Source organism: Staurois parvus, unplaced genomic scaffold, assembly GCF_062004578.1.
Source record: "Staurois parvus isolate SC_StPar_1 unplaced genomic scaffold, SC_StPar_1.0 ptg000882l, whole genome shotgun sequence".
Taxonomy (NCBI): Eukaryota; Metazoa; Chordata; class Amphibia; order Anura; family Ranidae; genus Staurois; species Staurois parvus.
This window is the reverse complement of record NW_028318678.1, coordinates 2,328,319-2,400,407: the sequence shown is the minus strand read 5'-3', so window position 1 is coordinate 2,400,407 and position 72,089 is coordinate 2,328,319.

The following is a 72,089-nucleotide window of genomic DNA, read 5'->3' as shown; positions in this document are numbered from 1 at the left end:
TGGGGGACACAACAAATACAGTTGCAAGAAAAAGTATGTGAACCCCTTGGGATTACAAGGAGTTTTCCATGAATTGGGCATAAAATGTGCTCTGAACGTCATCTAAGTCACAACAATAGAAGAACACAGTCTGCTGAACATAATACTACACAAACATAAGATGTTGCCATGGTTTAATTGCACATAACATGTAAACATTCACAGTGCAGGGAGGAAAAAGTATGTGAGGCCCTAGCTTAATGACTTCTCCCAGAGCTAATTGGAGCCTGGAGTGAGCCAACCTTGACTCCAATCAGTGTGATGATATTGGATGTGTTGCTGACAGCTGTCCTGCCCTTAAACAACACACACCTGTTTTGGGTTTACTGGTTTCAAGAAGCACTGTCTGATATGAACCATGCCTCGCAGAAAAGAGCTCTCAGAAGACCTACCATCAAGAATTGTTGACTTGCATGAAGCTGGAAAGGGTTACAAAAGTTTCTCCAAAAGCCTTGATGTTCATGTGTCCACGGTAAGACAGACTGTCTACAAATGGAGAAAGTTTAGCACTGTTGCTACTCTCCCTAGGCGTGGTCATCCTGTAAAAATGACTGCAAGAGCACAGCGCAGAATGCTGCATGAGGTAAAGAAGAATCCCAGAGTGTCAGCTAAAGACCTACAGAAATCTCTGGCACATGCTAACATTTTTGTTGACACATCTACAATAAGGAAAACATTAAACAAGAATGGAGTACATGGGAGGACACCACGGAGGAAGCCATTGCTGTCCAAAAAGAATATTGCAGCACGTTTGAAGTTTGCAAAAGAGCACCTGGATGTTCCACAGCACTACTGGCAAAATATACTGTGGACAGATGAAACCAAGATTGAGTTGTTTGGGAAGAACACACAACACTATGTGTGGAGAAAAAAAGGCACAGCACACCAACATCAAAACCTCATCCCCACTGTGAAACATGGCGGAGGGAGCATCATGGTTTGGGGCTGCTTTGCTGCCTCAGGGCCTGGACGGATTGTTGTCATTGATGGGAAAATGAATTCCAGAGTTTATCAAGACATTTTGCAGGAAAACGTACGACCATCTGTCTGCCAACTGAAGCTCCGCAGAGGATGGGTGATGCAACAGGACAATGACCCAAAGCATACAAGTAATTCAACAAAACAATGGCTGCAACAGCACAGAATACGCCTTCTGGAGTGGCCCAGTCAGAGTCCTGACCTCAACCCGATTGAAATGCTGTGGCATGACCTTAAGAGAGCAATTCACACCAGACATCCCAAGAATATTGCTACACTGAAACAGTTTTGTGAAGAGGAGTGGTCCAAAATGACTCCAGATCATTGTGCAGGTCTGATCTGCAACTACAGGAAACGTTTGGTTGAGGTTATTACTGCCAAAGGAGGGCCAACCAGTTATTAAGTCCAAAGGTTCACATACTTTTTCCTCCCTGCACTGTCAATGTTTACATGTTATGTGAAATTAAACCATGGCAACATCTAATGTTTGTGTAGTATTATGTTCAGCAGACTGTGTTCTTCTATTGTTGTGACTTAGATGATGTTCAGAGCACATTTTATGCCCAATTCATGCAAAACTCCACGTAATCCCAAGGGGTTCACATACTTTTTCTTGCAACTGTATATGTAAGAAGGTGCTCTGGTCATATAAGACCAAAATGGAACTTTTGTGGAATAAAAGCAAAACACTATGTGTGGCTTAAAACTAACACTGCACATCACTCTGAATACACCATCCCCACCGTGAAACATGGTGGTGGCAGTATCATGTTGCGGGGATGCTTTTCTTCAGCAGGAACAAGCAAGCTGGTCAGAGTTGATGGGAGGATGGATGGAGTCAAATACAGGGCAATCTTAGAAGAAAACCTGTTAGAGTCTGCAAAAGACTATAGACTGGGCCAGAGGTTCACCTTCCAGCAGGATAATGACCCTAAACATACAGCCAGAGCTACAATGGAATGGTTTAGATCAGGCATGTCCAAAGTCCGGCCCGCGGGCCATTTACGGCCCGGGGGTCGGTTTAATACGGCCCTCCAACAGCCCTCCCTGCTCTGTGTAATGTGGCCCTCCCATGGCCCTCCCTTCTATGGCAGACAGTCTTCTGCTTGAGAGCAGAGGGCAGTGCGCATGCCTGACTGCGGCGCGCTGGGAGCGACAGAGGGCGGTGACGTCAGGGCCGGGCTTCCAGCGTGAAGTGTGTTTCTCTTCCCCTCCCAGCTGCCGAGCAGAGACTTCAGCTCCAGCTACCTTTTTCACCCTTCACATTAGTGCAGGTAAGTTTTTTTTTAATTTATTTTCAATACATTGTGAAAACTCAGCTGTTAGTTGATCTTAATGTTATGAAATGAAAAGTATGTCGTTTACAATTAACTTGGCATAAAATAATTTATTTGCATTTAATTGTAATGGTTCGAAGAATGTTCGGAAAAATGTTCGGCCCTCCACCATGTTCACTTCATCCAATCTGGCCCTCTTTGAAAAAAGTTTGGACACCCCTGGTTTAGATCAAAGCATATTCATGTGTTAGAATGGCCCAGTCAAAGTCCAGACCTAAATCCAATTGAGAATCTGTGGCAAGACTTGAAATTGCTGTTCCCAGACGCTCTCCATCCAATCTGACAGAGTGTCAGGGCTCTGTGCACAGCAGAGGTACTCGAAGACCTGGCATTCAGAAATGCATGCTGGCAAAAATCTATGTGCATTGGCGCACGGACGCGAGCCAGAACATGCATGCTCACTGGCGCATAGTTACGCACACATTAGACCAGTTTGACGCCAGATGGCCTTTATAAGGAAGCCCATCACTCCCTCAAATTGCTGGTTGATCTATGGCTCCCTGGTACCTTTGTCTGTGTTCCCTTGCTACTCTGATCTCCTGTTACCGATTTGGCTTGTTCCTGGACCTGTCTTCTCTGCCTGACTCCTGATCTGACCCTGGCTTGGCTAACAGATATTCTCACCTGCTCTCCTGATCTGACCCTGGCTTGGCTAATAGATATTCTCACTTGCTCTCCTGTGTATGACCCTGGAAATCCTATTGACTACGTCTGCTCCAATCTCCACCCGACATCTGACCTTAGCTTTGAACCAACTCTGTGGTCCTCTACTACCCTGAAGGCCTGCATACCTCTCACGGGTGCCACCTGTCTGCAGACACTATTCCAGAGCATCAGCTGTGCTCCTGGGTATACCTCTGACAAGCACTCCTACAGGTGACCCGTGCTACTTTGGGCCTGACTCCTTCTGTCCGACATCCAGGGGAGTCTGGAACTTAGCTGCAAGGGAAGCCCTCTCTCCACTGGCTTCTAACACCAGGTACGTGATACAGAGCTTGAGCTACTTTGCAAAGAAGAATGGGCACAAAATACACTCTCTAGATGTGCAAAGCTGGTAGAGACATCCCCAAAAAGACTTGCAGCTGTAATTGCAGCGAAAGGGGGTCCTACAAAGTATTGAATGCGGGGGCGGGGGGGGGGTGTACATCACACTCTTCACAGATTTATTTGTAAAAATTTTGAAAACCATTTATCATTTTCCTTCCACTTCACAATTATGTGCCACTTTGTGTTGGTCTATCGCATCAAATCCCAATAAAATACATTTACGTTTTTGGTTGTAACATGACAAAATGTGCAAAATTTCAAGGGGTATGAATACTTTTTCAAGGCACTGTATGCCACTGCTCAGCAATGGCACAGCATTGCAGTAGAATATTATTCAGGAATCACACCGCATTTCGGGTGCCATAAAGAATAATGGCACCCAAATGAGCATAGCATGTTTTGCTGTGATTTGGAATCAGGGGCAGAATCACCACAATTCTTCCCATGATTCCAAACCGTGTAATGTGAATGGGGCCTAAAGGTTAAAAAGTATGGCTGGAGTTGGGTTAGCTGCAAAACAAATGTTTATATAAAGTTTATAAAACAGATAAAGAACACCATCAGTTTAAAAACATATCTTTTTTTTTTTAATACACCGAACCCCCTAACTGATATGGTTTCCCTTTAAGGCTCCATGCACACACATGGACATTTTTACAGCGGCTGTTTTTGGCTTTTGACCTTTTCTTTCTACAACCAGTAAACCCCCCAGCATGTTATCCTATGTGTCCATGCACACATAGGCTGTAATCAACATTTTTTGGCAGGGATGGACCAGGGGCGGACTGACATGGGCCCCTGGGCAATAGGGGATCATGGGGCCCCTGTGTCCTTGCCCAAACTCAAAAAAGCCTATGAAAAAGGTACCAGGGGCATCTCATGGGGCCCCCTACTGACCCCGGGCCCTCGGGCAGTGCCCGAGTTTCCAAATGGTCAGTGCGCCCCTGGGATGGACTAAAGTGGAAGTGCACTGCATCTGAGCACCGCAAACCAAAAATGCTATTTATTTATTTTTTAATATTTAAAGCAAACTCCCCCATCCATCCATGTCTCCATGCTTTATTTTACTGAGAAATCATTTTGAAAAACACCCCCTGGCATTTCTGGCAGTGGCCATCTTGAGTAAGGGCAGATCATTCATGTTTCATTTACTTCCTGGAATCCATCTGCCCTTAGCTCAGGCATAGGCTGAGCTGAGAACCCTCCCCTTCTGAAGAATGCTGAGATGTATGACATCATTTGCCTAGGCATGGAAACCAGGAAGTAACTGAAGAAATGTCTAAAAAAAGTTTAAAACAAGTAAATATGATATACTTTCCTATCTATTTAATAATGCTAGCAGCATAAGGGTTAAAAGTAGTCCATGTTGATTGAGAGAGTAAAGTTCCACTTTAAGGAGCTCAACAGCGATAAGATAAGAAGTTGCAGCTGGATGACCATGGATGTTCTTTGCATCTTCCCACATCCGTTTGGTAGGAAGTGTTTCCGAGGACAAATCTTCCCAGGATTTCTCTCTTCTTCTCCGTCTCTGGAGCTCCATCATATCTGCACCGGCCAAGCCCTGCCAGGAATAATGCCTTGTAGAGCAAAGAGCCGAGGTCTGCACATGTTTCCATTGTGTGATGACTCAGGGCTGGAAGTGTGGGAATGGTGGAGGAGGCCGTGGTGGGATCCAGGGTTGGTCCGAGGGTTCTGGCTCCTTTCCCAGGTCTGGTGTGGTTGAGGACAGCGGTGGATACGTGCAGACATATGCTTTGCATTCCCCATCTCTCATCTCAGCGGTCATACAAGGGCTGGGCTGGCTCTATAAACAAACTGACCCGGAGCTTCAAGAAAACAGATTTGAAATGTTAAAGTAGATGTCTTCCGTATCTGAGTAACATTTTTTTTTTTTTTAAATACTTGTTTTTCATATTTTCTTCATTCTTTTTTGCATCTCCTGGAGCCTCTTTGCAACCACTTCTTGTATTCATGCTCTCCAGTGATGGCTGCATGCAGTGCCGAGACAAGGTCATCCAGTGCCCAAGGCAAAGATGCCAAATTGTGAGCGCCCCCCCACCCCCCCAGTTCATGATGTTCAAGCTTAGGGGATCTTACGCCCAGCAGTCACCGGCTTATCGCAATCACTGTTACTGTCACTGCTCCTGTCCCTTGTAACAGAACATCCCTACAGCAAACCATTGCACCCAGGGCAGCCGCCCCTCCCGCCCACCCCTTGTCCTGGCCTTTGGCATTTCTCAAGGTGGGTTTTCTGATGGTGACAACAGTGGACCATAACACATGCCTGACAGGTAAGGATGGTGTTTGAGTTTGTGGGGAGGTAGGATTTACCCCAAACTTTTGCTGTTCCTGGTTCACCTATTGGCCGGTGTCACCTGTGCAAACTTCTGGCTGCTGCTGCAGTAGAAAGTCTCAGGGCACCCCAGTCTATACATGAGATGCCCTCATCACATCAGAGTACCCCTATGTTCAGGTTTAGGGTATCCCAAAAATTGTTATTTAAAGGAATTGCGCATTTTTAAAAAATATTAAAAATGACTTTAAAAATGAGATTGACATTTTCGTGAAGGGGTTTATAACCTCGACCTGCAAATTGTCTCAGTGTGGTCACATCGAGTCTGATACAACAGTGTGGCATTATACATACAGGCACATATTGGATGAAATGTATAGCTGGTATTAACAAATGCTCAAAAAATAATAGCACACATTTAATTTCTACTTTTGACTGTGGAATCAATAGCAGATTGATAACAGGTCTTCTTGATTCGTTCTATGAGTTCGGACAAGTATTGGGACCCAGACCTCCATGGTGGAGTAGTTGGCTGACCTTTCCGTTTGACCTAGTGCCACCTAGTGCTACCCTGACAAAGGGTCACTGCACAAGACGACACAACTTCCTTCAATAATCCTCAGCTATTGTGTCCTGCAGCGTGAAGGGTCATGGTGGCTTATTATTGTTTTTCAAGGGCTGGATAAAGAAGGTTCTGTTTTTAATGAATACCTCGCTAGATCACAGTATGAAGGAAACAAACAAGACCCTCCAGGTCCCCTTTGAACACACCTGACATAACTAGCTGGATAATTGAATTCAGAGACACAACCGGACTCGTCTTACAGTATGGGAGGAATAATTTAGAAATTTTGGAAAAACTATGCTTATGGTAGAGGTTTGAAAATACACCATTATACTCAAAAAAGAGAAGGCATTAGTGGGCAGATGAGACACCATCTACCAGTGCACAAAATCAAAAAGAGGAAAAGTAGGACTTTACGGTGCTCATCATCTCAGGAATCAACACTAACATCAGTATATAGTTAAAAAAGTATATTTTTATTAGACATATTAATATAAAACCAGAACACAATATAGCATCCATTGCTGATTAAAAACATGGTAAGTATGTCAATACCAGGCACAGAACAACCTTAAACCCACTTTATAATGTTGGTTAACATGAGAATATAATGTATAACAAACATGTTAAAAGACAATCTCTTCTCTTCCTCTTTTTGATTTTCTGCAAAAATCCATTATAGTCAATGGCAAGGCATGGAAGACACACAAAAAATACAATATTTCTTTTTGGTTTGGTTTTGGTTTTTTACATCTTATTAGATCTTTAGGTATTGGATCAGATGTTAGCAGCTTTTTCACATAAGAGTGCAAGTAGACTTCGTATATCACAATATTTCTTGTAATTAGTGCTTTTTTTTCAAGTCACGTATCCATATTTCCAAAAAGACACAACAGGCAGGAAATGATTAAAAACTAAAAGGAAGAAAATGCATAAAATATGCAGATAGCAAAAAGACAAACAAACAAGAAAAATATATATATATAAAACTTCGTCGGATGGACTGAAACATGACATCCCAGAGGTTTTCTATTGGATTAAGGTCAGGCAAGCGTGGGGGCCATTCATTGGTATCAATTCCTTCATCTTCTAGGAACTGCCTGCATACTCTCCCCCAGGGACAACTCATGGGGTCCCCGGGCAATAGGGGATCATGGGGCCCCTGTGTCCTTGAACAAACTCAAAAAAGCCTATGAAAAAAGTACCAGGGGCATCTCATGGGGCCCCCTACTAACCCCGGGCCCTCGGGCAGTGCCCGAGTTTCCAAATGGTCAGTCCACCCCTGCTCTCCCCACATGAGGCCAGGCATTGTTGTTCACCAGGAGGATCCCAGGACCCACTGCACCAGCGTAGCGTCTGACAATGGGTCCAAGGTTTTCATCCAGATACCTAATGGTAGTCAGGGTGCCATTGCCTAGCCTGTAGAGGTCTGTGCGTCCCTCCATGGATATGCCTCCCCAGACCATCACTGACCCACCACCAAAACGGTCATGCTGAATGATGTTACAGGCAGCATAACGTTCTCCATAGCTTCTCCAGACCCTTTCACGTCTGTCACATGTGCTCAGGGTGAACCTGCTCTCATCTGTGAAAAGCACAGGACACCAGTGGAGGACCTGACAATTCTGGTGTTCAATGGCAAATGCCGATCCAGCTCTATGGTGCCAGACAGTGAGCACAGGGCCCACTACAGGACGTTGGGGCCTCAGACCACCCTCATGAAGTCTGATTGTTTGGTCAGAGACATTCACACCAGTGGCCTGCTGGAGGTCATTTTGTAGGGTTCTGGCAGTGCTCATCCTGTTCCTCCTTGCACAAAGGAGCAGATACTGGTCCTGTTGATGGGTTAAGGACCTTCTACAGCCCTGTCCAGCTCTACTAGAGTAATGGCCTGTCTCCAAGAATCTCCTCCATGCTCTTGAACCTGTGCTGGGAGGCACAGCAAGCCTTCTGGCAATGGCAGATATTGATGTGCCATCCTGGAGGAGTTGGACCGCCTGTGCAACCTCTGTAGGGTCCGGGTCTTGCCTCATGCTACCAGTAGTGACAATGACTCTAGCCAAATGCAAAACTAGTGAAAAACAGTCAGAAAAGATGAATAGGGAAAAAAATGTCAGTAGCCTCCACCTTTAAAACCATTTCTGTTTTGGGGGTGGTCTCATTGTTGCCCATCTAGTGCACCTGTTGTTAATTTCATTAACACCAAAGCAGCTGAAACTGATTAACAACCCCCTCACCAGATCAATATCCCAGAAGTTTCATTGACTTGATGCTATAGTCTGATTAAAAAGTCTTCCTTTCATTTTTTTGAGCAGTGTATTTAAATGAAAGTCTTTGTGCCTTTCATTTTTTTTGTCTTTGTGCCTTTCATTTTTTTTGTCTTTGTGCCTGATGCACAGTTCACTACTTCTGGGGGACAACTTTATTAAAAAAAATAAATGAACATGAAGAGTTGGGCTTGAGGTCCTCTAATCTTGGCACGTGTCACTGTCTCATACACAAGTAGCCGCCTGTCGCCAGACTCTTACAGCAAGTCCTGAATCAGCCTTTGTTGTGCTCAGTTCCAGCTTTGGCTGCGCACGGATTGTTTAGTAACAGTCAGGGAATCTTGAGTGACAGCAGGAGATGGGCTCTCAGGCTCAGTGAGCCGCCTGTCAGTAATATTAATGAGCCATGCAGGTGGCGGACTGTGACATGCCTGCTGTGGCTTTGTCACCTTTGAAAGCTGGAAAAACTATATTTTGTCTGCTGGTTTAATTCTGAATGGCATAACCAAGATTCCACAGATACAGCGAGTATGGCCAAGTTCCTCGCTGATTTCAGCTCTTCAGACTTTTTTTTTTTTCATTTTTCTTTGTTTTTGCAATTAAAAGGCATGGAACACCGAGCACAGAGCTGCACCGATTTTTATATTTCTTTAACCCTTTTTTCAATTTGCACACATATTAAAATGCACATTTCATACCTGAAAACTCACTTTAAATCTCAAGACATATATTTTTTGAAAGCAGAGACCTTGGAGAATAAAATGGTGGCAGATGCAATTTTTTTTTATGTGACATGACGTATGTGCTACTGTTATTCAAATCTATATGTTCTGTAAAAAAATATTCTCAAATTTTAGTTGCACAATACAATCCACATTTTTGTAGAATTGAAAACAGTAGTAAGCCTGAAAAAAAAAATTAAATAATATAATAATAATAATTAAATAAAAAATTAAATAATAATTAATAACAATTAAATAATTAAATAATGCAGGTTTAGGAAATAATGTACTAGTATGCACTGCGTACTAGTACATTATGGGGTTGATTTACTAATAACTGAAGAGTGCAACATCTGGTGCATTTCTGCATAGAAACCAATCAGCTTCCAGGTTCTATTGCCAAAGCTTAATCAAACAAACTGAAGGTAGAAGCTGATTGGCTACCATGCCCAGCCACACCAGATTTTGCACTCTCCAGTTTTAGTAAATTAACCCCTATGGCAGACTTACCTGTACATGGAGCTCTCCAGTGCCGTGCTGTCACATCTCCCCGGTGCCACCATCTTCCTTCCAGGTTCACAGGCTCTGGCAGTATGAATGGCTGGAGCCCCGATGACATCACTGCAGCGCGCGGGAGCCCTTGGCTGCGACACACAGTGCCGTCCCTTTAGAGCACATGTGCCTAAGACATCACCGGCTGCATGCTGTGTGAATATCTCCTAAACGGTGCAAGTGTAGGAGATATTCATCGTACCTACAGCTATGCCTGATTATAGGCTCCCCCATAGGTACAGCCAGGGGCAGACTGACAACTCATGGGGCCCCCAGGCAATAGGGGATCATGGGGCCCCTGTGTCCTTGCCCAAACTCAAAAAAACCTATGAAAAAGGTAACAGGGGCATCTCATGGGGCCCCCTACTGACCCCAGGGCCTCGGGCAGTGCCCGAGTTTCCAAATGGTCAGTCCGCCCCTGGGTACAGCTTACAAAGTGGACTTTGCTTCCACTTTAAAAGACGAGATTGTGTTGAGTAAATAGATACCAAACATGCTAGGTAGCAAAATTCACTAGGAAGAGGCAAGTCCTCGAAACGCGTCAGACTGTTGGAAGTCCAGGGTTCCCATTGCAGATGGCCATGTAGTATGGATTGAACAGTGCTGTCCTTTGTGATGTGCCTTTGACATTTATGTCATTTATGAGTACCATACCTATTTTTATTACTTCAATAAATGTATTTTACGGTAATGCACGAGGCCTGTGCGCCCTCTGTTTGTTTTCTTTATATCCAAAAATCATGTGTACTTGTGAAGTAGCAAAAAAAAAAGACTATGATATCCAAAATGATTCGCTCTTTAACCCAGCTGCAGTCTCCAGGAGTGTGTTTTTCATGCCACCACTGCAATATTTATGGTGGTGGCCATTAATGGGTTAAAGAGCCAGTAAATGAAAGACTAAAAACATCCTTTGTATGAGACAGATTCCACATGTTAAATATGTATAACGGTACAGGAAAGGTGATGCTTTACACTGTGAGCTTGCTGTACGCGTTAGTGGGTCCCGGCCATTTGGATTGTGTCCCTTAGGGATCTGGCAGAACTTAGGCAAGAAGGGAGAATCCCATATGGAAGAAAAATATATTTGAAATATATTTTTAAAATATTCTTCCCAAATATATTGCCGTATATTTGAACTACTACAATTTTGGCCATATTCAATATATTTCAATAATAGTATCTATATCTATATATCTATATCTATATATATATATACATACTGCATGTTGAAATGCGTTTTTATTACAAAATATATTAAAAATATAAACAAAAATACATTTCAAATGTACTGTATGTCTTTACACATACATATCTACATTTGTGGAATGCATTTACAAATATATGTAAAAATATATGTTAAAATCACTTTTTTATATATTAATTAGCACAGGGCCATATGTAACGTTACATGTTGTAATAGAAGAGGCTCTATGCTTACTATTCAGTTGGCCACTTTGGTGAAATGTTGCCTGTTTGGTGCTCATCAACTGCTGCCTATATTCCACACTGATGGGTTGGTGGAATCCCTGTTGATCACCGCATGACTGGTTGAAGCAACCAATGGATCTGTCATGGGAATATTTACAGTATATGGCTTATTTTAGGTCTGCATTGCTCATAATAGCTATTAATAGACTTTAGCATAACAGGCATGAAGTGCATGTCAATGCAAAAAAAACCCAAATATTATTTCTCCATAATATATGTCCATTCCCCATGTTTTATCTATTTAAAGACCATGCAAGTAGAGAAAAATACCCATTGATCTGCCAGATATGTATCCACATTATAACTGCAATCCAATCTACAAGGCTCTACTACGGGTTTAACGTAGAGAAACGATCCAACGGTTCGGCCGGCTAATCACAGAGGGGATAAGAGACTCAACCGTCACTTTGGGAACATCCAACTTCTTTTGCAATTACCTTTTGAGGCTTTCCCTCCTTATGGAGGGTGTCAATGATGGTTTTCTGCACAACTGTCAGGTCAGCAGTCTTTCCCATGATTGTGATTTCTACTGAACCAGACTGAGAGACCATTTAAAGGCTCAGGAACCCTTTGCAGGTGTTATGGCTTAATTAGCTGATTAGAGTGGGACACTTTGAGCCTAGAATATTGCACCTTTTCACAATATTCTCATTTTCTGAGATTGTGGATTTGGGGTTTTCATGAGCTGTAAGCCATAATCATCACAATGATGACAAATCACAGCTTGAACTATCTTGCTTTGCATGTAATGAGTCTATCTCATATATTAGTTTCACCTTTTAACCTCCCTGACGGTATTCCCAAGTGTAGCTCGGGGTAAAATGTCAGTGCCAAAAGCGGTAACCCCGAGCTACACTCGGGCTTACCATGCGGCGCTGCATAGGGAGTCCCTGCAGAGCTTACCTTGTCCTTCGCTCTTGCGATGTGTCCCCTGCAGCGTCCCCGGCCATCTCCTCCGGTCAATGCCAGCATCCGGCTTCTATGTTCCGGTCCCTGTGACATCGGGACGTACAGGCGCCGCCGCCGGGAAATTTGAAAATTTTAAAAAGTGACATTTTTTTCAAAACAAATTTTTCATAGTAAAACATTCCTGTATCAAACCATTTCACATACATTTTGTCCCGAGTGCTTTGTCTGGCGCCCTGCCTGCATTTTGTCTGTTCTTTCTGCCTGGAAACTGAGAAACATCCATGGCATCCAAAAAGTGTCCCTTTAGGTCAAAAGCGGTTTTAGACCAGCTAGAGAACAGCGATAGTAAATCAGAACCACTTGCAGAATTGAGTGATAATGATTCGTGGGGAAAATTTGCCATCAGACACTGAAAACGATTTTGCGACTTTGCTCAGTGATGTGCGAACTTGGCGCTATATTCCAAATTTCAGTGTTTTTGGTTTGATTACATTATTGAATTAAATGTATTATTATTATATTATTATTTTTTATGATTATTTATTAAATTATAATTTATGATTTTGTGTTTCAAACTTTATCATACCCGGGATGTTTACTAGACTCTTGTTCGGACAGATTTCAGTGAGTTATTCCTAAAAATTACAGCCTACAATAAAAAAACTACATATTTCTATGCAAAATAATGGTACCGCTTTCAGCACCAAAAATCTGAAATAATCATACCGCTAGGGAGGTTAAAGTGTTACTAAACCCACAACAGTACAATCAGTCTGTATATGCAGTAAAGCATGCTTGGTATACTCACTGTGGAACCTAAGGGGTTAATCCTCCACACTGTTTGATCCTGTCTTCTCTGCCCCTCCTCTTGTTCAAATGTCCATGCTGATAAGACAGACTGAACCGTAGCCATTCTGCACATGCTTAGTTTAGTGTGTAGAGAGGTTTTTTTTTTTTCTTGGGAGAGTGCATGTGATCAGCAAAGGGCCAATCAGCACTGTCCAGACAGAGGGGTTTTGCATCCTTCTAGAGCAGAAAGAAAACTCATCCTACAATTTTAACCAGTGCTCTGCTAGACTCTGATAGAAGTCACAAGACTGCTCTAACTGCTGATGAGAAAAGGTATTTTGCAGTTTATATTTATTAAAATAATTGCTTTTACATGCTCTGTGTACTGTGGGAGACCAGATATAATTATTATTATTATACAGGATTTATATAGCGCCAATAGTTTGCTCAGCACTTTACAATATAACGGGAGACAATACAGCAACAATACAGTTCAATACAAGAGGGATAGGAGGTCCCTGCTCCTTGGAGCAGATATAATGAATGCAGGGTCCAGGGAGATCAGATATAGTGAATGCAGGGTCCGGGGAGACCGGATATAATGAATGCAGTTTCCGGGGAGACCAGATATAGTGAATGCAGGGTCCAGGGAGACCGGATATAGTGAATGCAGTGTCCGGGGAGACTGGATATAGTGAATGCAGGGTCCGGGGAGACCGGATATAGTGAATTCAGGGTGTGGGGAGACCAGATATAGTGAATGAAGGGTCCAGGGAGACCAGATATAGTGAATGCAAGGTCCAGCTAGACCAGATATAGTGAATGCAGGGTCCGGGGAGACCTGATATAGTGAATGCAGGGTCCGGAGAGACCTAATATAGTGAATGCAGGGTCCGGGGAGACCAGATATAGTGAATGCAGGTTCAGGGGAGACCAGATATAGTGAACACAGGGTCCGGGGAGACCAGATATAGTGAATGCGGGGTCCGGGGAGACTGGATATAGTGAATGCAGGGTCCGGGGTTTAGTATCACTTTAAGGCTCCTTTAAGACAGAAAAAGTGGGTACCTCAGAATAAAAGCATTGAAGGAGGGGCTTGAAATCTAAAAAAATGTTCAAATAACTATAACCCCCCAATAATTTTCTATAGCATTAAAACGCAGTTGAAAAATAATTTCCCCAAGCATGCTTACTATGTTCCTACTCATACATCACTACAGTACATGACTACAGGCTCCTAACTTGACTTGCTAGACACTCAGACACCCATGACCAATCGTCCATTATGGTCGTTTTTTACAGTTCATCAAAGTCATAGCAGCGCATTGAGAACAAGCGAGTCCCACATAGTTCTGACCTGAAGTGTATATCCTTCAGCATAGCATTAGTGCGAATATTGTGCCCTTCAGCATAAACATAATAATGGGTTCATTCATTCACCGCTTTAAAGCATAGCATGAGACCAATGATTGATGTATCTGACTCATCAAGAGTACCATTGAGCTGATAGGATGTCAAAGGAAAGAGATAATATATAAAAAAATATGTACCAAAGGCAGAGGCCATTATTAGATACTGGCTATAGCAAGTTGTGTGACATATATTCACTTCAAATTTTAGAGCAGCAGTTCCCCTTGGTGAGACTAGAGTCTGGTAAATTCTTACAAAACCTTCCATGACCCAACAGTAAAAAAAAGGCATACTCACACAATAAAAGTATGGGAATGCAGAATATGGTTTCAGCATGTATTTAATAGCCTCCCAGTCGGGGGCATATTTACCAGAAGGCAAACAAGGCATTTGCCTAGGGGGCATATTTCAGGGGGGCAGCACCGCCCCTTGGAAGAAGGGATGGAAGAAGGGACACATGCATCATGGGGACTAGGTGGGATCTGAGAGCGGCTGCAGGCTGCTTGACTCTCATTCCCGGGTACGTCCAGAGCTGTGAAGGTGAGTGTCTTTCTCTCTCTCGCTGGGAGGGGAGTGGCTGTTGTATGGGGGCCGATGGTAGTCGAAGGCTCTCTTGGGTGGGGTTGCGGGGTGTTGTTGGTCAATGTCAGGCTTTCTCCTGGATTGTCAGTTCTGGTTCCTGCATTCCGAGTTTCTTGAAAGTCTGCTTACCTTGATAATGACCCAGTTGTGCCTGACACCTCGCTTTGGATCCCCCCTGCCTGTTATATTTGCTGCTCATTTGTGTTATCAACCCAAGCTTGGACTTCTGACCACAATTCTGCCTCCTGACATGGTATCTCACCACCAGCACGTTGTCAACTCCTGCCTGTTCCTGACTTTGATCATGACCGTGATTCTGCACCTGTCTGCTGCTGAGCTTTTATGACCTGACTCTATACTGCCACTGGGATGATTCCTGTGTTTACAAGCTCAAGTTCACAAGGCCATTCCACTGCAGTCCCTGTCTCCATAACCAGCAGTGCTTGGAATGGAATTGGCAAAAGGCCAACTTTGCCATATTGGGCTTCACAGTCTGGTACGTGACACCCTCCAAATCATTGATGCCAATGGGATTGCGCCCTTAAAAAATAGAAGCCAGCCTCTCAATTCATCTGTGCCACTAGGATAGTGGCCACCAGGGAGGAATAGCTCCCCAAATTACTGATGCCAGTGGGCAAGTGATTCAGAGAAAAATAATCCTTCAAATCACTGATATTGGGTAGTAGTCCACGGGGAAGAATAGCTCCTCTTATCATTGGTGTCAGTGGAATAGTGGCTTCCAGAAGAGACTGGTCCCCCAAATTATTGGTTTCAGTGAGATAGTGGGCTCAAGAGGAGACTATCCCCTCAGAGTCAGTGAGATAATAGCCACCAGGGAAGAATAGCTCCCCAAGTCATTGAGGTCAGTGGGATAATGGCTTCTAAGGAAGACTAGCTCCCCAATCCATTGAGGTCAGTGGGATAATGGCTTCCAAGGAAGAATAGCTACCCAAGCCTTTGAGGTTAGTGGGATAATGGCTTTCAAGGAACAATAGCTCTCCAAGCCATTGAGGTCAGTGGGATAGTGGCTTCCAAGGAAGAAAGGCTCCCTAAGCCATTGAGGTCAGTGGGATAGTGGCTTCCAAGGAAGAAAGGCTCCCTAAGCCATTGAGGTCAGTGGTATAATGGCTTCCAAGGAACAATAGCTCCCCAAGCCACTGAGGTCAGTGGGATAGTGGCTTCCAGAAGAAACTAGAAAACATTCTTGGTTGCAGTGGAATAGTGGCCACAAGAGGAGAATAGCCCCTCAATTAATTGGTGCCAGTGGGATACAAAAAAGTAGTAGAACCTTGGCTTTGTTGTTCCTTCAGCAGGCCAGTCCAAGCTTAGTGTGAAAGCAGTAGCTGTCAAAACAGACAGAAAGCCACAGCTCGGCAGGAGGAAGGTCACAGCCCAGCTATTGAGATGTGCTAGATGATCTGCTGACTCAAGCATTGCATGCAATAATAAAGTAAGGGGCAAAAGACCAGTCCTTCCAAAACTCATATTTCAGCCTATTTCAGTAGAGTTAGAGACCTTTGAACTTTCAGATTTCCACACCATTAGATCAGGAGATCTTTTTCTCCCTGTTTTAAAGTGCAACAAGGATGAACGCTGTGCTGTATTTGGTTGGTGAATGGACTTTAATAAATGCGTCCAGTCTACCAGGTTCTAATAGTGTTAGAAATTCTATATACAGTATAGCCCCACAGAACAGACAGTGCACAGTCCATACGAGCTTATCTACTGCTTCACTACAAACAGGAAACAGGAAATCTACTATAGAGAGAATACAAATCTGTAAACACTGCCATCTAATGGTTGAAAATATATATCTCTACTGAATACTGATGTAGTTGTACAAAAATACATGGATATTGTATTTACAGCTTGCTCAACTGCCATTTAAAGCAGACCTGTCAGGGTCGTCTCTCCATGTATAAGTGGCCTGCTTATAGTAGATCCAAATGTTACCTGTAGAGAAAAAAAGTTAGTTTTTTTTACTTACCTTACCCCTCTCTTCTGTACCTCTGGGCATGATGTTAACATCCTTCTGGAAAGATTCCTGGGGAAAGCTGACCAGATCAAATCTTGCAAGATGACACTCCAGTCCATAGAAAGAGTTAAGATTTGGGCTGCTCTGTATTTCCCAGGATCTCACCTGAAGTTAGTGGGAGACAGTGCTGGGCTGGTTTAATTTGTGACTAGTTACTGGTAGGTATTTCCATGGAGAGTATGGAAGGAATCACATTCCATAGGCTGTCACTCAACGGTGAATGGTGGTGATAGACTCCCTTGGGGTCTAAGGCTGCTGCCTTTCTGACAAGATGATGAGGTTGTTTCAGCAGAAGACGCTTGGGTAAATATGAAGGAGCATCGGTGTAAAAAAAAAAAAAAATCTCATGATGAATTGTTATTTAACCAGTTGTCGCCTGGCCACAGTACATTTACTGTGACAGGGTGTCACTAGCAGGCTGGATCATGTACATGTACGTCATTTAGCTGAGAATTGCGGCTCCTGGTACTCTGCTGCATTGAGCGGCAGGGGGATTATGTGATCACTATGCAATCGCATGATCACAATGTCATTCATAACAGCTGTGATTTCTATAGAGTGATGCTGTGATTGGCCCACAGCCATCACATGGTACCCTGGCCAATCACAGCACCCTGCACCATGTGATGGCTGTGGGCCAATCACAACACAATCACAGCTGTAACCCATCCATGACAATTCAAAACATTGCTGTTACAGTGATCATCACTGTAACAGCAATCAAAGTGTGAAAAAAAAAAATAAATCCCTGATCACCCCACAGAATAGTACAGTGTCACTAAGTCACTAGGGTGACCATGAACTACTCTGATGAAAGTATGTAAAAAAATGTTAAAAATGAAGATAAAAATGTTAAAAAAAAGGTAATTTAAAGTTTTTTTTTTAATAAAATAATTGAATAAAACAATCCCTGGTCAACCCCCTTAGAGTAGTACAGTGTTACTATGGTGACGCTGAACTACTCTGATAAAAGTATGTAAAGAAATGTTACAAATTTAAATAAAAATGTTAAGAAAAGTTTAAAAAATTGAATAAAATAACCCCTGGTCAACTTCCTCAGAGTAGTAGTGTTACTATGGTGACACCAAACTACTCTGATGAAAGTATGTAAACAAAATGTTAAAAATGAAAATAAAAAAATGTTAGAAAAAAGTTTAAAAGTTTAATAAAATAACTGAATAAAAAAAAATCCCTGGTCAACCCCCTCAAAGTAATACAGTGTTACTATGGTGACACTGAACTACTCTGATGAAAGTATGTAAAAAAAAAAAAAAAAAAAAAAAAAAGATGATAAAAAAATGTAAAAAAAAGTTTTAAAAATGGAATAAAAACATTATTTATATTTTTAACATATTCTCACCAGTCAATATCACTGATCACCGCCACATCAGTCATATGATGACACTGTACCGCACTGGCGACTATATGTAAAAAAAAAAAAGTATGGGGGGGGGTTATTTGTACGGTCCTGACATTTTAGGGCCTCAAGAAATGAAATAGCCCATCAGTACATCAGGATTAATCGATTTTTAAATATATATACTGTACCATATTTTGTAGATGCTACAACTTTCACACAACCAAATAATATATGTATATTGGGATTTTTTTTCACTAAAGACATGTAGCAGAATATATTTTGGCCTAAATTTATGAAAAAAATTGATTTTATTGGCTATGTTAAATACCAGACAGGAGAAAATATCTTTTTCTTTTTTCAAAACTTTCTGTCTTTTTTTGTTAATATAATAATAATAATAATAACAAGAAGAAGAAGAAGACAGTAGTGATCAAATACCACGAAAAGAAAGCTCTATTTGTGTGGAAAAAATTACATAAATTTAATTTAGGTACAGTGCTGCATGACTGCGCAATTGCCAGCTAAATTAGCACCAAAAAAAATGGGCAGACTCGATGGACCACTCTGTCATTTTCTTAGATTGTAAGCTCCAAGGAGCAGAGCCCTCCTAACCTTCTTGTATTGAACTGTATTGTTGTTGTATTGTCTCCCATTATATTGTAAAACGTTGAGCAAACTGTATAAATCCTATATAATAATAATAATTTTTCTACGTTTCAGTACTGAATAGCAAAAAATGGCCTGGTCATGAAAGGGATAAAACCTCCCGGAGGTCAGGTGGTTAACAACAAACCAAGAACAACGTTTCTGGACACCAGGCACTCCATCATATTCACCCCAGGAAATCAATGGAAGGAGTGGGACATCACCTCAGGGTAAAAGAATGTAGTAAGTAAGTATAAAATCAAAATTTTGTCCTCTATAGGTAACTTTTGTACATTCTATCAGCGGTCAATTTCCATGGGGGAATATACCTGGACAGAATACGCATGGATATTCCAGATCTGCAGTAATGAGTACGCACTATAGTCAGTGACTGTGACAGCTAACAAATTTGCTTCCATTTTTTTTAATTGCAAAAAAGGTGAAAAAAATATTGTCTGTATTTGGAGATTTCAGAAATTCTTGATGATTGGCTTTTTTTTTATTATAGACCAATAAGGAAAAAAAAAGAATATTTCATGAATGTGTAAGCACACAGTGACACAGCAATGACACAGCAAACGGGAGTCCCAGACTGGCTGACAACAAGTCTATATGGAGGCTCACTTATGAAGAAGAAGAAAGCCATGAACGGCATTTCAAGCTTTTCAAAGAAAAATGTTCCTGCTAATTGGCCATCAAACCATTTTCTGTCTGTCTCACGAAGCGACACGAAGCCTTGTCACGCTGAGCTTACAGAAAAGATATTGGGACGTGTTTACTATAATTAGAAGCCATTAGTTTTATCATCAGAAAACCCAAGACATTCTGCCACGTGTTTTCTGTACCACACAGAAAACACATTTTGTATGGCTCAAGTTACATCGCGTCCGCACCATTAGGTGCTGGACCCTTTTCTTTATCCGCACTTGAATCGCGTTGCATGGGTGTTCTCACCCATGCGATTTCTAGCAATCGCATCGCGTTTTGCGATCTGTTTCAGTGTGTCATTAATTTAACATTGACACTCACACCAGATTGCATGAACGTGATGTGATTGCAGTGCGCTGTGGGAAACTCACAGGATTCACCACGTTTCCAGCACCCTATTAGTGTGAATATGGGTTTAAAGTGTTGTATGCAGTAAAGCATGCTTGTTATACTCACTTTGAAACGTAAGGGGTTAATCCTCCACATTGTGTAAAAAGACCGTTTGATCCCGACTTCTCTGATCCTCCTCTTGTTCAAATGTCCACGTCTTATCTCCTGATAAGACAGACTGAATCCGTAGCTATTCTGCACATGCTCAGTTTAGTGTGTATTGCTAGAGAGGTTTTATTTTTTCTTGGCAAAGTGCATGTGATCAGCACAGGGCCAATCAGCACTTTCCAGACAGAGGGTCAGGGGTTCTGCATACTCCTAGAGCAGAAAGAAAACTCCTCCTACAAGCTTTAACCAGTGCTCTGCTGGACACTGATAGAAGTCACAAGACTGCTATATACTGCTGATGAGAAAAGGTATTTAGCAGTTTATATTTACTAAAATTATTGCATTTCCATGTTGTGTGTACTGTGGGAGACCAGATATAGTGAATGCAGGGTCCAGGGAGACCAGATATAGTGAATGCAGGGTCCGGGGAGACCAGATATAGTGAATGCAGGGTCCTGGGAGAGCGGATATAGTGAATGCAGGGTCCGGGGAGACCAGATATAGTGAATGCAGGGTCCGGGGAGACCAGATTTAGTGAATGCAGGGTCCTGGGAGAGCGGATATAGTGAATGCAGGGTCTGGGAAGACCAGATATAGTGAATGCAGGGTCCGGGGAGACCGGATATAGTGAATGCAGGGTCTGGGGAGACAAGATATAGTGAATGCAGGGTCTGGGGAGACCAGATATAGTGAATGCAGGGTCTGGGGAAACCAGATACAGTGAATGCGTGGTCTGGGGAGACTAGATATAGTGAATGCAGGGTCCGGGGAGACCAGATATAGTGGGTGCAGGGTCCTGGGAGACCAGATATAGTGAATGAAGGGTCCGGGGAGAGCGGATATAGAGGATGCAGGGTCCGGGGAGAATGGATATAGTGAATGCAGAGTCCGGATATAGTGAATGCAGGGTCCAAGGAAACCAAATATAGTGAATGCAGTGTCTGGGAAGACCAGATATAGTGATTGCAGGGTCCGAAGAGACTGGATATAGTGAATGCAGGGTCTGGGAAGACCAGATATAGTGAATGCAGGGTCCGAAGAGACTGGATATAGTGAATGCAGGGTCTGGGGAGACCGAATATAGTGAATGCAGGGTCCAGGGAGACCGGATATAGTGAATGCAGGGTCCGGGGAGACCAGATATAGTGAATGCAGGATCCGGGTCGACCAGATATAGTGAATGCAGGGTCCAGAGAGACCAGATATAGTGAATGCAGGGTCCGGGGAGACCAAATATAGTGAATGAGGGGCCAGAGAAACCAGATAAAATGATTGCAGGGTCCTGGGTTTAGTAACACTTTAATCCTTTGCATATTGCTTTTGAATCTCAACACATTCAGGGAAATTGCATGTAATCATTAAAAAGTTTATTACTTAGCATTTAAAAGGGAAAAACGTATAAATCATCCACCAAACATTTTTTTAATTAAATTGATAATATTTATAGTCAAAACTGTAGAAATGGTATCAGTGAAGGACTGGATATTTCACTCCATGACCCTGTGACATTAAAGGGCGTTTTGGAATGGGAAGGTAAAACATTTGAGAAGTTACACTTCATTCTGACCAGTGTGCCAATTTCGTCTGGTCACGGTGATTTTGCTGGATGCCCCATTTCTGCTCTAATATATCCCCTCTCTGATGTTTTTAGCAAAATATGAAAAATTGTTAATTTTTAGAAGCCTTGTTGATGTTTATGCTGATTCTGGCATTTCATGGATTACTAGCTGTGCAGATTCTGAAAACTGAAATATGTTTTAGGATATGTGATACTAAGGTATTGATTTCAATAATGAGACTTAAAGTAAGTAGAGTGCATTTAAATAAGTCCCTTCTCTTTGGGGTGTCTATAAACCAAGAACACTTTTCTTAGAATCAGATATACAGTCATGGCCGAAATTGTTGGCACCCTTGATATTTTTCCTGAAAATCAAGTATTTCACACAAAAAAGGTATTGCATTAACACATGTTTTGCTATACACATGTTTATTCCCTTTGTATGTATTGGAACAAATATAAAACAGAGGCAGAAAAGCAAATATGACATAATGTCACACAAAACCCCAAAAATGGGCTGGACAAAAGTATTGGCACCCTTAACTTAATATTTGGTTGCACACCCTTTGGAAAACATAACTGAAATCAGTCGCTTCCTATAACCATCAATAAGCTTCTGACACCTCTCACCCGGAATTTTGGACCACTCTTCCTTTGCAAACAGCTCCAGGTCTCTCTTATTGGAAGGACACCTTTTCCCAACAGCAATTTTAAGATCTCTCCACAGGTGTTCAATGGGATTTAGATCTGGGCTCATTGCTGGCCACTTCAGAACTCTCCAGCGCTTCTTTGCCATCCATTTCTGAGTGCTTTTTGACGTATGTTTGGGGTCATTGTCCTGCTGGAAGACCCAGGATCTTGGACGCAAACCCAGCTTTCTGACACTGGGCCCTACAGTGCGACCCAAAATCCTTTGGTAATCCTCAGATTTCATGATGCCTTGCACACAGTCAAGGCACCCAGTGCCAGAGGCAGCAAAACAACCCCAAAACATCATTGAACCTCCACCATATTTTACCGTAGGTACTGTGTTTTGTTCTTTGTAGGCCTCATTCCGTTTTCGGTAAACAGTAGAATGATGTGCTTTACCGAAAAGCTCTATCTTGGTCTCATCTGTCCACAAGACGTTTTCCCAGAAGGCTTTTGGCTTACTCAAGTACATTTTGGCAAACTGTAGTCTTGCTTTTTTATGTCTCTGTGTCAGCAGTGGGGTCCTCCTGGGTCTCCTGCCATAGCGTTTCATTTCATTTAAATGTCGACGGATAGTTCGCGCTGACACTGATGCTCCCTGAGCCTGCAGGACAGCTTGAATGTCTTTGGAACATGTTTGGGGCTGCTTATCCACCATCCGGACTATTCTGCGTTGCAATCTTTCATCAATTTTCCTCATCCGTCCACGACCAGGGAGATTAGCTACAGTGCCATGGGTTGCAAACTTCTTGATAATGTTGCGCACTGTGGACAAAGGCAAATCTAGTTCTCTGGAGATGGACTTGTAACCTTGAGATTGTTGATATTTTGCCACAATTTTGGTTCTCAGGTCCTCAGACAGTTCTCGTCTCCTCTTTCTGTTGTCCATGCTTAGTGTGGCACAGACAGACACACAATGCAAAGGTTAAGTGAACGTCTCTCCTTTTTATCTGCTTTCAGGTGTGATTTCTATATTGCCCACACCTGTTACTTGCCCCAGGTGAGTTTACAGGAGCATCACATGCTTGTAACATTCTTATTTATCCGCAGTTGTGAAAGGGTGCCAATACTTTTGTCCAGCCCATTTTTGGAGGTTTGTGTGACATTATGTCGAATTTGCTTTCTTTCCTCCCTTTTTTTGTTTTGTCCCAATACACACAAAGGGAATAAACATGTGTATAGCAAAACATGTGTTAATGCAATACGTTTCGTGAGAAATACATGATTTTCAGGAAAAATATCAAGGGTGCCAACAATTTCGGCCATGACTGTATATAGGCCAACTGAGGGCAATGAATGGAGGATGAAGACAAGTGCAGAGGACAAAATGCACAAGTTTCTCCATGGACATCATGATTTCTACAGATTTATTCCATCAGGATCTCCTGACTTTTTTAGGGGAGATACAGGCCCTATGACAACCCCAGCCCTATGACAACTCCACTTTTCCTCCTAATTCCTACCCTATAATTCTAACCTTCCCCTGTGGTCCTCCTCTGGTTCCATACAACATCCCTACCCACCCTAAGCCCTGGTTCACACTGAATGTGGCTTTAATATTGTGCTGCTTCACTTGAAGTAGTGCGATTTCAAAGCTGCTGGTCAGTGAGATTTCAAGTGCGGCTTGCCTGACTTCATGCACAGATGTCTATGCAAATCACAAGAGAAATTGCCAAAAATAATGGAGAAACCTTTTTTCAAACTCAGTGCTGCACCGCAAAGTCGGAGTTGCACCTAATTGAATGAGTCCATAGGCCCAAATAGGGTGAGACTGGTCATGCGATTTTAAACTATCAAATCACATGGGTGTGAACGGGGGCTTACCCTTTGGATCTACCTGTGTTTTTAGATTTACCATGCTTGTATGTTGATATTTAGAACCTCATGTCCCAGAAGACTTCATCTGTGACGAAACGCGCTAGACGGAGTCTGGAAGGAGGCTTAACCGTGGATTGTTTTTATACGCAGCACTGTTTGTTTTAATGAAGGTAAGTGCAGCTTTATGCATTTTAATAAAGAGCCTAATAGGATTTACACTATGTGGAGCATTTGATTCTCTCTTTACTGGTACTAACCTACACACATAGATTCCTAAACGTGACATCTCTAGATTTTATTTATTTCAGGTACTTATATAGCGCCGTCAATTTACGCAGCACTTTACATATATATTGTACATTCACATCAGTCCCTAACCCTCAAGGGGTGTACAATCTAAGGTCCCTAACCCTCAAGGGGTGTACAATCTAAGGTCCCTAACCCTCAAGGGGCGTACAATCTAAGGTCCCTAACCCTCAAGGGGCGTACAATCTAAGGTCCCTAACCCTCAAGGGGCGTACAATCTAAGGTCCCTAACCCTCAAGGGGCGTACAATCTAAGGTCCCTAACCCTCAAGGGGCGCACAATCTAAGCTCCCTAACCCTCAAGGGCTGTTCAATCTAAGGCATAATGACCAAACTACTGCTGAGGGAGATATCTAGTGATCATGAGGTGGATCTGACTATAAAAGCGTTCTTGGACTCTTATATGTGTAAGTGAGTCATATGGGTCTGGTATGAAGATGTGTTTTTTCTTTGTTGGTGACGGTGCACAAAGACTGGTGACCACATTAAGAATGATTATCATCATAGACTGTTTTCTTTACCAAGCATTTAATAATTTTTCAATCGTTTGTTTAGTTTGTTATAATTAATAGTGCAGTGCTTAGTATTTATATATACACTATACTGCCAAAAGTATTGGTCGGCCTGCCTTTACACGCACATGAACTTTAATGGCATCCCAGTCTTGGTCCGTTGGGTTCAATATTGAGTTGGCATCTTATGAGCTCTGGGGTATCATACTCCCATGCACCATCTTACTATGTCCCTCCCACAATGGCATTTATATGGGCACTAACTCCACCTATTACCTATCACTAGAGGAGGAGTTTTGTTTAAAGGGAAGCTAACACCTAATTACAACTTCCCCTTTACCATACTAAAATGAGAAAAAAGCCATCTAGTGACAGGCAAGCAAACAGCACCTGAAAACACCCAGGCCAAAGATGACAAAAAAACTGGGGTGAGGACTTTGTTTGGTCTTACATGCAGTCTGGCGCACTCTAAGAGTTCTGGAGCAGCTAGACAATGTGTGCAAGCCTCTGAGATCCCCCAAGCTATCCTATGAACTGGAACACCACAACCATATTACCTGATTCAGTTCACCACACGTACCCCCACACACCAGACACATGATTAGTGTAGCTGGCCACCACCTTGTCTGCCAACTGTTCTTCTAGGCAACCATACACATACACCCAGGGGTGGACTGACAACTCATGGGGCCCCCGGGCAGTAGGGGATCATGGGGCCCCTGTCTCCTTGCCCAAACTCAAAAAAGCCTATGAAAAAGGTACCAGGGGCATCTCATGGGGCCCCCTACTGACCCCGGGCCCTCGGTCAGTGCCCAAGTTTCCAAATGGTTAGTCCGCCCCTGCATCTACACATTGCTGAGCCTGTATGTACTAAACATGTACAAGTATATCTGATGACAGGTCCACTTTAAGCAGCGGTCTGCAAATGTTCACTGCAACTGTACCTGAATACAAAGGTAGAGCCACTGGCTAGGAAGCCTATGCACCCTTCATGGACATATTCTAATATCAAACCAAGTTACACATCCTGCAGGAATAAATAAATGTATTCGTTTTTCAGCGTTGCACCTGGTGAATGCAGCGTGATTCTTCCATTAGTTTGTGGCTCAGGCCTGACATCACAGCTGCTGCTCTTTAGAAACAGTATATAGGTATATATCACCGAGATAAGAAGGACGATTGTGTCCATCTGAAAGTGGGAAGAGTGGGAATCGATGCCTTGAGCTGTCTGTTCCATCATTTTCTGAATCATCTGTCTCTGTGCTTTGTAATAGATGTAGGGCAGGTAAGAGGCTCAGCCCTGGTTCACACTCATGCAGTGTGGTAGTCACAGCGTTTTCAGTGCGAATTCTGCACCGTATCAGAATCGCACCCCGTTCATGCGAACCGCTGCGGGTGTGTGTGTTAAGTTAACAACACCCCGAAAGTGGTCCACAAAACGCGGGGCGATGTGCAGAATCGGATCGCATAGGTTTGAATACCCATGTGATCCGATTCTAGTGCGAACCAAAGAAAGGGTCCTGCATGGTTTTGGTGCGGGTGTGACATAATGTATGGCTCCAAACGCACCGCACACAAATCGCATGTGATTCGCACAGGGATGCGGCGCGGTTCCTGTGCGAATCACATGCGATATACCGCACCGCACATATGTCAACCCAGACTTAAAGTGGATCTAACCTGTATTTGAGCATCACAAACTGAAAACTCCCCCATCTATCCATGTCTCCATGCTTTATTTTGTTGAGAAATCACTTTGAGAACCCCCCCCCCTAGAATTTCTAGCTGCAGCCATATTTAGTAAGGCTAGGTTCACTTCTAGGCAGGTTGCGGTTGATGCGTTTTTCTGGCGTGTTTTTGAACACACGTTTTTGCCATGTTTTCCATTTTTTTTGCTAATAGGAAAATATGACAGTTCTGTTCATCTAGGGTGACTTTGATGCAACTTTGATGAGACTTTAATGTGACTTTACACTCTCTGACACTCAAGTAGCATCAAAATTGCATCAATATAGTACAGGAACCTTTGTGTCCAAAGTCACATGTTAGGGTTAAGGTCTAGGGTTAAGGTTAAGGTCTAGGGTTAGGTTTAGGGTTAAGGTCTAGGGTTAGGGTTAGAGTTAAGGTCTAGGATTGGGGTTAAATGTTAGGGTTAGGTTTAAGGTCTAGGATTGGGGTTAAATGTTAGGGTTAGGGTTAAGGGCTAGGGTTAGGGTTAAATGTTTGGGTTAAGGGCTAGGGTTAGGGTTAAATGATAGGGTTAGGGTTAAGGGCTAGGGTTGGGGTTAAATGTTAGGGTTAGGGTTAAGGTCTAGGGTTGGGGTTAAATGTTAGGGTTAGGGTTAAGGGCTAGGGTTAGGGTTAAATGTTAGGGTTAGGGTTAAGGGCTAGGGTTAGGGTTAAATGTTAGGGTTAGGGTTCAGGGCTGGGGTTAGGGTTAAATGATAGGGTTAGGGTTAAGGGCTAGGGTTAGGGTTAATTGTTAGGGTTAGGGTTAAGGACTAGGGTTATGGTTAAATGATAGGGTTAGGGTTAAGGGCTAGGGTTAAATGTTTGGGTTAAGGGCTGGGGTTAGGGTTAAATGATAGGGTTAGGGTTAAGGGCTAGGGTTGGGGTTAAATGTTAGGGTTAGGGTTAAGGTCTAGGGTTGGGGTTAAATGTTAGGGTTAGGGTTAAGGGCTAGGGTTAGGGTTAAATGATAGGGTTAGGGTTAAGGGCTAGGGTTAGGGTTAAATGTTAGGGTTAGGGCTAAATCTTAGCTTTAGGTTGTGGTTAACCCTAGCCCTTAATCTTAACCCTAGCCTCCCAGTCAGGGGCGTATTTACCAGAAGGCAAACAAGGCATTTGCCTAGGACGGCATTTTTCAGGGGGCAGCACCACCCCTTGGAAGAAGGGATGGAAGAAGGGACACATGCGGCTTGGGGACCAGATGGGATCTGAGAGAGGCTGCAGGCTGCTTGACTCTCATTCCCGGGGATGTCCAGAACTGTGAAGGTGAGTGTCTTTCTTTGGTAGTTGAAGGCTCTCTTGAGTGGGGGGCGGCAGGGCTGTTGTTGGTCCATGTCAGGCTCTCCAGCGGGGGAATTGGGCGGACAAATTTTGTGTGGCCTAGGGCAGCATAAACCCTAAATACACCACTGACCCTAACCCAAGCCCTTAACCCTAACCCTAACATGTGACTTTTGGACACATAAAGGTTCCTGCACTACTTTGATGCTACTTGAGTGCCATAGGGTGTGAAGTTACATCTAACCACACTACAAGAATAGAACAGAACTGTCATACTTTCCTATTAGCAAAAAAACCCCTCACCTCTAAATGCATGAAAAACGGGTGCAAGTCCACTGAAGTCTACTATACGCAAAACGCAATCTACTGCAGGAAAAAAGTCCCTGATCCTCTCCAAAAAACGCCCCATGGCTCAAAACACACAGATGTGAGCTAGATCCATAGGAAACCATGCTAAATGAACTGTAGTGTATTTCTGCAAACTGAAAAACACACTGAAATCCGCATATGTGTGAACCTAGGGTTAAGGCGGGTGATTCATATAGCATTTACTTCCTGGAATCTATCAGCCCTTAGCTCAGGCATGCAGGCAGGAGAGTGTGATTAGCTGAGAAAAGACCTCCTCTGCTCCTCAAGATGAAAAAAAAAAACAAAGCCATCTTAAATAAGGGCAGATGATTCATGTAGCATTTACTTCCTGGAATCCATCTACCTTTAGCTCAGACATGTGGAACTGAACTCAAAAAGGGAGGATTTGCTGTGTTATAAGAACATTTGGAAATGTTCATTTTGACTGAGCCGTACCCTGGAAAACCAACCTTTTCCCTTAAAAGTCTGTGAAAAATAGAAAAGTACTTCCTGATATGTGAGTGTGCCTAGGCATTCCTGTACCTATAGTCTCATACTTGTATGCCTGCAGTGTCAGATCAAAGGCACTGCTGCGTTTAGAGCTTTTAAGATGTCATGTCACTACTGGAGTGGTCAAGGTTCCCCTTGCTGGAGGCTCTGCCATGAGGAAGCAAAGCCCAGCTTCCACCAAGATGGCCGCCTCCACACAGAGATACTGTATAGAACAAGGCATTGTAAGTCATTAATGGGGAAAGATCAGCTGCAGGCAGACCAGAAGCAATACTGGTGACCAGGGGTGGACTGACCATTTAGAAACTCGGGCACTGCCCGAGGGCCCGGGGTCAGTACAGGGCCCCATGAGATGCCCCTGGTACCTTTTTCATAGGCTTTTTTGAGTTTAGGCAAGGACACAGGGGCCCCATGATCCCCTATTGGCCGGGGGCCCCATGAGTTGTCAGTCCGCCCCTGCTGGTGACTAGGCCTTTACCTGCAATTTTTTGTGGGGGGCACAGCTTCCAAAGTTCAGATCCTCTTTATATTTATTATTATTTATTTCAGGTACTTATATAGCGCCGTCAATTTACACAGCACTTTACATATATATTGTACATTCACACCAGTCCCTAACCCTCAAGGGGCGTACAATCTAAGGTCCCTAATCCTCAAGGGGCGTACAATCTAAGGTCCCTAACCCTCAAGGGGCGTACAATCTAAGGTCCCTAACCCTCAAGGGGCGTACAATCTAAGGTCCCTAACCCTCAAGGGGTGTACAATCTAAGGTCCCTAACCCTCAAGGGGCGTACAATCTAAGGTCCCTAACCCTCAAGGGGTGTACAATCTAAGGTCCCTAACCCTCAAGGGGCGTACAATCTAAGGTCCCTAACCCTCAAGGGGCGTACAATCTAAGGTCCCTAACCCTCAAGGGGCGTACAATCTAAGGTCCCTAACTCACATTTATACATACACATACTAGGGACAATTTAGACAGGAGCCAATTAACCTACCAGCATGTCTTTGGAGTGTGGGAGGAAACCAGATCACCCGGAGAAAACCCACGCAGGCACAGGGAGAACATGCAAACTCTGGGCAATAAATATATATTCTTCACTGTAGTACATGCCCGGGGATCCCGCCATCCTTGTTTTTGATCATTCCTGTAATACAACACACGTAGACCGGAAGTGGTTTCAAAGAGGCCTCAGGAGATCAGCAACACTGAAATGCAACACGGGATATAAAAAAGTCAAATCAACTACTTTATTAAACTAGCAGTGATTTATGATATACAGAGCTTTATCAAGCCTAATATCATGCAATGAGGGTCTACATCCTCTTCAAAGTCAATCCTCGGCATGATTACCTCTGCCAAGTTTTGGGACTTTTTAAAAATCTGCTTTTTTTTCTGATTGCTGCAGCGCCTTCGCCTGAGACTCAATCAGTTGTTTTGAAAGACATCAAGCAGATAACAGGCGTCAAAGAGAAGAGAAAGAATAGAGAATATCAGGACTTATTGATTAAAAAGGGATAATGCACCTGCATGCATAATAAGTAAGTAAAAGCTTGTAAATGGAGAGGATCCAGAGAATACCCCCAGAGGTCAATCCCTGCAGTGAGGAGTCAAAACGGTGCGTCTGGGGTGAAGGAGCTCCAGAACAGCTTTTCAGCCGCACGAAAATCCGTGCAGCCACACCACCCGCACAAAGAACTGTATATATATTTTTTTTTCTCAAGAAGAGACTGCATTCCCTGCAAAATACCGGTACTGGTTACAGGAGCAGTTCCTTTCGGCCCCCTTCATGCTTGAGGTGATTGTAGTTGTATTGGTGCACTTGTAACAAAAAAAAAAATGAGTACTGTCCATGATACTTTTTTTATTTGTGCTAATATACTGAAAATCACAGACAGTACTCAATTGTTTTTGGCCCCCTTGAACGGTCCCATTGGAATTCCACTCTTCACTCTTCTACTATGATTGTATTCCTTTGTCCTTCCTTATATAAAATATTAAAAAAAAAACAAAACAAAAAAACAATTTGGCCCAAGTGAAGGCACCATAGTTTCCCATTGCCGTGCCCTTTTGTTGCCTATAGATTGTTTTATTGAAGAGGAAATAATTTTGTCTCAAGATGAAATCCAGTCGCACCATAACAAATCTGGAATGTTGTTGAAAATTAATTCCTTCTCTTTTGGGAAAATAATTTTCATGCTTTGTCTTTTTAATAACAATGTTTCTTCCAAGATTTGACAAATCCCTTCTAATGTTCATGAATAATTAATTGTAGGATCTTCTATCAATATGTAGTAATTAGTGGAATTGTGTAGCAATGTCAGACATATTATCTAAGAGATTTCTCTGTCTGGGAGGACAATGTTATTTTTCTCAACTGCAGAATTTGAACTCTTTTCCAGATCTTATCCAAGATGCGTCTTTCATTGCTCGTTAGACTATAATTCAACTTCTTTTTTTATTTTTACTGCAATTTAATTGCAGAATGTTCAACTTTGCCTCTACTAACTTAACAAACAACTAAATGTTTGTGATGCCTGTGATAGATGGAATATTTCTGTTCTTATGTTTTAAATTAGTTATTGGAACTGTCACTTCCATCTTAGTCAACCCATTTACCAATTTTTTCCTCAAGTAACCTTAAAGTAGAGATCCCTTCTGTAGCAAACTAGCTCATCCAGCTGGAAGCAGAGTTCTCCTTTACCTTGTTGTATTTGAGGTATTCCTCGAATCATTCCTCACATCCCCCCCCCCTTTGCATTCCTGTGAGGCAGACTTTATCTCTTGCAAGATGATGTGGAACAACCAGGCTAAGACATGAGAAGTGGAGCCAGCCCGTCTGCTGAGGTGTCACTTTGGTCACCCACAGCTATGTAAGCCCACACATTATCAAACTGACCGGAGAACTGAACATTCCTCAGGTCAACCGTATGTTCATATCATGGGACATGAGCTGGCAGTTTCAGTTTAAAATCTCCCAATGACCACTCCCAAAAGGTGTAGTCAGAGCCCCCTCCCCTTTGAGAGGGACTTTCAAGAGAGTTAGAGCTTGACAAACTCACCCTCACACACAGAGATCTCCAAGGTAACATCGTAACAGAGGAGATCAAAGAACCTTTCTGCTCTCAACTTGGATTTGCAAACCCAGGCATATGGGCAAGTAACTTAACCCTGTAATCTTCTTCCTAATTATCTCTTTGCTGTGTCTTTATATACATATATATATATTTTTGTGACATCTCTTTGTAAATGTTTATTTGCATCTGTCTGACGCTTTTAGTAATAAATCTTTCTTTCTGAAAGTGTTAAACTACTTCTAAGAGCTTACTTGCAATTCACGAATCCCTGCCTTTGAAGAGATGCTACTGTTTGTTATATCTCTGTATAGTAGGTCCGCAGGCCGTGCTATATAGATCAATATTTCAATCATTATAGTGTATATTTGATAACGGGAGTTTCCCAGTCTCCGACAAAAGTGGTGGTGGCAGTAGAGGGTTAGTTGCGTAATTAACCCGACCCAGTAACAAGCGCATTCAGGCTGCAGGCACCGATTGTAAACCATTAGCTGGGCAATCGCTGTGCAGGGTGCGGCTGAGAGTGGCCTTGTTACGCGCGTCACACCGCGGTTTTAGATCGGCCAGTCCTTCGGTCACGAGTTTGGTGAGAAGGTCTGGGGTCTGACGCCGTGGGCGTGACGTATTACTGTTAGTTAGGCTGTGCGACCGCGGGTCATGACACCTTCCATTGTTAAATATTTTTCACTGTAATTATTCTTATGTTTTACATGTTCCTTTGGCAAGGTCAGTGTCCTCACAAAGAGGTTCACATCCTAAACCCAGGCAAATAATGCAAAATCTGGCGTAGCAACAACAGTGAGTCCCTTTTTTTCATAACCCAGATATGGTGTTTATTTGACCTCATTGATGACAAATTAACAATATTAACTTTTGTTAAATCTGTGACAATGCTATCTGGGGATGAGGATCTTACTGTTCCTTGAGACTGTTGGGACATTTCCCACTTTCTTGGCTCATCACTGTATACCCTCATTGCTCTCAATTCCTCAGATCTCTTTGAGTGGACTGAGTTACTTTTTGTCTTTGATGTTCTAAATAAATGTATCTGGGGAGGTATGATTATTCTTTCAATAACCTAAGGAAATTTCTATTTTTATTCCATTTTTTTTAATCTGGCCTCATTAGGGTTTCCACTGACACATTTTTTTTTTTTTTTTGCCTACGGAGGCACTCTACTGTGCCCATGGCCCTCCTGTGCCCATCTCAACAACACTAGGGGGCTGATTTACTAAAACTGGAGAGTGTGAAATCTGGTGCAGCTCAGTATAGAAACCAATCAGCTTCCAGGTTTTTTGGTCAAAGCTTAATTGAACAAGCTAAAGTTAGAAGCTCATTGGCTACCATTCACCGCTGCACCATATTTTGCTTTCTCGAGTTTTAGTAAATCAACCCTAAGAAGTCTCTTTATTCTGCATCACAGCTGTACAGCAACATCACAGAGTAGCCATGCTGGTTGAGGGCACAGGGGGCATACTTTATCCTAAAAGCAGGTCTGTTGTTAGCACTCCTAATGCACAGAGCTGGGCTGTCAATCATACCATGAGAGCAGCTCTCCCCATGCAATCTGCAGGGTTCAGCTGTTAATTTGATGGGCTAGCCAACTCAGTGTGTAGGGTTTTACAAAGGGAAAGTATCTACTTTTAAAAAAAAAACATGCTGGTTATTTGCTGCGACAAGATTTGTGCATGCAGATTGTAATGTGCATAGTTAGATATGGAATTAGGCTTAAAAGACTGAAATTGGCTACATATGTTACAACCTAATTGTCCATTGATGTTTGCTGACTTCCTTTTGGAAGTAATAGTTTCCTAGCTATGTGCCTTAATTAGAACTAGCATGCAGTGAAGTCAGAGCTCCCAATATGCATACTTTTTAGAAGCACAAAAACAGCAGAGAACAAAAAATTGACAAACAGTGGCTTCAGAAGAAGATGACAGTCTCCATATTCTTCAGAAGAAGATGACAGTCTCCGTATTCTTCAGAAGAAGATGACAGTCTCCGTATTCTTCAGAAGAAGATGACAGTCTCCATATTATTTCAGTAGACATGTCCTTTACTTAATGATATCAAAGCTTTACAGGAAGGTTGACTGCCTACCTTTTTCACATGGTGGAACCCTTGGAACAACTTTCAGGTCTCAGGGAACCCCTGCCACCTGTTACTATACCCCAGGCTACAGTACATTATCATGGTGGTCAGTACAAAGAATGCCCCTTGCATTGGTGGACATTGGGAAGAATTCCCTCCTTACAGATAGCTAAAAAGTTAATTTGTGTCATTGATAACTTACCTGAGAAGCAGACATTTCTCATTGCTCAAAGAACCCCTAGAAGCATTTGGAGGAAGGATGGGTAGCCTATTTGCTAAATTAATCCATGGTAAATTTTGGATTAGCTCACATTCCATTGCCTCCAAGGAATCCCATATAGGGGTTCCATTGGTGGTGTGAAATTTAAGCCTGGTACACACATTGGGGTTTATTTACTAAAGCTGGGGAGTACAAAATCAGGCTCACTTCTGCAAAGTAACCAATCAGCTTCTAGCCTCATCTTGTTCAATTAGGCTTTGGCAATAAAACCTGGAAGCTGATTGGTTTCCATGCAGAAGTGAGCCTGACTTTGCACTCTCCAGCTTTAGTAAATAAACCCCATCCTGTCTTTTATTTATTCAACCCAGCAGGCTGAACAAAAAAAAATTGACAGATCGCTGAACTAACTAAGTGATGTTTGTGCAGCGATCTCTCCCACTGTGTCTTTGTGTTCCCACAGCCAGAACACACTGATCAGTGTTTACAGCCATCGCCTGCGAGTGCTGATTGGATGCTGGTTTTCCAGCATGTCCCTTGATAAAAGCCGGTCCTTAGACTGGCTTCTGTTGGAAGGACAGCTGTACACATGGTTAGAATGTTGGCTGGTTCTTGCTGAACTGGCTGATATTTGGACCATGTGTACCCAGCTTTAGGGATCTGAGCTAAGAATATTTGATAACCCTAAACCTCCCATGAATTTAGGATGAAGGAGAGTAACTCGTTTCAGTCTAGGTTTAGTATTGCTCCAAAAGCCTCCTAAGCAGGGGCGGACTGACAACTCATGGGGCCCCCGGGCAAAAGGGGATCATAAGGCCCCTGTGTCCTCGCCCACACTCAAACCACACCCAAAAAAGCCTATGAAAGGTACCAGGGACATCTCATGGGGCCCCCTACTGACCTCGGGCCCTCAGGCAGCGCCCGAGTTCCCCAATGGTCAGTCCGCCCCTGCTCCTAAGCATTTTAGTATTTGCAGAATTACTCCCAAGAGCCAGACCACTGCTTGCATCAGGGCTGAGGGTTCTTTAAAGGAGTACTGAGGCAGGGTGCTGTGATGTCTTCTGGAAGCTATGTACAGCACCCTATTGGCCTCTTTCACCAGCCTTACTTTGGTTGCACTGCATAGGCAAACACTGAGAGTCAGTAAGGTCTAAAATAAGGTATGTAATTAAAAGAAAGGGTTTTACTTAAAATTTTTTAGCATGTTGATGAGGAAGTAGGGAGGAACCAGAGAAGCCAAAATACAAGTCGGTCAAACTTATAATAATAGTTACTTATAATAATATTAATAATAAACTTATAATTATTATACAGTATTTATAAAGCGCCAATAGTTCGCTCAGCGCTGTAAATTACAAATGGGGGACAGAACATATGACAGAGCAATACCAATACAATGCAAAACATGAGGGGATTGAGGGCCCTGCTCTTTGGAGCTTACAATCTAGGAGGGAGGGGATGGTGGTACAGGAGGAAATAGCTGTGGGGGATGGAGTGGTAGGAAGAGTGGAGGAGGTCGGCAAGTTAGCAGCGGGTGGGGTAGGCTTCCCTGAAGAGATGGGTTTCAGGGTGCACCTAAAGGAGAGGAGAGTAGGTGATAATCTGATGGGTTGGGGCAGGGAGTTCCAGAGGATGGGTGACACCTTGGAGAAATCCTGGAGGCGGGCATGGGAGGAGGAGACCAGGGAACTAGAGAGAAGGAGGTCTTGTGAGGAGCGGAGTGTGCGTGTTGGGCGGTACTTGGATATCAGGTCAGTGATGTAGTTCGGGGGAGTATGGTGGACAGCTTTGTACATCAGTGTTAGGATCTTAAATTTGATCCGTTGCTCAATCGGAAGCCAGTGGAGGGATTGGCAGAGGGGGGTGGCGGAGACAGAGCGGTTGGAAAGGTGAATGAGTCTGGCAGCCGTATTCAGGATGGACTGAAGCGGGGATAGCCAGCGGTGAGGGAGTTGCAGTAGTCGAGTCGTGATATGATGAGGGAGTGGATGAGCTGTTTAGTGGTTTCTGGGGTTAGGAACGTGCGGATTTTGGCGATGTTGCGGAGGTGGAGTCTGCACGAGCTTGTTAAAGATTGGACTTGGGGCTGGAAGGATAGGTTGGAGTCCAGAATGACACCAAGTACTCTGGCCTGCGGGGCGGGTTTGATGGTGGAGTCATAGATAACAGTAAACATCTGATAGAACTTCATGAAGGACAAAAGGGGGACATAGACAACAGTAAACATCTGGAACTTCATGAAGGGCATGGGAGGAGGAGACCAGGGAACTAGAGAGAAGGAGGTCTTGTGAGGAGCGGAGTGTGCGTGTTGGGTGGTACTTGGATATTAGGTCAGTGATGTAATTTGGGGCAGTATGGTGGACGGCTTTGTACGTCAGTGTTAGGATTTTGAATTTGATCCGTTGCGCAATCGGAAGCCAGTGGAGGGATTGGCAGAGGGGGGTGGCGGAAATAATAATAGTAATAATAATAATAATAATAGTTCTACCTTTCACAAAATACACTCGTTGTGCTCGTCATTGAGGGTTTGCCACTGCCGTCCATTTACAATCTCCTTACAGAAATAACAGCAAGGTATAAAGGCACAACAAGGTCCCTTTGTCATGACTAACACAGGACCACCTTCAACTGACGCAGTGTGATATCTGTACAAAGCTTTCCTAGATGGGAGTTGGAAATACTACAGCTTCTGTGTTGAAGAGATGATAAAATACTCATAAAACTGTGGGAGAGCATTGCATTAACTTATCTATATATTCCGTGCTAAACTCCCAACTCTACACTTTTTAATTGATTTCTACACCAATGCCAGCTTGTTCCATTAAAGCTATTGACAATCGTTATCGCCTTTTGATGACACATCCTGTTGGCGCTTAAATCAGTTCTGGGATTTAACTGCCTTGTTGTGTCTTCAAAACCAGAGCAGGACGGAGTCAGAAAGGCTTGATTAACGAGGATCAGAGATGAACTGGGTTATGTGGCTGTATGCCCGCTGTGTTCTTTATTACTGGCACGCACCATTACACAGGAAACGTGATGCATGTTGCCTCGCAGCAATAACAGCCTGCAGATGTGCCAATGCCTCAATGACAGCAGAAGAATTTCCTAATCTGTAACAATGGGCATCATAGAAAGTCAATATTTGCAGAATGGTTCTGGTAGATAACCAAAAATGATCCTAAATGTTAGACCTGTGGCATAAAGTGAACTTGTGCTTTGTGTCTGTCATATATAAAAAACATGAGGGCACCACCACTCAAGATTAGGTCCAGTTGAATTGTCACAACAAAAGGTCAGAAAGTATATTCACTACGTTTCGGGGGCTCGGAAATCCCCCTTCATCAGGACTTGTACGTTGTCAACGATGTTCAACAATACTGAACAGGTAATTCTGGGAAATTATGTGAGGTTAGGTGTCAAACAAACAACCCATGCTGGAATCACTTCATCTTCATTTCTCAAAATCACTTGTCCAGTATTATTGAACATCATTACCAGCTTACAAATCCTGGAAAGGGAGCTTTGCTATTCCCCAATATGCATTGGATATACTTTGGATATATTCTGACATTTGTTGTGAATAATAAATGATCACTGATCTTAATAAGGAGTTGTAGTGCTTTCATTCAGTTATACAGACTTTAACCTCCCTGGCGGTATGATTATTTCAGATTTTTGGTGCTGAAAGCGGTACCATTATTTTGCATGGAAATATGTAGTTTTTTTATTGTAGGCTGTAATTTTTAGGAATAACTCACTGAAATCTGTCCAAACAAGAGTCTAGTAAACATCCCGGGTATGATAAAATTTGAAACACGAAATCATAAATTATAATTTAATAAATAATCATAAAAAATAATAATATAATAATAATACACTTAATTAAATAATATAATCAAACCAAAAACACTGAAATTTGAAATATAGCGCCAAGTTCAAAAAATTGCTGAGCAAAGTCGCAAAATCGTTTTCAGTGTCTGGGCGCCGGACAAAGCACTCGGGACAAAATGTATGTGAAATGGGTTGAAACAGCAATGTTTTACTATGTAAAATTTGTTTGAAAAAAAATGACATTTTTTCAAATTTTCAAATTTCCCGCCGCCAGTGGCGGCGCCCGTACGTCCCGGCGTCACAGGGACCGGAACACAGAAGCCGGATGCCGGCATCGGCCGGAAGAGATGGCCGGGGAAGCTGCAGGGGACACATCATGGGAGCGAAGCACAAGGTAAGCTCTGCCGGGACTCCCTATGCAGCTCCGCTTGGTAAGCCCGAGTGTAGCTCGGGGTTACCGCTTTTGGTACTGACATTTTACCCCGAGCTACACTCGGGAATACTGCTAGGGAGGTTAAAGCTGTTCTGGGAATATCAAGGAGCACCCTAGTTGATGGAAAGCAGCCTTCAAGAGTTGGAATTGATACCCATTCTCATATATAGACTTTCAATCTGCTCTAGGGATATCAAGGTGCACCCCGACTGATGAAGAGCAGCCTTCGAGTTGGAATCGGTAACCATTCCCTTACATAGATTTTCAAACTCCTCTGGGGATAATATGAGAAATAGAGAAAAAAAAGCGCCACAAACTAAATAGAACAAAAGCTGCACTCCTAACCAAAAAAAGGTAAAAATGTGAAGAAATCAAAGAGTGTGCTAAATATAAGTAAATACAAAAAAAAATTATTAGTTTAAAATAATGATGTCCGTGATAGAAAAAATTTTATATAAAAGTCCATCCACCATAACAAAGTAATTAAACAGTTCTGAAATCTTGTATAAATCAAACACCATGCAAAAAAAAATTCACCACTGAATGAAATGGGTACACTCACCAGAGCTCCATGCTGACCAGATTATAAATCAGCAAAGATAGCGTTTGCTCTGGGAGCGATGATCAGCAGAAGTAATCCAAACTGGGAGCAATATACTGCAAGCAGCCAGTCAGCACAATATGGAATAGCCTTAACAGCAAGTAGTCATCACGTCTCCATACCATAGATCATGTTCGGGGAATCAAAAAAGGAAATCATGGTGCAGTACGTTTAAAACCAAAATGTTTTATTAAAACGTCAGAAATGCACTCACAAACAGGGTGTCCAGCCGACACCAGCAATGACAGCCTCAAGAAAACAGGGACGAGCCTCGCTAACCGCGATATCACAGCCGACAGTCTACGAGGAGCGTCCAGACGTCACATCCAAAAGAAGCCCCTCCCTTCTAGTTTCATCATCTGACGTCTTCACGGGGCGGAATGCTCTGGGGATCCTCTGGGGATAGCAAGGAGCACGCCTGTTGATGGAGAACAGCCTTCAAAAGTTGCAATCAATAGCCATTCTCTTTTAAAGACTTTCAAGCTACTCTGGGGTTACCAAGGAGCAATCTGGTTGATGAACAGCAGTTCTTTAAGAGTTGGAATTAATAACCATTCTCTTACATAAACTTTCAAACTGCTCTGGGGATAGCAAGGAGCACCCCGGTTGATGGAGAGCAGCCTTCAAGAGTTGGAATCAACAACCATTTTCTTGTAGACACTTTTAAGCTGCTCTGGTGATATCAAGGAGCACCCCGTCTGATGGAGAACAGCCTTCAAGAGCTGTAATCGATAACCATTCTCTTATATAGACTTTCAAACTGCTCCAGGGAATCACAAGGAGAACCGCCGCTGTTGGGGAGCAGTCTCCAAGAGTTGGAATCAATAACCATTCTCTTATATAGGTTTTAAAATTGCTCTGGGGATATCAAGGAGTACCCCGGCGTATGAGAAGCTGCCTCCAAGAGTTGAAATCGATAACCATTCTAATGCACAATTCCCAAGCACTCTACCAACACATACTCTACTTTGCCTATGGAAGGTAAAACAACATGTTAACTGTCCCTGATGCACATACTTACCTTGTATTCACTCCCTGTCCCTATGTTCAGTTGCCAAGAGCAAAGAAAGACAGCACTATGTAAGCTAGGCTCCCAGTCTCTTCAACCAGAGCTCACACAGGGCTGAAAATTCACCCCACCTCCATGAGTCAATGTTGGGTCAATCATGAAGCACAGTGCTGTCACATGTAGAGAGCAGGGGTGGACTGACCATTTGGAAACTTGGGCACTGGCCGAGGGCCCGGGGTCAGTAGGGGGCCCCATGAGATGCCCCTGGTACCTTTTTCATAAGCTTTTTTGAGTTTGGGCAAGGACACAGGGGCCCCATGATCCCCTATTGCCCGGGGGCCCCATGAGTTGTCATTCCGCCCCTGGTAGAGAGTTGTATGCTCCTCCATACCCATGGGTATTTTCTTTGTTGCAGGGGAGCAAAGGAACAATGAATGCATCCTGTTGGGGAGATTATCATTAAAGCAAACCTGTTCTTTGATCTGCATGTGCAAAACTTGGGTTTGCTTTAGGATACCAGTGTTCTTCTCAGATGATTAGTGTACATTCTTTTGGAACAGGTACACTTTAAACTTATAATGGCAGATCAGCAATTTTTGTAGCAAAGCTTTAGAAAACATCAAATACTGTATATAATATTCTGGTAGCAAAAATCTCACGCCAACTCTCAGCTTCCCAGTTGTCCAACAAAAAGGATATAAGAATATTATATTACAGTAATATACAGAAAATGTATAATGTTTCTAATGACTGGTTCCTTTGTGATCCAAGTCACATTTAAGAGTTGACTCTCTACTTTTCTTGTCTAAAAGTTTAAATAAAAGGTTAATTATATAAGTCAAATGAAAGGGCCAGCAGGACTTCAGCTTTTCATGGACAATTTGCAATTTGAAAATATGCAAAGGATTCTAGGAATCAAACACCAGGGCTATCAAAAGAATGAATAGAGATTTTTTTTTTTGCAAAAGATTTAAAGTGAAGCTGTACTTTGTGCTTTCCTGGACAAAGAAAGAGGTTCAAAATGTAGGAGGGACTTTAAAGTGGCACTGTCACCTTACCTACTTGTCTTTTCAAAGGACCTTCCAACCCACTGATTCTCACCTTGACAGTACTCCCATCACTCCTCCTTCTACTGTAGTTGGTACCAACACTTGCTTACAGGTATGGGGGAGCATGTGAGCTCCTCTCATGTGACAGTGCTCGGGTCTAGGCTGAGAGTTAGCGGATGAAGGCCTTCCTCACACCTGGCCACAGTGGCAGCCGGACACCCCTAACTTAGAAATAACCATCTTGGCACTTCAGACCTTGTCCTGCAGATCTCACTCTCTTTCAGTGCTCAGGTGGTGGCCAGAGACTGGACCCCCTTTGCACCCTTCTGGCTGCGCAACCTTAACCCCTTACTCCCAGTGGTATCCAGACACTGGCCCACACCCAGGGCTCAACAACCAGGGGACATCATTAACAACTGTTGTTCTCTCTTGGACTCCAACACAGTTAACCACACGATTCTTCATCCAAGCAAATGTCACACGTCTCTATGGAGCTGGGGGTGTATCTTAGATGTCCATCTACAGAGAAGCCCCCCCAAGGGAAAGAAGGAAGAGTCTCTGTCCCTTAGGCTATGTTCTTCCTCATGGCTTCTCTTCCAATGGCCAGCCTCTCTCTCTCTCTCCTAAACTTCTCCCATCATACTTAAGGGGATCCTGCCAGGAAAGAAGTGAACTCATTCTCCTTCCTGGAAGGATTTAAAAGAACCACCTAATGGACCCACTCTCAACCTACCTACATGAGCACTGTTACATGACAGAGGGAGTAACTTCACCACTACCCATATTGTCCAACACAAGGATCTTAGTACCAACTGCAATGGTGGAAGAAGTTGTGGGAGAGAACTGGAAAGTAGCTACCAATGGGTTGTGGGTCTCCTTTGCAAAGACATTGTTACTTAGCCCTAAATAAGCAAGGTGACAGTTTCTCTTTAGGTAGTAGGTACATACCGTTCCTACACTTACCTACTATACCAGCTGCTCAAAAATATCTGTTATTGGGGGAAGAGGTGATAATCAGTCTGCCTCCTTCCAAAACAGTGTTACGTGCCAATTTCCAGGCTAAAGCGCTTTAATGCAGAGGTAGTAAAAGTGCATAGCCCTGCATAAGTTTCCAATTGCTAAACAAGCCACAGCTTCCACAGATATCCCCACTGGCTTGGCAGTGAAGCATAGGAAGGCTAATATACACTGCTTAAAGTCTATACTGTAATGTTACCATGCTAGCCCATTACAAGCACAGACACAGTACAGGTTCACTTTAAATAATATCTGGAGTCAAAATCTTTTTTTTTCCTTAGTTCTGTAGGAAAGGGTTAGGACCCCTATCAGAATCTGTATTAAGCCAGCCATACATGGATTGAAACTCAGCTGGGTCAATAGGGACTGGCCGGATTTCAATCCATGTATGAGCAGAGTGGTTGTACAGAAATTGATCTACCAATTGACTTCTGTACAACTGTCCTGTTGGAAAATTTCCACTCGATGAGCACTGCCAGCTATAGCCATCAGCACTGATCAATATATTCTGATAGTGGGGAAGGCTTCCTGTTGTCAGAATACAAAGGCTCAGTAGAGAGAATTCCCCCCTCCACCTCAAATGTGTGGATGGGGTAATTGAGCCATCTTTTTTTTTTCGTTCAACCTCCTGGTTGAATGTACAAAAAAAAAATGGCTGCCTTACTGTCTGGGTCTCTGTTGGGAAGGTTAACCCTTTCTGTTTGTCCCAAGTCACCAATGTCACCACAACAGAGAGTAATGAAAAATCAAGAATATTATGGTTGTCACCAGAGCAGGAGGCGGGAGTAATTCTGTAGAGCGATTTACTCTCACACAGGAAGTGAAGGAAAATCTCTCCAATGAGATGCTAAGAACATAATAAGAGGAAAAAAATTATAATATAAAAAAAAACATGGCAGGTTTTTTTTGTTTTTTTGTTTTTGAAAGGAAAAATGTTTTGGCTTTAGATACAATTTAATCAGAAATACGATTTCCTACCAAGCTGTTTTCCAACAATATAAAGCGCTATAACTAACACTTTATAAGGGTATGAATAAAGATAATTATACACTAGGGATTTATTTTATATTTGGATCGGATCTTCTTCATCCAGCAGCCTTAGATTTATGCAAAATATAAAGCCAGTTCAGACCAGAAAAGTGATTGATTAGTGTTCAGCGAGAATTCACATCAAAAAGGCTTTATAATTTGGATCAACTCTCTAGAAGCTGATAAATTATACACCAGGGACACTTTTGTGATTATCTTGAAATCATCTGCTGTCCATCACTATGATACTTTGCAAGGCAATAAAAGTCACACAGGACAGCAAAGCTGAGTAAATACATAAGCTGTTTCAGTTTGAGGAGGGTTCAAAAACTTGAGTTGGTTTGGGTGCAGAATTCAAACCAGAATCAAATGTTAAGAAACAGTAAAAGTAATTTTCTAGGCTTATAAGCAACGGACTGGGCACTCCCAGTTTAATGAGGGACTGGGCACTTACCTCTATACTGTGTACTTGTCTCAGTAAAGAGCGCTAAGTGATATTTCAGTCTGCTAATCCATTTATCTGCTGCCAGAATGAATCAGGCCTGACAGATTTTCCTGACACCAAGAGAAAAATGGTGACAGGGGAGGGAGCTCTAGCACACATCCTGTGATCTACAGCCTCAGCTCTGTTCCTGTGAGCTGTGTGTGTCTGTGTGTGTGGGGCTGGGAGGGGTGGGGGTCTCTTACCTCCAATCAGCTCTTAGAGCTCTTTTCACTAAGCTCTGTAGTGTGTAATTTCAGCTCTCTGCCACATGTTTTTGAAAGCTCAGACAAGCTTTATATATTCTGAACTTTGAATGGATGTAGAAAAAAGAGGACTGCAGATAAACAGGTAGAAATCATGAAGGATGATTTTTTTTCATCTCTGTGTATCACTTCACTGTGTATATGTAAGGGTTTACAACCACTTTATCTATGCTAAATTTCTTTAAATAACATGCCTGGGGGATGCTCTAATCATACGTTTTGAATTTCCACATCTATACAGTGTGTACAATCTACTACAAAAAGAAAAAGAAAAAAAACCTGACATTTAAATTACCGGCAAATGACAGCTTCGGCTGCTTTTCTTTGTAACCAATGTGGCTGGGGATTACCTTCATCTATACCAGACCCTTAACCTAGATGAGAGTTGGGTATAGATATTAATGGGGGACCCCCACAAAAAAGAAGATGTGGGGTTCCACCTAAAAATACAAACCAGTCCCCTTGTCCTTGATGAGGCTGTCATATGGATGTTAAGAGGGACCCCAGACACAAAACAAAAATACAAAAAACTGGGAATGGTGTCTGCCTTAAAACAAAACCTTGACCTCATCCATAGTTGAATGTTGTCCTAAAATCACCCTTGCACCTTAAAAAGGTCCTGTAATATAGAAGGCAAGCAGAGGGCAAAGGACTAGTGCCTAGTATTGCCTATTGTCTTGTCTTACCATGCCTTTTCTGCATCTGTGTCCTGGGTGGAAAAGGCCATCATGGTAGAGGAGCAGAGATTTAATCGTGGAAACTTCCTGTAACGTCTGTTCTTGTACCATCCCTTTATTACCAAAACTACAATATCCTTCCTCCCATCCCAAAACAATGAAGGAGGAGGAGGTTGGGCTGGGTAGCCATTTTGAGAGGCCATGTGGGAGCGTTTGTGCAGTTGATACTCAGTGCTGGGGCTGAGTTGATTCCACTACCCTAGTTACTAGAGGGCAACATCATTCCACACCTCAAGAATGCTTGGACTGAGCCCCCACAATTTCTATAGAAGATTATTGGTCGCATATATAAAGGTGTTGATCCTGGAGATTATTGCAAAATACATCGATTCATTATGCCAATCTGGAGTTACATATATATGCCAACCAAATTGTACAATTGCTGCAATTGTAACGCCCCCTCTACTTAGCTAGAGGGAGCAAGATAGGTTTTTTACTGTATATAGAGGCTGAGTAGCAGCCTGGGATGAGTTAGCCTGGGATGAGTAAGCCAGGTTACTTTAGGTCAGGTTCTGAGGGCTCTGCACGTCAGTTCCCTGATACCTCCCCCTGCTCTAGAAGTTCGAGAAGTTTCTAGAAGGCAGTGGGTGAGGGTGAGGAGGGGCTGATCTACATACTCAGGGGACTCTGACCAATTCCCAAGCAGGAGGCTTGGCATGGGGTTAGGACAGCCCTTAATTATGAGAGAGCCTGGTCAGGAAGTGGTCAATGTCGGCTGGAAGATGGAGTGAGAGGGCTGGAGTATGGAGCCTGGTAGGGGGCCCAGGAAGAGTCCTACCTACAGGCAGGTGGTGGACAGGAGGATCTCTCTACCACAACCATCTCCTGAGAGAAAACAGCCTGGGAAGCATGGAAGGAGCCAGCCCAGATTATGGCCTGAAGGCAGCCACCAACCCACAAGCTTACAGGAGGGACAGAGTGAGTAATCCTACATTCCCTGGGCTAGATAAGGGGAAAAGGCAATCAAGTGAAACCCAACTAGCTCCTCATCCAGGACTGCTTATCTACAGTGGAAACTTCTGGGTCCCCTTGCCCAGGGATTCCCTCAGGCACCTGGGTAGAGGAGACTTCATCTGGGGTCTGAGGTGGTACACCAGGAGGGCTGGAGAGCTATTCCGAGAAGAAACCTTGTTGTCAATGGACTTGTACATAGTTGCTAAGAAGTTAGTCCTTATGTTTGCAGTTTCCTTGGGCATTCCATACAACCCTCAACCCCATCCAAGCTCAATACTCCATAATGAAACTACAAAAACAAGCTCAAGGACTGTTTACTGTCTCCAGTGTGCAATTGTGGAAAAAATGTGTGTTGCTTGGCTGTGAAGGACTATAGGGGTACCCAAAACTCAGCGACTCCTAAGGGGATAGTGCTACACAATTATACATGGTAACCATGATTTATGTTTTTTTATGATGTTTTTAATCATGCAATGAAAATGTTTAGGATATGGAATGAGCACAGAATCTGGTGCAGCTGTAGATGGGAGCCAATTAGCTTCTAACTTTAGCTTGCTGAATTAAGCTTTGACAATAAAACCTGAAAGCTGATTGTTTTCTATGCAGAACTGCACCATATTTGCTCTCTCCAGTTTTATTAAATCTCACCTTTTGTATTGATATATCAATGTATGGTCTCTCTGTGGCACATTCAGATTCCCACTTTGACCCCCTGCTTCTTCATTGTTTGGGGGTTGAAGGAAGGATATTGTAGTTTAGGAGCAGAGATTTATTTCCTTGTGTCAGAGCTGCCCCCTTCACCTGGTGATTTGATCAGCGAATAATAAGGAAGAGAGATGGAGGAAACATGGATCCACAGGATGGGTGTAGCAGAAGCAGGAAGAACATTGCACTGCAGGTCCTCAGGTACAGCTTCCTCTCCAGCAAGCAGAACAGTGAGTAGCAAGGTAGAGACATCACCAAATCTCACTCCAAATCTTCTGAGACTGGCTGTCAATGGCAACAGTGCCTTAGGTGATCTTCCACTGCAGATATACAGCTATGAGGCTCAAGGCACAGGAAGTGCTTAGTGATTGTTCAAGATCTATCACATCGAAGTGAAACTGCAATTCTTATAGATTCCAGTTCCTGACTGATTCTCTTTAAAGCGGAGTTCCACCTGGAAAAAAAAAAAAGTCAGCAGCTACAAAAACTGTAGCTGCTGACTTTTACAATACAGCCACTTACCTGTCCCTCTGTCCAGCGGTGTCCTCACCACCGCTGGTTTCACTGGCCATCTTCTCTCCGTGGCGTCGCCATCTTTAGAATGGGCACCCGGCAGTGACAGTTTGCGGCTTCACAGCTGGGTGCCCACTGCACATGCGCAAGAAGCACTGCTTTTTGTGAATGGCCCCGTAGTCTTCTGGGACCTGTCACGTGTCCCAGAAGACTACGGGGAGGGAGGATCGCCTAGGCGTTCCCAGTGGAAGTGGGAGCGGGTACCTGTCAAATTCAGATACCCACTCCCCAAAGGTGCCAATCCTTAACCTCCCTGACGGTATTCCCGAGTGTAGCTCGGGGTAACATTTCAGTACCAAAAGCGGTAACCCCGAGCTACACTCGGGCTTACCCTGAGGCACTGCTCCGGCAAGTGTTCTTCACTTACCTTACCCTGCGCTCCCACGATGTGTCCCCTGCAGCGTCCCCGGCCATCTCCTCCGGCTGATGCCGGCATCCGGCTTCTGTGTCCTGTCCCTGTGACGTCGGGACGTACGGGCGCCGCCGCCGGCGGGAAATTTAAAAATTTTAAAAAATGTCATTTTTTTTTTTTTACATTTTACACAGTAAAACATTGCTGTTTCAACCTATTTCACATACATTTTGTCCCGAGTGCTTTGTCCTGCGCCCTGCCTGCATTTTGTCTGTTCTTTCTGTCTGGAAACTGAGAAATGTCCATGGCGTCCAAAAAGTGTCCCTTTAGGTCAAAAGCGGTTTAGATCAGCTAGAGAACAGCGATAGTAAATCAGAACCACTTGCAGCATTGAGTGATAATGATTCGTGGGGGAAATTCGTCATCAGAAACTGAAAACGATTTTGTGACTGAGCTCAGCAATGTGCGAACTTGGCGCTCTATTTCATATTTCAGTGTTTTTGGTTTGATTACATTATTGAATTAAATTTTTTATTATTTTTATATTATTTTTATGATTATTTATTAAATTATAATTTATGATTTTGTGTTTCAAATTTTATCATACCCGGGATGTTTACTAGACTCTTGTTCGGACAGATTTCAGTGAGTTTTTCCTAAAAATTACAGCCTACAATAAAAAAAATACATATTTCCATGCAAAAAAATGGTACCGCTTTCAGCACCAAAAATCTGAAATAATCATACCGCCAGGGAGGTTAATGGGGAGCGGGGGACAAAGGCTTAAAGCGGAACTTCCCCCTTTTGGGTGGAGCTCTGCTTTAAGACACTTGAAAAGAGGAACACAGCATCAGCTCTAATATTCTCGCATTCAAAGAAAATTGATCTGATCTGGATCGCATTCAATTTGGAACATCCACAGAAATGAAAAAAACCCTTTGCTTTTGCATAAAATATTAATATACAAATCAAATTGTTTTAATTGCACATTTCTATAAGCCAGGTTTATTTAAACATGACCATTTAACACACTCAAACGTTCATGCTGAGCGCAAACAGTTGAGTGTGTTAAATGAATGTGTTTTAAAGCCTGGCTTAGAGCAATGCGCAATTAAAATGATTCTATTCATATTTTAATTGAAGGCAACAGAGCAGTCTATTCTGAAGCGAATGAGTGTGCTTCCTTAATGGAAAAAATAATGACATTTAATCATCATGAGATTTCTCGGGGGCAGAAATCTATGCCTTGGGGTCTGGAATTAATGTATTACAAAAATCAGGGACAAAAATAGGCAGGACTAATAGGCTGATATAAAGACTTCACCTTCCATATAAAGGGAAATGTAAAAAATGGGAACCTCCCTTTCAGATATATACATACACTGATCACAACATTCTGATTCTGGCAGGTAAAGAAAATACCTGGGGCGGACTGATAACTCATGGGGCCCCCGGGCAATAGGGGATCATGGGGCCCCTGTGTCCTTGCCCAAACTCAAAAAAGCCTATGAAAAAGGTACCAGGGGCATCTCATGGGGCCCCCTACTGACCCCGGGCCCTCGGGCAGTGCCTGAGTTTCCAAATGGTCAGTCCGCCCCTGGTCAATACCATTGATTAACTTGTTACAATGGCATTTGAAATTGGGTTGGATATATTAGGCAGCAAGTGAACATGTTGTCTCTGAAGCTGGTGTGTTGAAAGCAGAAATAATAGGCAAGTGTAAGGATTTGCGCAACTTTAACTTTTGAGCAGCTTTTGACAAGCGCCAAATTGTAATGACTAGAAGACTGGGTCAAAATATTTACAAAACTGCAGCTCTTGTAGGATGTTCCCGGTCTCTAATGGACAGGACCTACCATAAGTGGTCCAAGGAAAGAAAACTTGCAAACTGGCAACATGGTCATGGGCAGACATCAGAACTGGGACACAGGAGTAATAAAAGTAGGTGGCCTGGTCTGATGAATTCAAGAATGGTTTGAGAAATTCAACAATGGGTTTGAGGTGTTGACTTGGCCTCCACTTTCTACAGATCTCAATCCAATCTCTGTCTGTTGGATCTGCTGGAAAAACAAGTCTGAACGAAAAATCAAATCTTTCCAGCATCCAAAATGGCTGCCACGTACACACACTACCTCGCATGCTCGACCAGCCAGCAGCCATTTTGGATGCTGGAAGGATTTGATTTTTCATTGGTACATGCTTACCTATCTTTATCATTATATGAGTGCAATCATATTTGACATAAAATGTTATATTAAGGATATTACACTATGTGGAGCAATCTTCTTTTGCATGTTTATGCCATGGGGTCCCATTTGGAGAGGTTATAGCTGCCCTAATTAGGGATTATTGTAGGAGGACCATTTGGAATTTCTCTCTTGTGGATTCAGAGGAAGATTCGGCTTTCCAGTCTTTCTGGTTGTTATACAACAAAGCACGATTGACCACTCTTAACAAGGGGTCATACCTTTCTGGTAAGCCTTTTATGTGAGTGGTTGGTGACACATCAGCTATCCTTGCATTTTTTTCTGTTTCATCACAGCTTTTGGGGACTTTTTTCTTCATTTGATTTCTTATGGACAAGCTGCACTTTATACGTATTTGATTGCCTAGTATCGGGGTGTAGTGTTCAGCTGCTATTTATTTGCAGTTTATACTATTAGCGCAGATTTATATTCTAAATTCCTGCACTATATACATGGTGCTGCATGTTACATACTCCTGACCCTTACACTCCATTTACTATGCTGTACCTTGCATAGTCCTGACTCCTGCGCTCTATATTCTATTTTGTTCATAACAGAGTTCTGACCCCTGTGCTCTATATGCTGTGTTGTAGATTACATAGTCCTGACCATTGATTTCTAAATTCTATGTTGTACATTAGGTAGCCTTGTTCCTGGACTCTATATCCTATGTTGTATGTTACATAGTCCTGTCCCTGGGCTCTATATTCTATGTGGTACGTTACATAGTCCTGTCCCTGGGCTCTATATTCTATGCTGTGCATTACATAGTCCTGTCCCTGGGTTCTATATTCTATGTTGTACATTACATAGTCCTATCCCTGGACTCTATATTCTATGTTGTACGTTACATAGTCCTGTCCCTGGGCTCTCTATTCTATGCTGTGCATTACATAGTCCTGTCCCTGGGCTCTATATTCTATGCTGTGCATTACATAGTCCTGTCCCTGGACTCTATATTCCATGTTCTACGTTACATAGTCCTGTCCCTGGGCTCTATATTCTATGTTGTACGTTACATAGTCCTGTCCCTGGACTCTATATTCTATGTTGTACGTTACATAGTCCTGTCCCTGGGCTCTCTATTCTATGCTGTGCATTACATAGTCCTGTCCCTGTGTTCTATATTCTATGCTGTGCGTTACAAAGTCCTGTCCCTGGACTCTATATTCTATGTTGTACGTTACATAGTCCTGTCCCTGGACTCTATATTCTATGTTGTACGTTACACAGTCCTGTCCCTGGGCTCTATATTCTATGCTGTGCATTACATAGTCCTGTCCCTGGGTTCTATGTTGTACGTTACATAGTCCTGTCCCTGGGCTCTATATTCTATGCTGTGCATTACATAGTCCTGTCCCTGGGTTCTATATTCTATGTTGTACATTACATAGTCCTGTCCCTGGACTCTATATTCTATGTTGTACGTTACATAGTCCTGTCCCTGGGCTCTATATTCTATGCTGTGCATTACATAGTCCTGTCCCTGGGCTCTATATTCTATGTTGTACGTTACATAGTCCTGTCCCTGTGTTCTATATTCTATGCTGTGCGTTACATAGTCCTGTCCCTGGACTCTATATTCTATGTTGTACGTTAGATAGTCCTGTCCCTGGACTCTATATGCTATGCTGTGTGTTACATAGTCCTGTCCCTGGACTCTATATTCTATGTTGTACGTTACATAGTCCTGTCCCTGGACTCTATATTCTATGTTGCATGTTACATAGTCCTGTCCCTGGGCTCTATATTCTATGTTGTACGTTACATAGTCCTGTCCCTGGGCTCTATATTCTATGCTGTACATTACATAGTCCTGTCCCTGGGCTCTATATTCTATGCTGTGCGTTACATAGTCCTGTCCCTGGACTCTATATTCTATGTTGTACGTTACATAGTCCTGTCCCTGGACTCTATATTCCATGTTCTACGTTACATAGTCCTGTCCCTGGGCTCTATATTCTATGTTGTACATTACATAGTCCTGTCCCTGGACTCTATATTCTATGTTGTGCATTACATAGTCCTGTCCCTGGACTCTATATTCTATGCTGTGCATTACGTAGTCCTGTCCCTGGGTTCTATATTCTATGTTGTACATTGCATACATCTGACCCCTGCACTCTATATTCTATGTTGTACATTACACAGTCCCTATATTCTACAATGAACTTGACATTGTCCTGTTTCTTGGCTCATATATTCTAAATTGTAGATTACATATGTCCAAACTCTGCTGTCTATATATTCTATGTTGTACATTACATAGTCCGGTCCCTGGGCTGTATTTTTTATGTTGTGCATTGCATACATCTGACCCCTGCACTCTATATTCTATGTTGTACATTGCACAGTCCCTATATTCTACAATGAACTTGATTGCCCTATTTCTTGGCTTGTATATTCTAAATTGTGCATTATGTATGTCCAAACTCTGCTGTCTATATATTCTGTGTTGTACATTACATAGTCCTGTCCCTGGACTGTATTTGTTATGTTGTGCATTGCATACATCTGACCCCTGCGCTCTATATTCTATGTTGTACAATACATAGTCCTGTCCCTGGGCTGTATTTTTTATGTTGTTGTACCTTAAATAATCCCACCAATAAGCCAAGCAGGAACTTCCTGTGACAGATCACATGAATTTAAGATGAAGGTGGAGTGAATGGATTCTGTCTTCATTCGCGTCAGCAGTTGACCAATTCAGCCTACAATTTGCATGGAGTTGTTCTTTACATAAGCATAATAAAGTTAACAGGTCAGAAGGAACATAATAAAGGACTCCATGGGATCAGCTGCCATAAAGAAAAATAGAAGACGTAGATTAATGAATGACTGGATCCATACAGGAAGATATAGTGGACATTGTATGAGGCTGTTTCTAGGAAGCATCTGCGGGCAATAAAAGCCGTTCAGTGGGAAGTGATAAATGACCTCTGTTCACCATCAATCCTATTATAAGTCACAAATCAGCAATACACACCGCTCATAGGAAGAATGACAAATATTGGAACAAACGGCAAACAAGGGGGTCAGGAGCAAAGATTAATATTATCACTGAGTCCGGGGGCCATTTATATGCTATCATGATCTATAACTGTGTAACCGAGGGAGGGGGTCTATCTATCATTTTGTCATTCTGCCTGTCTATCTATCTATCTATCTATCTATCTATCTATCTATCTATCTATCTATCTATCTATCTATCTATTTATCTATCCAATATCTCTCTACTATCTACCCCCTCAGGAGCCACTTAGATTCGGCAGGTTCTCTCCCCAACAGTACAGAGGCAGCCAGGCACTCAACAACAGTCCATTCACCCCCGCTCATTAAACAGTACAGGGGGTTTGTCTTTTTCTGTAATTTATTTCTTTTAGGAAGTGGGAAAGGGATGCAGGGTGAAGTGAGATACTGCAAAACGCAGATTAGATACTACAGTATTGATTATCTATCTCTAGCATATCTATCTATCTATCTATCTATCTATCTATCTATCTATCTATCGATCTATCAATCTATTTATTATATATGTATTTATTCATCTATCTATGTATCTACCTACCTATCTATCTATCTATCTATCTATCTATCTATCTATCTATCTATCTATCTATCTATCTATCTATCTACCTACCTACCTATCTATCTATCTATCTATCTATCTATCTATCTATCTATCTATCTATCTATCTATCTATCTATCTATCTATCTATCTATCTATCTATCTATCTGTCTGTCTATCTATCTATCTATTTATCTATCTAGTTGAGTGAATGATTCTAATACTACTGACATTCTTTTTAGAAAGCATTAGAAAAGCATATTTTAGCATGGATGAAGGGGTTAAATCAACATAAAGGATTTGTCCTAACAGAAGTGGAACGTTACCAAAAAACACTAAAGAACAGACCACCAGGTCTAGTGGGATCCATAAAAATATACAATGCACTCAAGAGGAAGAGATGCAGAATACTCAGTTTACAGCAATACCTCGAGTGTCTCCAGGACAAATGAATGGATCTCCTCAATGGGGACATAGCTAGTTATAAAAATCTTTCCCCATTTTATGTAAAACTAATTTAAAAAAAACTTTGGCTAGATTTCCACTTAAAAAAAATATATATTTTTTTAATTTCTTCAACTTCCAATAGTGTAGAATTTTGTGTGCAGCAGCTTTTGTATCGCAGGCTTTTCAGAAACATTTAGAAGTTTAGAGAATGATAATTACAGACTTTGCTCTAATTTCACATGCTAGCTGGAACTGTGGTTTCTTTGGAAGGCATCATTTTGTTCTCTGATCTAGAATCCGAACATCACAGTGTGACTTCACAATGTCTCTCCTGTTACAATACTGCACCATTTGTCTTTATGGGGTCATTTTGGAGACGCGTGTTGTGTTACTTTTGTTACTGCGTGTTATTTGCTAAATTTTTTCCCTAAAGGTTTTATTGTACTGATCAGCTGAGCTCACTACATACACATTAGGTGGGGAATGTTTGTGGCACTTTGTCAATTTGCAAAAATGACTTAACAGTTTCCCACTCCTAATAATATTTGTACCTTCTTGTTGGTGCAATTGAGAGGTTCTAAGACCCTGGTGCCCAACCTGTTTCCCGAAGATCTTGTGTGGCCCTTTGGAACCCCAGCAGCTATTGTTTTTTGGGTTTTTTTTTGCATAGGTGCTTATATAGGCCAGTTAAGAACAAATATATATTACATTGGCTTTTGTTTCTTAATCACTTCCCATCCGGCCCATGTATATAAACGGCTGGACGAGAGTAGTGTAGGATCTGGTGGCCGTTTCTAAATGTCCTCCCGCATTCCCTGCCTGTTCGCGCTCCCTGGGAGCAAGCGCACTGCGATCCAGTGTCGCCTGTGTCCAGAGGACACAGCAGAACACTGATTGCTGTACGGGACCTCTATGTGAGGCCCCAATCATGTGATCACTGATGAGCAATCAATGATCACATGAATAGTAGTAAGCAAGATATCACTTCCTGACATCATTGCTTACTACGTGTGAAATCTGTGAATGATCACAGAGGTCACATGGTACAAGGCTATTCACAACAGCCTTGTACCATGTGACAAGCTGTGACCAATCACAGCTCTCACAGTAGTTCTCAATGGCTGCAAGAATGCAGCCAGAGAGAAGGAGAAATGATTGCTTTTACAGCCTTTATGGGTGTAAAAGCAATCAGTGTAGAAAAAAAAAAAAAAAATCTTCATCACCCCCCACAAGTAGTAGTAGTGTTACTATGGTACTGCTAGGATGACAGTATGTTAAAAAAAAATAATAATAATAAAAAAATAAAATAAAAATGTAAAAACTTTTTTTTAATTTATAATTTTTGATTATAAACTAATTTGGGTTATTATTTTTTTTTACTAAAAAGATAGATGAATACATTTTGGCTAAGATTATTTATTTGCAACATTTTATAAGAAAAACACTTTTTTTTCAAAATGAATAGACTTTTTCATTTATATAGCAAAAAAACTAAAAATCCCAGTGGTGAATAAATATACCAAAATAAAGTTTTATCTGTCTCAAAGAAATGCTAAAAAATTAAAATTGGTACAGTGTTGCATGACCGCTCAATTTTCATTCAAAGTGTGACAGCGCTGAAAGCTGAAAATTGGCCTGGGCAGGAATGGGGTAAAAATGTCCGGACTTGAAGTGGTTAAGGTAGAACTATGGGCAAAACATTTTTTTTATGGAAAGAGCAAGGGAGGGTTGTAACCCCAGATCAGATTTTTTTTTTTCACCATCTGTGTCCCATTGCAGAGATTTCCCTTCACAACCTGTCCCATAGCCAAATAGGAAGTGAGAGAAAATCCCTACAAATTAAGGAAAATACTTGGAGACTCCCAGGTCATCAGAACTAGTGTTCCCATTGGAAGGTTTCCCTTCTATTACTTTTCTGGGGACAACCCAAAATTTGGGATTTTCTTTTACTTTAACTTTCAATCATAATAATAAATAAATAAATAAATAAGAGAGGGAGTGAATCTTCCTAATGGGGGCACAGACAGAAAAAGTATTCTGATCCCTCTCCACTATCCAAAACTAAAAAAAAAAAAAAGTTTTGCCTTCAGTTATACTTTAACTTCAAGGGAATATCTTTCCATGGTTGAAAAAGGATTTCTTTTTTAAAAATGAGTGATCCTACTTGAAGCACTTTGGAATCGCGTGACACGGTTGTGAGACGCTCTTTGCATCTTTGTGGTTCTTAAGCATTTTGTTCTTGGTATTACCTGCTTCACATTCAGAAGTCCTTAACCATTTCAGTACAAGTGGAAAAGTGTTTTCTGAAAAACTTTTCTGTTGTTTAACCTCCTTAGCGGTATTCCCGACTGTAGCTCGGGGTAAAATTTGAGTACCAAGAGCGGTAACCCCGAGCTAGACTCGGGCTTACCATGCGGCGTTGCTCTGGGGGTCCCTGCAGCACTTACCTTGTCCTTTGCTCCCGCGATGTGTCCCCTGCAGCGTCCCCGGCCATCTCCTCCGGCCGATGCCAGCATCCGGCTTCCGTGTTCCAGTCCCTGTGACGTCGGGACGTACGGGCGCCGGAACCGGCGGGAAATTTGAAATTTTAAAAAAATGTCATTTTTTAAAAAATGATTATTACATAGTAAAACATCGCTGTTTCAATGCATTTCACATACATTTTGTCCCGAGTGCTTTGTCCGGCGCCCTGCCTGCATTTTGACTGTTCTTTCTGCCTGGAAACTGAGAAACGTCCATGGCGTCCAAAAAGCGTCCCTTTACATCAAAAGCGGTTTTAGACCGGCTAGAGAACAGCGATAGTAAATCAGATCCACTTGCAGAATTGAGTGATAATGATTCGTGGGGGAAATTCATCATCAGACACTGAAAACGATTCTGCGACTTTGCTCAGCGATGTGCGAATTTGCCTCTGTATTTCAAATTTCAGTGTTTTTGGTTTGATTATATTATTGAATTAAATTTATTATTATTCTATTATTATTTTTTATGATTATTTATTAAATTATAATTTATGATTTCGTGTTTCAAATTTTATCCTACCTGGGATGTTTACTAGACTCTTGTTCGGACAGATTTCAGTGAGTTATTCCTAAAAATTACAGCCTACAATAAAAAAAACTACATATTTCTATGCAAAAAAATGGTACCGCTTTCAGTACAAAAAGTTGGAAATAATCATACCGCCGAGGAGGTTAACCACTTCACCTCTCACACCTGTTCACCCCCTATGGACCAGAGCAATTTTTACATTTCTGCTATGGACCTGTTTATTCAGCGATATCTCTGTCATTACTAAAGATAACAAAGTAATACATATTTTTTTTTTAAGGACAAACAAGGCTTTCTTTTCAATATAATAAAATAACATATACGTGGAAACAGCGCCAAAAATAAACCAAATTATAAAAAGCTGCTAAATCTTACCCTTTAAAATAAAGGTTACAGTTAGAGATGAGCGAATCGAACCAGGCGAAGTGGAATTCGTTTCGAATTTCAGGAAAAATTTGATTCGCGGCGAATCCGAATATTAGCATACTTCGGGTGCGCGAATCGGATTTTTCCCGATCAGCCGGCAAAAGTGTTCCTGCAGACAGCTCCGCTATTTCTGACAGTTCTCTGACAGTTCCTTCACATGTACAGCGGTTGAAACATTGTATCTATTTGTTTCCATTTAGGATACAGATGTTTTTATTCGGAAACAGATACAATGTTTCAACCGCTGTAAATGTGAAGGAACTGTCAGATAACTGTCAGAAATAGCGGAGCTCTCTGCAGATACACTTTTTGCTGTACTGGAATACTTCTTCTTTTCATTCTTCTTTTCATTCTTCTCATTCTTCTTTTCATTCTTCTTTTCATTCTTCTTCTCATTCTTCTTTTCATTCTTCTTCTTCTTTTCATTCTTCTTTTCATTCTTCTCATTCTTCTTTTCTTCTTCATGAAAAGAAGAATGAGAAGAAGAATGAAAAGAAGAATGAAAAGAACAATGAGAAGAATGAAAAGAAGAATGAAAAGAAGAAGAAGAATGAAAAGAAGAATGAGAAGAAGAATGAAAAGAAGAATGAGAAGAAGAATGAGAAGAATGAAAAGAAGAATGAGAAGAATGAAAAGAAGAATGAAAAGAAGAAGAAGAAGAATGAAAAGAAGAATGAAAAGAAGAAGAAGAAGAATGAAAAGAAGAAGAAGAATGAAAAGAAGAATGAAAAGAAGAAGAAGAATGAAAAGAAGAAGAAGAAGAAGAATGAAAAGGAGAATGAGAAGAATGAAAAGAAGAAGAAGAAGAATGAAAAGAAGAATGAAAAGAAGAAGAAGAATGAAAAGAAGAATGAGAAGAAGAATGAAAAGAAGAATGAAAAGAAGAATGAGAAGAATGAAAAGAAGAATGAAAAGAAGAAGAAGAATGAAAAGAAGAATGAGAAGAAGAATGAAAAGAAGAATGAGAAGAAGAATGAGAAGAATGAAAAGAAGAATGAGAAGAATGAAAAGAAGAATGAAAAGAAGAAGAAGAATGAAAAGAAGAAGAAGAATGAAAAGAAGAATGAAAAGAAGAAGAAGAAGAATCTTTTCATTCTTCTCATTCTTCTTTTCATTCTTCTTTTCATTCTTCTTCTTCTTCTTTTCATTCTTCTTATTTTCATTCTTCTTTTCATTCTTCTTCTTCTTCTTTTCATTCTTCTTCTTCTTTTCATTCTTCTTCTTCTTCTTTTCATTCTTCTCATTGTTCTTTTCATTCTTCTTCTTCTTCTTTTCATTCTTCTTCTTCTTTTTATTCTTCTTCTTCTTTTCATTCTTCTTTTCATTCTTCTTCTTCTTTTCATTCTTCTTCTTCTTCTTTTCATTCTTCTTTTCATTCTTCTTCTTCTTTTCATTCTTCTTCTTCTTCTTTTCATTCTTCTTTTCATTCTTCTCATTCTTCTTTTCATTCTTCTTTTCATTCTTCTTCTCATTCTTCTTTTCATTCTTCTTCTTTTCATTCTTCTTTTCATTCTTCTCATTCTTCTTTTCTTCTTCATGAAAAGAAGAATGAGAAGAAGAATGAAAAGAAGAATGAAAAGAAGAAGAAGAATGAAAAGAAGAATGAGAAGAAGAATGAAAAGAAGAATTAAAAGAAGAATGAGAAGAATGAAAAGAAGAATGAAAAGAAGAAGAAGAATGAAAAGAAGAATGAGAAGAAGAATGAAAAGAAGAATGAGAAGAAGAATGAGAAGAATGAAAAGAAGAATGAGAAGAATGAAAAGAAGAATGAAAAGAAGAAGAATGAAAAGAAGAAGAAGAAGAATGAAAAGAAGAAGAAGAATGAAAAGAAGAATGAAAAGAAGAAGAAGAAGAATCTTTTCATTCTTCTCATTCTTCTTTTCATTCTTCTTTTCATTCTTCTTATTCTTCTTTTCATTCTTCTTCTTCTTTTCATTCTTCTTTTCATTTTTCTTCTTCTTCTTTTCATTCTTCTTTTCATTCTTCTTCTTCTTCTTTTCATTCTTCTTATTCTTCTTTTCATTCTTCTTTTCATTCTTCTTCTTCTTTTCATTCTTCTTCTTTTCATTCTTCTTTTCATTCTTCTCATTCTTCTTTTCATTCTTCTCATTCTTCTTTTCATTCTTCTTTTCATTCTTCTCATTCTTCTTTTCATTCTTCTTCTTCTTCTTTTCATTCTTCTCATTCTTCTTTTCTTCTTCATGAAAAGAAGAATGAGAAAAAGAATGAAAAGAAGAATGAAAAGAAGAAGAAGAATGAAAAGAAGAATGAGAAGAAGAATGAAAAGAAGAATGAAAAGAAGAATGAAAAGAAGAAGAATGAAAAGAAGAATGAGAAGAAGAATGAAAAGAAGAATGAGAAGAAGAATGAGAAGAATGAAAAGAAGAATGAGAAGAATGAAAAGAAGAATGAAAAGAAGAAGAAGAAGAATGAAAAGAAGAAGAAGAATGAAAAAAAGAATGAAAAGAAGAAGAAGAAGAAGAATCTTTTCATTCTTCTCATTCTTCTTTTCATTCTTCTTTTCATTCTTCTTCTTCTTCTTTTCATTCTTCTTTTCATTCTTCTTCTTCTTCTTTTCATTCTTCTTCTTCTTTTCATTCTTCTTTTCATTCTTCTTCTTCTTCTTTTCATTCTTCTCATTCTCATTTTCATTCTTCTTCTTCTTCTTTTCATTCTTCTTCTTTTCATTCTTCTTTTCATTCTTCTTCTTTTTCTTTTCATTCTTCTTCTTTTCATTCTTCTTCTTCTTCTTTTCATTCTTCTTTTCATTCTTCTTCTTCTTTTCATTCTTCTTCTTCTTCTTTTCATTCTTCTTTTCCTTCTTCTTTTCATTCTTCTCATTCTTCTTTTCATTCTTCTTTTCATTCTTCTTCTCATTCTTCTTCTTTTCATTCTTCTTTTCATTCTTCTCATTCTTCTTTTCTTCTTCATGAAAAGAAGAATGAGAAGAAGAATGAAAAGAAGAATGAAAAGAAGAATGAGAAGAATGAAAAGAAGAATGAAAAGAAGAAGAAGAATGAAAAGAAGAATGAGAAGAAGAATGAAAAGAAGAATGAGAAGAAGAATGAGAAGAATGAAAAGAAGAATGAAAAGAAGAAGAAGAAGAATGAAAAGAAGAAGAAGAATGAAAAGAAGAAGAAGAATCTTTTCATTCTTCTCATTCTTCTTTTCATTCTTCTTCTTCTTCTTTTCATTCTTCTTCTTCTTTTCATTCTTCTTTTCATTCTTCTTCTTCTTCTTTTCATTCTTCTTTTTCTTCTGAGGATGAGGATGAAGAAGGAGAAGAAGAAGAAGTAGGATGAAAATAAGAAGAATTCCAAGCCGGCAAAAAGTGTATCTGCAGAGCTCCTCTATTTCTGACAGTTCTCTGACATTCACATTTACAGCGGTTGAAACATTGTATCTATTTGTTTCCATTTATGGAAACAAATAGATACAATGTTTCAACCGCTGTAAATGTGAATGTCAGAGAACTGTCAGAAATAGCGGAGCTCTGCAGATACACTTAGCGGAGCTCTGCAGATACACTTTTTGCCGGCTTGGAATTCTTCTTATTTTCATCCTACTTCTTCTTCTTCTTCTTCATCCTCATCCTCATCCTCAGAAGAAGAAGAAGAGGATGAGGATGAAGAAGAAGTAGGATGAAAATAAGAAGAATTCCAAGCCGGGAAAAAGTGTATCTGTCAGAAATAGAGGAGCTCTGCAGATACACTTTTTGCCGGCTTGGAATTCTTCTTATTTTCATCCTACTTCTTCTTCTTCTTCTTCTTCATGCTCATCCTCATCCTCTTCTTCTTCTTCTGAGGATGAGGATGAAGAAGAAGAAGAAGAAGTAGGATGAAAATAAGAATAATTCCAAGCCGGCAAAAAGTGTATCTGCAGAGCTCCGCTAAGTGTATCTGCAGAGCTCCGCTATTTCTGACAGTTCTCTGACATTCACATTTACAGCGGTTGAAACATTGTATCTATTTGTTTCCATTTATGGAAACAAATAGATACAATGTTTCAACCGCTGTAAATGTGAATGTCAGAGAACTGTCAGAAATAGAGGAGCTCTGCAGATGCACTTTTTGCCGGCTTGGAATTCTTCTTATTTTCATCCTACTTCTTCTTCTTCTTCATCCTCATCCTCTTCTTCTTCTTCTGAGGATGAGGATGAGGATGAAGAAGAAGAAGAAGAAGAAGTAGGATGAAAATAAGAAGAATTCCAAGCCGGCAAAAAGTGTATCTGCAGAGCTCCGCTATGTGTATCTGCAGAGCTCCGCTATTTCTGACAGTTCTCTGACATTCACATTTACAGCGGTTGAAACATTGTATCTATTTGTTTCCATAAATGGAAACAAATAGATACAATGTTTCAACCGCTGTAAATGTGAATGTCAGAGAACTGTCAGAAATAGAGGAGCTCTGCAGATACACTTTTTGCCGGCTTGGAATTCTTCTTATTTTCATCCTACTTCTTCTTCTTCTTCTTCTTCATCCTCATCCTCATCCTCTTCTTCTTCTTCTGAGGATGAGGATGAGGATGAAGAAGAAGAAGAAGAAGTAGGATGAAAATAAGAAGAATTCCAAGCCGGCAAAAAGTGTATCTGCAGAGCTCCGCTAAGTGTATCTGCAGAGCTCCGCTAAGAAATAGCGGTGCTCTGCAGATACACTTTTTGCCGGCTTGGAATTCTCCTTCTTCTCATCCTTCTTCTTCTTCTCATCCTTCTTCTTCTTCTTCTCATCCTTCTCCTTCTTCTCATCCTTCTTCTTCTTCTCATCCTTCTTTTTCTTCTCATCCTTCTCCTTCTTCTCATCCTTCTTCTTCTTCTCATCCTTCTTCTTCTCATCCTTCTCCTTCTTCTCATCCTTCTTCTCATCCTTCTCCTTCTTCTCATCCTTCTTCTCATCCTTCTCCTTCTTCTCATCCTTCTCCTTCTTCTCATCCTTCTCCTTCTTCTCATCCTTCTCCTTCTTCTCATCCTTCTCCTTCTCCTTCTTCTCATCCTTCTCCTTCTCCTTCTTCTCATCCTTCTCCTTCTTCTCATCCTTCTCCTTCTCCTTCTTCTCATCCTTCTCCTTCTTCTCATCCTTCTCCTTCTTCTCATCCTTCTCCTTCTCCTTCTCCTTCTCCTTCTCCTTCCTCATCTCCAAGGGCATTTAAATTAAAGGTACAGTGTTCTGCACTAATATAAAGGCTCTCTGAAGCCTAGAAACCCTTTTTATAAGTTAAATTCGCAGCGAATAAATTTGCATCGAATCAAATTTCTTCCTCAAATTCGGCGAATCAGCCGAATCGAATTTTTGAATAATTCGCTCATCTCTAGTTACAGTATAAATTAAAAAAAGGTAGCGCTATTAAAAAATTTATATAAAACTTATAATGTGACATGAATAAATATGAAAAACAAAGCAAAGCGTCTCTGAATTTTCTTTCAACTGTTTAAAACGTCCATCTCCAACAAAAGTGTACCAATCCACCACCAGTAGAAATAAATAAACTCACCAGAGCATATTGCTAGTTATTTTATAAACCAGCGATTGCTCTGGGAGCAATACTCTGCAGGCAGACACAGCAGTAACCAGACTTTCCAGTATATTCACTTTCAGCTAATGGAGCAATACTCTGTAGGAAGGGAAACCCAGATAGCCAGACTCTCCTAATATATCCTTTTGGGAGCAATACTCTGCAGGTATGGAAACTCGGCAGCAAGATTCTCTAAAATACACTCCATATTCTTTCACACAGGCTCAGAAGGAAAAGAGAAAACAAAGCAGGTGATAGTGTAGTACCGTACGGTACATTTATTCCTTTAAAAACTCATCTGATCCACTCACAGGGTAAAGTGTCTAGCCGGCACTAGCCACAAACACATCTCATTAAAATCATCACAGAAAGCCTGAGATTCCGGCCGCTTATGGGACGTAGTGACGTCAGTCCGAAAAGCCACCCTACGCGTTTCGTCACTTGACGTCTTCACAGAGGTGAAGGATGAACCAATTCAAAATTTTGGCTTGTCCCCAGAAAAGTAATAGAGGGGAAATTTTCCAATAGGGACACTGGTTCTGGTGACTTAGGGGTTCCCAAGGAATTCCCTTAAATTGCCCAGATTTTCTCATTTCCTGTTTTGGCTATGGGGCAGGAAGTAAAGGTAAATCTCCCCAATAGGACACAGATGGCAAAAAACCCTCCCTTGCTTTATCCAAAATGACAAAAAAATGTTGGCTAAAAATTTTACTTTAACTGACATAATCTGCAGATCGAAGTTCTTCCCTTTGATCTGCAGATAAATGAACAAAATGATACAAAAGTAACAATATATTACTTTGTATCTTTCTATATTCCCTCTGGACCAGTGATATTTGTAAACACTGATTCGGACCCCTCTTTTGACAGCTGCAGCTGCCCACCTCTGAGTATACAGTGATCCTGGCTTTGATTAAATAAACTGACAATTGTTATATACTGGAAGGGGCTGAGAGACTGGAAGTACTAAACAGGCTCTTTGTACAATGATGACATTTTTTCGTGGATGTCAAGCATGCCCAAAGTCTGCAATTGGTTAAGGTTGTCAGCAGGCCCCTGATTCACCGCCGGGAACAGTCATGCACCTCCCATTTTTCTCCTGCAGTAGGAATGAGATGGGGTACCATACACCTGTAGAATGGAGGGATTCCACCATCTTGGTTACTCACATGCTCTCGACCAAAGGCCCTCCTCCAGAATAAATGAATGTGACAAAGATCGGCCTTTTTAATGCTTTTTTCTGTAATATGAGCAGAGTACACAGTCCTTTCCAATACTCAAGTACAAATATTCCTCATTTCACCCGACATTAGCATAACTGTACAATCTAAAATCTCATTTTTAACATGGGGATGCCAACCAGCACTTCCGCTTTCCTTGGCTGTAGGTTCCCTTGGATGGGTTTTCTGATGGGACCTATACTGGGCCTACCCCAAAGGGCGTACTCCAGTTGGACTATAACCTACATAGTCAAGTTCTGTAGGTTATCTTTCCCCATCAATCTCTGCCCTATACAATGTAAAAGCTCATTTTTAACACGGGGATGTTGACCAGCATCTTCCACTTTACTTAGCTGTAGGTTCCCTTGGCTGTAGGTTCCTTTAAATGGGTTTTCTGATGGGGCCGTTACTGAGCCTACCCCAAAGGGCATACGCCAGTTGGACTATAACCTACATAGTCAGGTACTCTAGATTATCTTTCCCCATCAATCTCTGCCCTATACAATATAAAAACTCATTTTTAACACGGGGATGCCGACCAGCACTTCCACTTTCCTTGGCTGTAGGTTGCCTTGGCTGTAGGTTCCCATAGATGGGTTTTCTGATGGGGCCTGCACTGGGCCTACCCCAAAGGGCATACTCCAGTTGGACTATAACCTACATAGTCAAGTTCTGTAGGTTATCTTTCCACATCAATCTCTGCCCTACACAATTTAAAAATTAATTTTTAACATGGGCATGCCGACCAGCACTTCTGCTTTTCTTGGCTGTAGGTTCCCTTAGATGGGTTCTCTGATGGGGCCTATACTGGGCCTATCCCAAAGGGCGTACTCAAGTTGGACTATAACCTACATAGTCAAGTTCTGTAGGTTATCTTTCCCCATCAATCTCTGCCCTATACAATGTAAAAACTAATTTTTAACACGGGGATGCTGACCAGCATCTTCCACTTTACTTAGCTGTAGGTTCCCTTGGCTGTAGGCTCCTTTAAATGGGTTTTCTGATGGGGCCTATACTGAGCCTACCCCAAAGGGCATACGCCAGTTGGACTATAACCTACATAGTCAGGTACTCTAGATTATCTTTCCCCATCAATCTCTGCCCTATACAATATAAAAACTCATTTTTAACACGGGGATGCCGACCAGCACTTCCACTTTCCTTGGCTGTAGGTTGCCTTGGCTGTAGGTTCCCATAGATGGGTTTTCTGATGGGGCCTGCACTGGGCCTACCCCAAAGGGCATACTCCAGTTGGACTATAACCTACATAGCCAAGTTCTGTAGGTTATCTTTCCACATCAATCTCTGCCCTACACAATTTAAAAATTAATTTTTAACATGGGCATGCCGACCAGCACTTCTGCTTTTCTTGGCTGTAGGTTCCCTTAGATGGGTTCTCTGATGGGACCTATACTGGGCCTATCCCAAAGGGCGTACTCCAGTTGGACTATAACCTACATAGTCAAGTTCTGTAGGTTATCTTTCCCCATCAATCTCTGCCCTATACAATGTAAAAACTAATTTTTAACACGGGGATGCTGACCAGCATCTTCCACTTTACTTAGCTGTAGGTTCCCTTGGCTGTAGGCTCCTTTAAATGGGTTCTCTGATGGGACCTATACTGGGCCTACCCCAAAGGGCGTACTCCAGTTGGACTATAACCTACATAGTCAGGTACTCTAGATTATCTTTCCCCATCAATCTCTGCCCTATACAATTTAAAAACTCATTTTTAACACGGGGATGCCTACCAGCACTTCCACTTTCCTTGGCTGTAGGTTCCCTTGGCTGTAGGTTCCTTTTGGCAGAAAACCTGAAACCGAAACCATGAGTTTTTTTGATAATTTTTTTAAATTTCGTTAATGTGGCTGGCAGTTTTACATTGAAGTCACTAGGTGATGTTTTTGCATTGAAGTCAATAGGACACAAATTTTCATTGAAGTCTATGAGACGCAACTTTGCATTGAAGTCACTAGGAGGCGTTTTTGTATTAAAGTCAATAGGAAAGCGATTTTGCTTTGAAATCTATGGGACACGATTTTGCATTGAAGTCACTAGGGGGCATTTTTGCATTGACGTTTATGGGGACATGACTTTGCACTAACATCTATGGGACTTGATTTTGCATTGAAGTCACTAGGGGGAGTTTTTGCATTGAAGTCTATGGGGGCGCCTTTTTGCATTAAAGTCTATGGGATGCGATTTTGCATTGAAGTCACCAGGGGTCGTTTTTGCATTAACGCCTATGAGGACGTGACTTTGCATGAAAGTCTACGGGACATCATTTCAATTGAAGTCACTAAAGGGTGTTTTTGCATGAAAGTACATTCAATGTAACTTTGCATAAACATCTAAGGGACGTGACTTTGAAGTCGATAGGGGACATTTTTGCATTGACGTTTATGGGGACTAAAGTCTATGGGACTTGATTTTGGATTGAAGTCACTAGGGGGCACTGTTGCATTGAAGTCTATGGGGACAGGATTTAGTATTAAAGTCTATGGAACTTAATTTTGCAATGAAGTCACTAAGGTGCGTTTTTGCATTAAAGTCTATGGGGACGTGACTTTGCATGAAAGTCTATGGGACACGATTTTCCATTGAAGTCACTAGAGGGTGTTTTTGCATTAAAGTCTATGGGATGTAACTCTGCATGAAAGTCTAAGGGATGTGACTTTGCATGAAAGTTTATTGGACGTGACTTTGCATGTAAGTTGCCTTGACATATTTCTTTTATAATAAAAATGGAGCCATTATCACCAGGGGTCGTTTTTTCATTAACACCTATGGGACGTGACTTTGCATGAAAGTCTATGTGGTGTGATTTTGCATTGAAGTCACTAGGGGGCGTTTTTGCATTGAAGTCTACGGGGGTGCGTTTTTGCATGAAAGTCTATGGGGCACGATTTTGCATTGAAGTCACTAGGGGACGCTTTTGCATTGAAGGCTATGGGGACAGTATTTTGCATTAAAGTCTATGTAACGCAATTTTGCAATGAAGTCACTAGGGTGCTTTTTTGCATTAAAGTCTATGAGGACGTGACTTTGTATGAAAGTCTATGTGGTGCGATTTTGCATTGAAGTCACTAGGGGGAGTTTTTGAATTGAAGTCTATGGGGGTGCGTTTTTGCATGAAAGTCTATGGGGCGCGATTTTGCATTGAAGTCACTAGGGGGCGTTTTTGCATTGAAGTCTATGGGGGTGCGTTTTTGCATGAAAGTCTATTTGGCGCGATTTTGCATTGAAGTCACTAGGGGGCGCTTTTGCATTGAAGGCTATGGGGACAGTATTTTGCATTAAAGTCTATGTAACGCAATTTTTCAATGAAGTCACTAGGGTGCTTTTTTGCATTAAAGTCTATGAGGACGTGACTTTGCATGAAAGTCTATGTGGTGCAATTTTGCATTGAAGTTACTAGGGGGAGTTTTTGAATTGAAGTCTATGGGGGTGCGTTTTTGCATGAAAGTCTATTTGGTGCGATTTTGCATTGAAGTCACTAGGGGACGCTTTTGCATTGAAGGCTATGGGGACAGTATTTTGCATTAAAGTCTATGTAACGCAATTTTGCAATGAAGTCACTAGGGTGCTTTTTTGCATTAAAGTCTATGAGGACGTGAGTTTGCATGAAAGTCTATGTGGTGCGATTTTGCATTGAAGTCACTAGGGGGAGTTTTTGAATTGAAGTCTATGGGGGTGCGTTTTTGCATGAAAGTCTATGGGTCGCGGTTTTGCACTGAAGTCACTAGGGGGCGTTTTTGCATTGAAGTCTATGGGGGTGCGTTTTTGCATGAAAGTCCATTTGGCGCGATTTTGCATTGAAGTCACTAGGGGGCACTTTTGCATTGAAGGCTATGGGGACAGTATTTTGCATTAAAGTCTATGTAACGCAATTTTGCAATGAAGTCACTAGGGTGCTTTTTTGCATGAAAGTCTATGGGGACATGACTTTGCATGAAAGTCTATGGGGACGTAACTTTGCATGAAAGTCTAAGGGACTTGACTTTGCATGAAGGTTTATTGGACACGACTTTGCATGTAAGTTGCCTTGACACATTTCTTTTATAATACAAATGGAGTCATTATCGACACTTTATTTCCTATCGGCAAAATATCGATAATACTATTTTCGGCCGCCGGTATATCGGTGCATCCCTAGTTGCCAAAATAGTTTAGTGGGTAGGAAAGGACTACATGATGCTGGATGTCTTCCATCCAGGCTCTGTCTGCTTCTAGTGCACACTGTGATAAGCTCACAGTGTGCAATAATACTAGTGTAAGTCATTTTGGTAGAAGTGGGAAGCCTGAACAACTGTACAAGACTAAAGGGAAGGCTAGAGTGCAGCTTTAAGTGTATTTTTCCCAATATTTCTTCTCTATAAAAAGGGAAAATATTTTCAATAGCTGGCGTTCACCCGGCCTGGTGATGAGCGATGGAAAACAAGGCAGCTTCACATTTGTGTCTACATTGTCACTGTGATATAATCCTCTGTGCCAAACAGTAAAACCGTAATCAAGGCACTCAGCTAGACATAAAATAAACGTAATCCCTTAACAGCTGTTTTTTAGCGGAGGCTTTTGTCAATGATCCCTCATTATGAGCCCTTTGCCGTTTGTTCCTCGTTATACTGGCCAAAACAGCCTGTTGCCTTTCCCTAGCCGCTCGGGCGTAAAATCCTCGCAATCTGTCCTGGCAAAAGTCCGGCCTGGAACTTCCAGAGAATCTGCGGCCAGTTTATAAAGGCAGCACCGGAACTGGGCATCAAGGAAACATCTGTGTGCATTGTAGACCTGGAGAGGATTCAGACTGTCCATAATAGCTGTGAAAAGGAGGAAGGTCACTTGATAAGAGCACCTCCGTGCTTCTGAAATAACAGTTCTTGCAAATCGATGTGAAAAGGTTGCAGCAAACAGCTGAAGGTTTCTTTCCTGCCAAGTCGTCTCTTAAAACAGGTGCATGCCAAGTCCAGGCTTTGCAGAGATGCAGCTAATGATGTCTGCCATACTCAGGGCTGCTGTTAGAAACCATGGGGCTCTATACAGCCAACCTGACAGGGCCCCCACCCAAAAAAGAAACGAAAGTTTGCTATGCTTCAGTTATGAACACAGTGAGTGATCGGTACCAATCACTCACTGCATTCATTCAGGGAAGGAAGTGGATGGTAAATGTGACATATTTACCAATTCCTTCTCCCACTCTCCATCCTGAACGTTCATATTGTGTGATTGCAGCTGCTGGTGGGAAGGAGAGGAGAGAAGACAGCAGCTCTGCGGGGGTGGAGGCACACAGGGGGGCCTGGGCAGCAGGGGGAAACATATGGTTCACAGGGAGGGTGATGGCTGCGGCAGGGGCAGGGGCGGACTGACCATTTGGAAACTCGGGCACTGCCCGAGGGCCCGGGGTCAGTAGGGGGCCCCATGAGATGCCCCTGGTACCTTTTTCATAGGCTTTTTTGAGTTTGGGCAAGGACACAGGGGCCCCATGATCCCTTTTTGCCCGGGGGCCCCATGAGTTGTCAGTCCGCCCCTGGGCAAGGGGCATTTACTGGAACCGATCCCCTGTGTGGTATTCTCTGCAGCAGATGAAAGCCAGTGGGAGGGAGAGGAGAAGAATCCAGCTTTCAGCTGCTGCAGAAAGAGCCACACAGGGGATCGGTTCTAGTAATTGCACCCCCATGGTGCTGATCAAACTCCCTATCCACATCAAATTTACCCAGGCATGTGGGCCCCCCTGTTGGCCTGGGCCCTGTACAGGAGGACTGGCGGTACCCCCTTATCCACGGCCTTGCCCATACTTATATTAGATGCAAATCCATTAAGAAAGGAACGGGTGCAATGAAAACGATAAAGCTGCCACCAATTAATGGCTGCTGGGGACTCCAGTCCTGGGGGAAATATCAGATTACCAAGTAGAGGTGAAAGGGGTAAGTGTGGCAAAAGCAATTTACTGAAGTATTTGATGAAGTATGTCGCATAAGAGGGCTTATAGAGGCAGGTCTACATTTAGGTGGGAGCCAAGGAAGTGAGCAAATAGCACTCGGTGAGCAGCAGAATGCCTCCAGATTGACCCACAGGGGGCACACAGGGAGATCAAAAGAGAAATTTACTGAATATTTACTGAAGTTAGGGACTCCAAGACCACCTTTCCTCTTATGTGGAAACATTGTTTGTTGGGAGACCCAAGGTTTTTTTGTGTGTCCATATGAAATGAGATGTGTGGTTCTGAAATGATTTCAGAGCGTACAATGGGATAGGGACTGGGATAATACGGAACAGGTATAGGTGCTTTGGCTGTATTGTCATTTTGATGGCGTTGATCCTCCCTATACAAAAGAGGTGGAGGTGAGACCATAAATTTAACATTTTGCTTCAAAGCGGTTACCTCTGTATCAGGAAGTGTGATGCTGAGGGCCAAAGATTTAATATCATTGATGGAGAGATCTGATATGTCCGGGAATCGCATACGAGTGCAATCCATCAAGTGGCTCAACCCACTATACTTCAGCTTTAAATTAAAAAAAAAAAAATTCTTTTGCGTGGACTGATTCTTTCAGAAGCAAAGCCAACACTCATGACAGAGAAAGCCATCAGTTGGAGTCTAAATGAAGTCAATCCTCTTTTCATTTCTCCAAGACTCGCTCTCACCCTTATCCTTGATACATTCAGCGGGGAACCAGCTGGGATGACCTTTTCAGAAATGCATAAGTAAACATATAATGATTGTGTTACCTCACAAAAATCAACAAATTCAACATGCTACAAACAGCTTCATGTATTATTCATGATTTCAGATATTCCTGATGGAGGAATACCGGGGAAGAGACTGGTGGATAGATATATGGATGAAAGAAACAGAACGAAACACAGGAGCCAACCAAGGAGCAACCAATAGAATGGAAACTTTTATTCAACATATACAGTATATACACTGAATCAGGGGCGGACTGACAACTCATGGGGCCCCCAGGGAATTGGGGATCATGGGGCCCCTGTGTCCTTGCCCAAACTCAAAAAAGCCTATGAAAAAGGTACCAGGGGCATCTCATGGGGCCCCCTACTGACCCCGGGCCCTCGGGCAGTGCCCGAGTTTCCAAATGGTCAGTCCGCCCCTGCACTGAATATGTAATAGGATACTAGGTGTTTTAAAGTGTACCTCCCCCGTTCCTCTCAATTATACCCACCTTTCATTAATGATAAACTAATGCTAGCACTCAACAGCAATGAAATCTCCATGTCTATGTCTGCCAAAGTTCAAGTTTTTGGCACAGAATCTTTTTCTTCAACATAATGTAGTAAAAAAAAAACATCCACTTCCTTGCTGCTTTCTTCAGACCAGGGAATCCTCAGGAAAACTGCAAATGAAACAGAGGGCACAATGGCATACTGTAAGTAGCACTACCTCCTTAGGAGTTGCTGGATGATTTTCAGGCTCCCTTTTGCTCTGGACCCCTCTCTGAAAACCCAACCCCTGCTGACACCACAATATACTTTTAACCGGATAAATCACCCTCAAAAAGTAGACTCACACACCGGGGCGGACTGACAACTCATGGGGCCCCCAGGCAATAGGGGATCATGGGGCCCCTGTGTCCTTGCCCAAACTCAAAAAAGCCTATGAAAAAGGTACCAGGGGCTTCTATCTCATGGGGCCCCCTACTGACCCCGGGCCCTCGGGCACTGTCCAAGTTTCCAAATGGTCAGTCCGCCCCTGCTCACACACTGATTGGGATGACCTGGTAAGAGATTTATAGCAACTTCAATGTAGCTTGGTTACACAACATAAACAGAATTGGCATGTGTGGAGTCAGCTACTACTTGTGTCAACTTTATCACTTATCACAGAGTCTCAGTTAGTGTTAGCAGTCCTGCTTTTCAGAATCTAACCCAATACCTTCAACCCAGGGGCGGACTGACCATTTGGAAACTCGGGCACTGCCCGAGGGCCCGGGGTCTGTACGGGGGGGGGGCCCATGAGATACCCCTGGTACCTTTTTCATAGGCTTTTTTGAGTTTGGGCAAGGACACAGGGGCCCCATGATCCCCTATTGCCCGGGGGCCCCATGAGTTGTCAGTCCACCCCTGGGCATGGAAGCTATCAGCCTGTGGCACTGCTGAGGTGTTATGGAAGACCAGGATGCTTCAATAGCGGCCTTCAGCTCTTCTGCATTGTTTGGTCTCATGTCTCTCAACTTTCTCTTGGCAATGCCCCATAGATTCTCTATGGGGTTCAGGT